Raw genomic sequence first — 72,089 nt, 5'->3', positions numbered from 1 at the left:
CCTGGTTGCCTGTGCTGGTTCCAAATCGTTATTCTATCCCAGGCCTGTGCACAGGCTGCTACTGCTGATGGAGGCTCTTCTGAGAAACTCCTTTCTATGGATCGTAATTTGAGTTTTCAAATAAGTTCCTCTAACATGATGTTTCTGGTGCCCTGTCCATGACAGAAAGGGGTTAAAAAGCTCCCCCTCTATGCTTTAATAGCACTTTCATTCTGGGTCCTTTTTGTTTGTTTTCAGTGCTAGAGAGCAGGCCACTGTGCCTGCTAGTGGACCCCCTTTGAAGCAATCATGTAATATTTAAAGTAGCAGAATGATGTGCACACCTTTGTCTCTCATCTTTACCGTGTAGCTGGCCCATGGTTCCCTCGGGGTGGGGAACTGTATTAGTCAGCATTCTCTCTCAGGGAACAGAACTGGTAAAATTAATATCTAGGCCAAGAATTAATATAATATAAAAACCAAGAGTTTGGTAGTTGTTCAGTCCATGGGACAGGGTGATGTCCCTATTGTCCCAATCTGGCTGGAGTCCTAGAATGCTGATGGTCATCCATCTATGTTGGGATCCCAAAGAAGCAGGTTTTAATGGCAGCAAAGGGATGCTTCAGTACAAACTTGCCAGCGAGGGCACACAGGCAAATAGCACAAGTATCCTTCCGTGTCATATGTGGGCTGCTGCCAGAAAGTGCCACCCAGATTTAGGGTGGATGTCCCCACCTCAAAGGAATCTTCACAGGCATGCCCAGATGCTTAGGTTTTACTTGACTCCAGATGTAGTCAAGCTGATAACCAAGGTCAGCCATCACAAGAACCTTTGTGCAATGCCTGGCACAAAGTGAGCTTATTGTTCATCCCGCTTTCTTTAAGGGAACCTTCTTCACAGGCTGTGCGCTGATCCTTGACCTTCCCAGGTCTCCAGCCACACTTCACATCCCTTTCCATAGCCTGTGATGTATGCACCAGCTGTAGATGAGGCCACATTCAGGTGTTCAACATCAAAGACGATTTCTCTAACTAGTAGGGAAGGGATGTTTCACAAGCTCTTTGGTGTGAAATGGTTCAATGATATCACAATTGTCGCATGTTTCTTAACCACTCACACTTGGGTTGTTAGCATGGAGATTCTTTTTTTTTTCAAACTTAATGAAAATCTCCCTGAATTGTTCCTGAGGCTAGCGGGAAGAGAACAGAACTGTGAAAGAGCTCACAATATATATATATATATATATATATATATATATATATATATATTTTTTTGTTTACATCTTTCTAGAAATGTTCTTTTAATATTTTCATTGGGTCATCAGTTCTAGCTTTATCGTTTCTTTTTATCATTAGACATGGCTAACCAAGAGGTAGATTAAAATACATTTGAAATCTTTGGCTGTTTGGCCAGGTTATACAATCTCCTATAGGACACAGAAGTAATGCTTTTGTGAGAAACCACCCTCTCCTCTCCCTCCCTCCTTCTCTCCCTCTTTTTTTCTTCTTCCCTCCCTTCCCTCCCCCACCCCCCAGAGAGATATTTTCATAGGAGAATCTCTCTCATAACATAGCTAAACCTCATCTGCCACTTTTAGTAACATCATCGAATATCTTATTGATTATAGAAACTAATAAAGTATGTGTGCATTTCTGAACCTTTGCATGTTGATATTTGCTCTGTTTTAAAGCTATTCACTTGGCTAACTCTTCCTTATCGGTCAGACATAGAACTAATTGCCTTATCTGAACTAACCTCCTCCTGGTTAACGCTGCTAGAAATCTGATTTATTTGCTTCATCCGCATCCTTTCTTCTTTAGAGTCAGGGACTTTAAATATCCTTAGCCTGGATCACAGGGTTAGCGCGTGCAATGCTCAAGGTAGGCAGGATAATGTCCTTGGCTAAAGATAGTGCGAGAATGCACTACTTCACCCTGGCGGCGGCAGGAAGCTGATGGGAGCTTCTGGAGATGAAGAGGTTCCGCTGGATTATTATGTATGGTGACCCAAGGTAATCACTGGGGTCCTCTCAAGAATGAGAAGTGGCTGAGCAAGAGGAAGAGACAGGAAGTAGCATGCTAGGATGTATGATGTGACTGTCAACCAGGCAGCCTCAAGGGGCCGAGAAGACGAGGCAGCTGATTTTCTTCTGGAACAAACAGAAGCCACCCCACTTAACTCTTGGCATCAGCCTGTGAGACCTCTAGCCTGAATTTTACATGCATCCATGTTGGGAGCCGCCACATCTAGATGGCTTGTCAGCAGCAGGGAGTCACTGCAGTGTTAATTAACGTTGCTGTGGAGAGTGCCATAGAGATGCACCCCTGTGCCTCTCTTCCCTCCTCTCCTGTGTGGTAATTCCTCTTCCTTAGCAGCAAAGGAAGGGCTGATCATTGTGGCTTTCCGACCCATAGTGGTTCTGCTCTTGAATTTCTGCTGGTCCAGCAAGAAAAGCTTTCTACTGCCCCGGGGAACTGTGTGGCTTCCCCCAGAGCCTGCATCATAATTACAGATTTTTCTATTGCAAAGCATATGAGATCCTGTGGTTGATAACATGGAGAATCTGACTTGTTCTATAATTTACTTTAGAGAAACCTCTAGATCCTTGAACAGTGAGCTTGCAGAAGGTAAGCCTTTGCAGGTCTGCTTCCACCCAGGCTAGACTTTCCCCTCCACAGGAGCACACACACACACACACACACACATACACACACCGCACCCCCCCATCTATCTAGAATGAAGTTTCCTGACGCCTTAGGCAATCTAAAGTCGTGTAAAGATTCACATGCTGCAAAAGGCTTCTGAAAAGGCCACTGCCACCTTCAGGGTTCTCTTCATTTGTTCTGGTGATGGTTAAAATGAACAGGAAGCCCTCTACTTGCGTCTAGACATCAGGCCTCTAGGTGTCGCTGCTGCCCAAGCCCTGTTATACAAACACCAGCCTGCTCAGTACATACTGGTTTCTCAAGATTTATCCAGCAAGTGTGTGTGTGTGTGTGTGTGTGTGTGCGCGCGCGCGCGCGTGTATTTGAATCACAAAACATTATCACTCTTCTCCCTTTCTGTATGAAATTGGAGAGATGAAATAATGTACCTGGTTACCAGTAAACGTCATTCCTTTGTTCTATGTTCCTCTTTAGCACTAGAGTATCCAGGCTCCTTTTGTTAGATGGGTCTTGCTCATCTGTTCAAATGGCCTCAGATTGGCAATGCTCTTGCTTCAATCTCCCAAATAGCCGAAGCTGCAGGTGTGTGCCACCACACAGACTGGATATGTTATTTAACTACCTCTTTATTAAAAGTATACCCAGATCTATATACAGAAGTGATTACCTTTGTATAGCATATTCCAGTAATTTCCCTCCCGCTAGATGTATCTGCGGATTTTAGAATCACCTGTGAGTCACTTTGCTTTTCAAAATCGTGGGAAGGCATCAGAGAGTGCATTAGAGATCTGGAAACACCATGGCCAACCTCGAGTCACTAAAGGCTGGTGCCTTCCCTGTCTAAGAGTTTGCTCATTATAAACTATTTGGAAATAAGAATGCTACATAAAAGAACTGAGAAGGCCTTTGTTCTACTTTGTTTTCTGTTTCTGGGACAAACACCATGATAAAAAGCAACCTGGGAAGAAAAGTCATTGTGTTGTCTTACAGCTTAAGGTCCTCCATGAAGAGATGTCAGGGTGGGAACTCAGGCAGGATCACCTGCCCGGGGTGGCACCGATCTCAGTAGGCTGGGACGTCCCATTATTAACCATCAATCAAGAAAATGCTTCACAGATGTGGCCATCAGCCATTTTAATGAGGCAAAGTCCCAACTGAGGTTCCCTCTTCCCACATGATTAGTTTGTATCAAGTTGACAAAAAGTACCCAGCACAGCCTTGGAGAGAGGTGACAAGTCTGCTATCAAGAATGATCTTGTCCCATGTGACCTTCCGTGACCTTCCACCCTTTCCTCCATATGACCAGATGCAGGGACTCTGTCTCAATGTTAAATGTGACAATTTCCACCAACGCCATTGGCTGAGCCATTCCTTTTGCCACTAGCATCACTCACTTCAAATAAAAATGTATTCTATTTTTAGCTGCATGCATGTGTGTGGATATTTGCACAAGACTGCAGGTGGAGGGTGGAGGCACTGGATCCCCTGGGGCTGGAGTTACAGGCCAGGTGAGCTGCAGATGCAGAGCATGGAATTCGAGTCTTTCGTACACACTGTTACCTGGTGAGCCATCTCTCTAGCCCCTCAGCACTGTCTGGGTACCATTCTCTGCAGTTACACTGACTTTGTAACTTATGGTTACAAAGGTCATGCTTCTTAGCCTTGGCCCAGGCATTGTCGGCCGGCTAAGTTATGGGAACAGCCTGTTGAAAGATACTTCTTGGCTTTATCTCTGCAACTCAGTAGAACTAAAGCTTGAGACAATCATCTGCTAGTAAGTATATATATATTATATACATATATATGTATTACATATTATATATATATATATATACATATATATAATACATATATCAGTCAAAATATGAGAGCTTCCCTGATCTTACATTAAATATATGTGCAGTCACTTCCCACCAGCTTTCAGTGTAACTGAAGTTATTATTAGTCACAGAACTTCACTTTGACTGTAATCGCAGCTACTGGAAGACAAGGGAACACACTGTTTTTTATCATCCACCCACTTGTTCTACCTAAGAAAACTACTGAACAGCCGTTAGCTCATATATTAAGGGCTACATCAGTTAACTGTTAAACTGCCAGATTCCTGTCTTACTTCTACAAGCAGCACCTATCGATCTCTGACTCCAGAACTGAGGCTAGTAAGAAACCCAGGAAGGCCAGGGGTTTGGCTTTTTTTTTTTCCCCTTCAGTCAGAGCAACAACCCAAAAGTTGTCACTGTCTAAACTGACTGGGTAGTTAAAGGTTGCAAAATATGCATGAAATTAAGTGAATTTTGTTCATACTGAGAAAATGGATAGCACAGAAAGGTCTCAGGTTTGGCTGTATTTGTGTAGCACAGCAGCAGCTGCAAGCCTTCCCTAGCTACTGAAAAGAAAAATCAGGCTGTTCAATTAGCACTTTGCTAAGATCGAGGTCCCAAATCTCCCTACATGGCTTACACTGCACTTAATGTCTGACAAATTCTGGGCTTTCTGATGAAGGTAGTCAGCATCCAGCCAACAGCTGTATTCAGCCCTGCCTGTGGACAAACACATAATCCACAGGCTGGAGCCCACTGTGCAGAAGGGCCCACTGCAGCCTCCTCCCCTACGATGCCTCTCCCAGGCACACTGGCCGGTGCAATGGGGAAGGCGCTGTGACCAGCCATGCTGGGAGTGGCTTTCAAGTGCTCATCGAGGCGGAGAATGGTACTGGCCTTCTGAATCTGGATCTGCTATTCTTGACTTGGTCAGCGTGTTTTAGTGGCACACAAATCCCCAAGGTACACATGAGAACATCAAAACGTGGACCAGGGACAGACAGAGGCTCAAGTGCGTTGGTGAGCACAGCACTGACCAGGTATCACTCAGGACCAATTAGGTTGTTAGTCATTTTTCTTTGACTTTGCATTTCCTCAGAGTTAATAAAAGGGGGGCTCTGTGGCAGGACCACTGATCCACCCATCTACCCATTCAGTGACTCACTGAATACCTTGAACCGAGAGTCAGGGTGCATGCTATCACAGGAGCTAGCACCTGCCATTTCCTGAGACCTGCTTGGTCCTTCACTTCAGACAACCTCTTCTGGGCAAACAGGTTAGATGCTATGGAGAAGGTTTTTGTTTGTTTGTTTTTCAGTTTTTTACTTGCTGCAAGAGTAAGAAGGGTGTGTGTGTGTGTGTGTGTGTGTGTATGGGGGGAGGGTGATGAGAACATTCAAGTGCACCCAAGCACGTGCTACAATTATTGTTTTTTTTGTTTGTTTTGTTTTGTTTTTATATTCACTGTTTTGGAAGTCAAGGGACTAGGCTAAGGCTAAGGCTCTAAAAGCAGGCCAGTGCTTATAATGAATCCCTGATCACATGAGAAATTACATCATAAGCTTTCCATATATACTTCAGCACCATAGTATTCCTTTTTTTCCGAACTTAAACAAATACAGGTTGGGGTTTGTTATGTAGCACATCCTGACCTCAACCTTTCCATCCTCCTGCTTCAGCCTCCCGAGTTCTGGGATCGCACACAGGCTGAAATTAAATTTCACCAGTTTAATGAATTTGGGTACACAATCAAAATAAGGATTGGCTCAAGCCTAAACTCTGTCTTCCACTTGGACTCGTGTTTGTGACAAGGCCATTCCTCAGCCTAATGAATTGCTAGCTCTCCAGTGAGGTCGGGCCAGCAAGGCGTACATATTTCCTGTAAGCCATTTTTACTTAAATGACCGAGGTTTTACAAAACACTGGCAGTCTCATCCTTCAGCTCTTAACGTGACTGGCTCCAGATGTCACTTAGAGATTCCTTTTATGGAATCCCTTGGTGGCATGTCTCAGTCACTGATTTATTTTCTCGTAGCTGCGAATTCTCTCTTCAATTGCTGCTTTGTGCTTAGAGAGCATCCCACTAATCATTGTTCTCTTGAAGGGCCAGGGGCTAGCCTTTTCAGTAGAGGTATACTACGAGAGACGTGGCTCTCCTACTGTGCCTGATTGCTGCACAGTAGGTCAGCAGTGTGGGTAGCTTGTGTCTACATAGTTCTTTAGTGACCTTGCACCTTTGGCCTGAGCAATGTGATAACCCCTTTGGCATGGACACTACTTGCACTGGGCCTCCCTTTGGCACTGCCATCTGCTCCTTCTGTAAGCATGGCTACTCATTTGCTCAGCAGGCCAGGCCTTAGCCTGTGCTCTATGGGTTGCTTCCTCTTTGACCTTCGAACTTCCTACCATCCAGGAACTGCTACAGGATCTTCCTCAAGGACGTCTGAAGGGCAGCCTCCCTTCATGCTTCCCCTTCTTGGATAGTCTCCATCACCCCCAGGGGTTTCTTACATCTGACAAGCTTTAAATTTTTTTTTTTAAATTGGAGTTCAGCAATTCCTTATATTCATCTGCCTTGTTTAAATCACTGTGTGATTCTTATCTCTTAATTGGTCTTAGGCTAACATAACATATTTCAAACTTATAGCTGTCAGCAGGAGAAAAAATAAGAGAGATAAGGAATCAAACTTCCAGCTGTAAAGTAAGGAAAAAAAAATCAGGACTTCTTAGCACATGGTCATATAGTCAATTACTGAATAGACTGTTGCACATGGTAAAACTGCACACATTTCATCTGACAGTCAGCTTCGTGACAAATTTATGCCCCACGAGTAAAAAGAAGACACACAAGTACAAAATGACTCTGTTCGTACAAAAGCAGGGCAAACTAAAGACAATTAAATACACCAGAGAAGCGATGTCTGCGATATTATACAGTCAACATCCGTATTCACAGTAGCATGGCAAAAGCACTAGACATTCTCCAACAGCAGCATTCCAACACAGACTTAAGCATTCAACTTCGCATCAGCGAACTCCACAAGGCAGTCCTGGAAGACAAGAGCAGGGTCTGGTCTTTCGACTAAATGCATCTGGGCATGAACTGGTGACATGCCATTGTTGAAGAGCGAAAGGAGTGTTTGTCTCCCCCCCACCCCCTTCTTAGAAAGCTCACTAACTTACAGACATACGTCAAAGTACAAAGGGAAGAAAGGCTCAAAGCCTAGGGACATAGTTGTATGGTAGAAGTGCCTGAAGCCAGGTGTGAAGCCCTGGCACAATCCCAGCACAATACAACAACAACACACATACATACATACACACACACACACACACACACACACACACTGGCACAATCCCAGCACAATACAACAACACGCGCACTTAACACAGATTCTCAGGTCATGGCTGCACACCTTATTTGGAGGCCCCTTTTCCTTCTGCTATGTAGTACCAACTCCACAAGCCAATCACCAGAATGTAAATTATAACATACTGAAAATAGTACCAAGAAAGAGCCACTTGCCAAGTCACTAATAAGCAGTTGCTACTAATGGGAAAACCTTAAGAGAAAACTGACCTTGACCAACATTTACTCTCCGCATTTAGTTGCAGGGGTGTCTCCTGAGGTAGACACCTCCTCCACGTCACTGTATGGGTCTGGCAGAATTCTTGAAGCTGTTGAGATTCCAGCGGTGTCTGTTTGTGCTTACTGCAGATGCAATTATTTGCACACTGGGGTCCAAGCGAAGCTGTACTAGGAGAGCTGGTCCCACTAGCCTCTTTCATTAACAGGCAGCATGGTGCCCTAGGTGAGTCTTGACTGGAGAAAGTCTTGCTGTTGGTCAGAAGTTGTACATAGGCGTAAATGCTATAGTCATTGTAGCAGCTAAATAAAGACTGGGTGGATGCTGGAATGGTAATGAACACTTAGTAGGACAGCCGTGAGAGTACTCAGGTTCCCATGCTGGAGACGGGAATTCTGTTCCTATCACAACATGCTGTCACCCTAGATAGCTGGTGCCCACATTTCTGAGAGCACACCAAGAGCGATTTATCACAAAGATGGGAGGCGAGACAAGAAAGAGAGGGTATGCCCTTTTGCTGACAAACTGCTGGCTTTCAGGCATGACGACTGTCCTTGGCATCTGCCATGGAGCCATGCTTTGGACTGCCCTAGACCCCCAGTCTTTGAAATCTACTAATGTGATTTCATTAGAGTGTGACATGAAACCGATCGGCAGGGAGAAAACCCAGAGAACTTCGGCAGATGAAAGAAGTGGGTCATAGCACTAGTACCATAAAGTTGACAAGAAGAATATGTATCTTGAACATGTTGCTCTGTCCACCCAAGAAAGGAAAATTGCACACAGCTACGCAGTCCATTCACCTGGCAGATTATGGGTCCCAAAGCAACACGACTAGGAGCTTAAGAGAATGCAGACAGCCGGCATCTGTCAGTCAGGCTTGCAAGAACTATTCAGCTCATTCGCTCTCACTACAGGGAAGATTCCCAAAGAAAAGAAAAGAAAGAAAAATCCACCACTTAATTATTTTAATGGCAAGAGAACTATAGGTTTACCTCAAATTAGTATTCAAAGAGAATAGCAAACAGTTCTTTAAAACCCTGGGCAGGTCTGTTTTAATCTCTGGCACTACAGCCAGAAAGAAATGTCCAAAAGGCAGATTATCCATATACTTTTATTTTTAACTTTGCAAATAATAGGAATTGAGGGCTATGCCCCAGGAACATTCACCACAGCTCTGCAGATTATAGCTGGCATCTGTGTGAGTCACTACATCCCCCCCACTTGAAAACAGAAAATACAAAACTCCACTGAGACCTAATTCAGACACAGGGCAACTTGAGACATGAGCTCTGTGAGATGACAGGAAACAGGAGGCTGCAGAGAGAGATGTCACACATTCTGACAACACATGGCACTGCCAATGTCCAGGAGAAGACTCTTCCTTCACTCAAAAAAAAAAAAAAAAAAAAAAAAAAAAAAAAAAGCTTCAAGCTACAAGGCCAAAAGGCAGAATGAGAAAGTCATTATGCTCCCAAAGATGTTTGCAGCTTCTTCCAGTATTAAAAATAAAGGATTCCTTTTATCAATACGTAAAAATATTTCAAATGTATTTATTTCTCTATTGTAAATTCAAGCAAAAAGAGTGATAAAGAGCAGCACTGTTCCACTGGAAATAATGAAAACTGCATATGAAACCTAAATTATCCCAGTGGCCACACTTATGGGAACACATGAACATTTTTTTTTTTTTTTTTTTGGTTTTTCGAGACAGGGTTTCTCTGTGTAGCCCTGGCTGTCCTGGAACTCACTGTGTAGACCAGGCTGGCCTCGAACCCAGAAATCTACCTGCCTCTGCCTCCCAAGTGCTGAGATTAAAGGCATGTGCCACCACTGCCCGGCTAACACAGTGAACATCTTAATATTCGACATAATATAGTCAGAATATTTTAATGTGTAAACAATACAAAAATCATCCATGAGTTCAACTGAATATTTACAATAAATATAAAATGTGAAATATCTTTATACTCAAACCACATCACAAACCCCAGCAGGCACATTTCAATGGCTTGGTGACTCATGGGGCTTGCTTGGTTCAGATGGTGGACAGCACCATTCTAACTACAGAGCTTCATTCTGTTTAACACTGGTGAACACCGACATTTGCTTTAAAGCTTCTTCAGGGGAATGTTTGGATATAATGATTTTTATTATTATGGGGCCACATAGTATGTAAACAGTGTAGTGATCTGTTTTATAAGGGGCTCTCAATTCTCATTCTATCCATGCGAACAAGTTTTTGTTACTGCACTTTAAAATGTCAGTGTCCAGTCTACTGAACCTGTTCCTTTGAAGGAACATTCCAGTCTGCATTCCAGGCCCTTGTAATTCTACACGCATGGAGACGGTTGCCTATGCCATTCACTGCGTTATGTTCAGGACCGCCTGGATTGTTATTCAGCCTGGGGACTACCCAGGGCTGAGCCCAAGCTCAGTACAACCCCCTGTCACCTAGCAAAGATTTTTCTGTTGTTTGGCCCATGGCTCCACGCCCACTGTATATGTTGACATCCTAAGCAAACTGGTACACACGAGCATAAAATCTGCAGGAAGAGTTTCTTTTGGTGAAATCCGGTAAAGCAAACTGAATCAGGGCATAAATCCCACTGGTTTCCTGCCAAACAACAGTGACGAGTGAGCCTTCAAGAGCCCTCCAGAGGTGAAAGCCTCCTAGAGACGTCCCGAGCACATCTCATGGCTGACAGACGGGCTGTCAATCAACACTCTTACCTTTATTTCCTAAAAACAGAATTAACATCCACATGCATTTCCCACTTCTGGAAAAAGCTTCAGAGGACTGTTAATTCCTGGTTTCTCTTCACTTTAAGAACTAACTCATGGGCTGGAAGGATGTCTCGGAGGCAGAGTGTATATGCAAGGCCATGGGCTCAATCCCCAGCAATACAAACAAAACATTCAAGAACTAAAAACATATCCAAATATCGAAGTAGCAGAGAATCCCTTAATAAACACATTCAATTTACTAATGATTAAAAAAAAAGCCAAATGAAACCACAAGATACCATTTTACATCACACGCGTGGTACCAATTTGTCCAGCAATCACACAGGTTGTTTGTGATTAGTAGTTCTAAAAATGTTAGCACTCTGGTGGGAGCAGTAAACCACTGCCATAGCTCGAGAGAGCATCTGTCTCTGTTCTTAGAGCTAACGCGTGCTCTTTCTGTACAGCCAGCAATACTATTTGAGGTGTGGCTCACTTTTATGTAAGAAGTCTCATACTTGCATCAGAAGTCAAATGAAAACATAGCCACAGCGATGTTCAGCTGTCAACAACTGGAGAGAAAAAAATGTTATATATTCACATAGTGGAATAATGCTCAACAATGAATGTTCCCATTGCAAGAAGGAAAAATAAAACCAAATCTGGCTTAATTCTGTTTATTTTTCTTTAAGAATACATACATGGAGACAAAATGCTAAAGGGCAGGAAGGCTTCGATCCACACAAACACAGGGTGAGGCTTTCTATATTCAACAGGGAGAAAGAGAAGGTCAGGGAAGCGCACATGGGGCGCCTAGGGAGAAAGGCTACAGTATGGCAGGCTGGATGCATATGGGGGTTATTATTATTACTCTTTATACTGCAGTAGATATGTATGTATATATGTGTACAGTCCCTTGCATGTATAAGATCTAAAAAGTCAGGATGGTTTTAGTAGGAAAAAACCTTTAAGCTTTCTGATAATGAGCTGTACCAGCACTGACACCTTCCCTGGCCCGCCACTGACTGCAGCTGTACCTGCTGTGCTCATTTGCTCTCCTCATCCTCAGACAGGACCCATCACCTTGTGAGGGCTTAATTCATGCTGGCAGAAAAGACAGCCAATGCTAATCTGGCCCACATGTCTAGAACTAGGAAGCCCTCCCTTTGGAATCTGGGTCACACGCAGGCAGGGCTCTTGGCCGATTTCGTGAGTGAACATATTTCTGCCAGCTTAGAGCTTGTTGCGTCTGACCCCTCCCACACCCTCCATCTGTCCTGGCCTTTGAGTTCTGCAACTGTTTCTTGGTGAGTTCAGCCTTAGCCCTCGCCTTCAGAAATGTTTTCTTCTGCTTCCAAATGTGGATCACAGGAAGCCCAAGTGAGAGGAGTTGTGACCACCTCTGGTGTTTTCTGCAGCTGGTATGGGACAAACTGCTAGTGACTTCAGTATGCCTGGAAGAGGATATGACACACCTAGGCCAACCGCTGAGTATCCCCACCTCAGTCCTGGGTGGCCAGAGAGGGCTCTGTTCTCCTCCCAGTGCGTCCAGGCAAAACCACGTGCATTCTTGTCATGTGTCACTGCGGGATCTCCGTAGCAACCCTTTCACGGATGGGAGCAGACACTCAGCTTCCTAGAGCAACAGGAAGGATCCAAGCTAACTCCAGGATAAAAGTTGGAAAAGGAGAGAGAATGGGAAGAAACAACTCCAGTTTTATAATGCATGTTTTCTGGAATTTATTCCCCTTTAAAGCAGAATATAAAATCTGAGATTTCACCAATGCCTTGAGAGACAAATACAAATGAACTGAGGTAAAAACCAATTACACAGACTGAAGTAGACCCAGACACTTGGGGACTAGTCTATATAAAAGGTATTTCTAGAAAAAAACAAACCCTACAATAAAATCAAACAAACCAAACAAAACATAAAAAGCCTTTGGTACCTTTCAATAACAAAAGAAAAACATATTTAGATGGTTNAATTCACACAATATGAAAATGTAAATATTGGGTTAACTTTATAAAACAGAAAAAGAAAGCCTAAAACATATTAGCATCTAAGAACAAAATATTTCCTCTTTCTCCTCTTTGATTTTAATAAAGCCCCAGAATTTGGCAAAGTATTTCCTGAACTAAACTGTCTTCTGGTCTGCAGACACCTGGCAGTATGGTGTTTCACGGTCACCTAATGTTCAAATGGCACTGTCTCGGCATCAGCAGCATACTTCCTTTGTCCACAAGCAGGCAGGAAGTCGACGCTATGGCCTGAAAGCTGCTGGCATTACAGCCAAGCCTGCACTTCTTTCCTAGGCTTTAGAGATGGCAGTGAGCCAATCTAAAAGCAAGCTAATTAAAGGAAGTTGGAAGAACACTATTTCAGCAAGTATGTGATCCTAGCATTTGGGAGGCAGAAGCAGAAGTGAGTTCTGGGTCTACATAGCAAGACTGTCTCAAACAACAACAAACAGAAAGAGGGAAAGGAAGAAGGGAAGGAGAGAAGTCAGTTAGACAGGCAGACTGGAAATCATACAAGAGCCAGCATGCTCTGCACACACGTGTCTGGGAACTATGGTCCACTCCATACTGGGCTTCTGGACACTAAAACAAGTCACTGCCTCTAATCTCATTTTTCTTGGCTGACTCCCCAATGCTCCCTAGAAGAATCATGGCAAGGAAATGATGTGAAACTATGATAGTGATTCTAAGAACACCATCTATTCGGTGGGATGTCTAACACAGTCATAGTAGGTATGGTATGGACCATTAAAAAGATATGTGATAAATCTTGGTAGCTTTCTCTGTCTCCTCAACACTGTAAGGTTAGTGCTCCTACCATCCAAAACATACTAAGATTTCACTTTGCCAAACTGGTTGTTGGCACTCACTGGCAAGAGTAGACTTGATGTAAGTAAACAGATCAAGGTAACCTGGGTTGATTTCACAAGACACTTTAAATATCACTCTATTTTAAAGAGAAATGGGTCTTGTCAGAAGACTCACAAATTCAAGCACAATATCCAGCTGGAGGTGGAAAAAACAAAACAAAACAAAACAAAACAAAACAAAACAAAACAAAACAAAACACAACACACAAAACTCTGGAAACTCCCTGGGATTTAGCAAATGGAAATTTACGTGGATCATGCTTAACACCAACTAGCCACTAATGCCCACAACCTGACAAGCTTTCCCTGGGAAGAAAATTGTGCATCAATCATTTGGTCCATTCATAAAGAAAGGTGTTCTCCTTTCTGCTTGTTGCAACAGGACTGCAACAAGATCTCAGCTTCAGCATTTAAAAAGTACTGCAGAACAGCCCACCTTTAGCAAAGCTTGGGGTGCAGGTGGCAGAGAGGGCTGCTTGATGGATCTTTTAATTTCTCAAACATTTCCTTTTCAGAATCAGAGTGAAAGGCCTAGCATCATGCAGGCTAGGTGGAGATTTCAGTTAGCCCTATTCAAGATTATTTCTATGTGTGAAATTAACTCTAAATATGCCAGGATACAGGAAAGTATCCTCAGTGTTCGCCAGTGTTCGCCCAGAGGGAGCAGGGGCTTTGCTTCTTAAGAACCATTCAGGACCATGCTCTAGACAGCCCCTTCCTGTCTGGGCTGCTCTGAAATCTCACATGTGCTCCTACATCAAACAAGAATGTGTGTCTGTGTTATTCTGAAAAGCCTGAGACTGTCTACTGTCAGAGACAAAGGTGCGTGACATGGGAAGTGACACTAGGCAGCCATCGTGGTGTCTCTTTTTCCTTCCCAGTGTGCTGGAGCTGAATGCAGAACCTGTGTGTGCTATGCAAATGTCCTCGCAGGACTGGCGCCAATGGTTCACAAAATATATCTAACCAAGCATTTTCTTCCTCCAAAAATATAATCCCTTCACAAAATAGAACAAGCAGCTGTTACTTTGGGGAGCTGCATTTAAAAATATATGTGCATGTGTGTGTAAGCAAACTACAAGAGCTGAAAACGCCTTTGCATACTGACAGAGCAAACTCTATTAACTTACTATATGTAACCGGTGCACTTCTTAAAATATATCTCTCAAGTAGTCTTATGCATACAGTGAAACTTCCCCCTTGCAAGAGATAAAAGAGACATTTTCCAAAACAGCAACTCTTTTCTGCCCTGTAACTTGGCTGTGATCAGTTGATATTGCAATGGAGGTTTTGGAAGCACCTGGAGAAGCCTGGAGAATTTACAGGGGTGAGGGTTTCCGTCACAGAACAGGGCTGAGAGCATCCAGCTCTTCCAGCAGGCGTTATTACAAAGTACCAGAGCAGTGACATTTGTGACTCTACAACAAGAACCCTCAGAGTCAATGTCAGCCAGCATTGCTTTCTTCTTTTGGATTCAATTGACGTTACCATCCTGGCAAAATGGTTTCAAGGATGGGACGCAGGCAGCTTAGAGAGGAATGGGTTTCTGCAAGACCAGTTTCTAATAAAACATAGGGCAGGTTCAACGTTTTCTCCCTGATGGTGTCGCCCAATTACCTGTCAGTCATTAAGGAAGTTGACCTATCACGGGGAGGGTACTTTCAGGTGAGTGAGGCAAACTGCAGACGAATCAGAAAATAAGAGGATCCACCACCACAGAACTGATAGGCTCAGAGCAATCATGCAGTCCCCATTATTCCCATGTCCTCCAAAGACACCTTCTCCAGGTCAGACGAAGTTACTGATTGTGTGTGTGGCTTTGTCACAGTGATGCATCAGGTAAGCAGGCGAGTGCTGAGTACCAGGGGGTGCTCCAAACGCAACTCCATCACCTTCTACTTTTTACCTCTAAGGTTCTGCCTATTAAACACAAGAGGGGAAAGGCACGGTCATTACACTGCATCGACAAGAACACTTGCCTTTTGCAGTGTTTTGTTTTTGAAATGTCAGCAACAGATATGAGGGAGGTTATAATGACTCACCCTGTTACTGAGAGGGCGAAGTCTCGGCTTTTAAGCCAGAGCCTCGACTTCAGTCCTACCCACCCAACCTGCAAACAAGCAAAGAAAAGCTCCATCTCTCAGCAGCCACTAAGTCTCCTTCTTTGAACACTGCTGTGCTATTAGCTCACAGTAGGTGGCTGTGGCCTCCTAGGAGCATGAAGAGGTACTGGTTAAGGGTGGCCCTGGATGAATGACATCATCAGAATGGCCACATCATTCATAACGCATCACCACCCCTGTTGTCCAAGTGCCACTCTGTCTGTCCCCATGACCCAATTAAACAAGTGTCACCAAGAAGCCCCTGCAATTTGCTCCAATATGGCCAAAGAGTGTGCAGTGCAATCAGCGGTTATGGAGTCTGAAAATCACCCTTTGTCTTAGTGACCTGGGAGCAAAAGTCTCCATACCAGCTGCTGAATCTTTAAAGAATCTGTGCCTTTGGAGAAAATGACACCAGAGATGGTGTGCACTCAGTATCTTCTATGAGGTTTTGACACAGCCTACTGGCTTCTGCCTCTGTAAGGTAATCCTTGCCCCAGGCTTTCCCCACCACACACACACTGCCCCATCCCCTAATTCTCTAAAGATAAATCTGGATTGTTTAATATCTTTGGGTGAAATATTTTATATAAATACTAATTTTCCTAACAAATATTCAAATGTCTGACTTGCATAAAAATAGTTTTAAGAACCTGTAAATACTTTCTGTGTGGGTGTGCCTCTGCTAAAAACTGTGTGCATAGGAACCACCCACAAGCCATCTGCAGGCTTGCTGATGTAAAACAAGGCGTGTTCTCACCATGAAGGCTCTGCTGCAGGTGCTGCAGCTGGGCTTCTATTACTGAAAGCCTCTGTCTCCTCTCACAGGGGCTTCAGATGGTACCTGTCCTAGGCAGCCTCAAAGGACCCGCTACTTAGACAAAGCTTCCAGAATGCACTGCAGGTTCGGCTGCATTAAAATAGATACTTTAGAATTCAGCCTCCACTTGAGCTATAGCCAAGCCTCAATTACTATGTCTATGAGGATTGTAAGGCACACTGGAAAAGTGTCAATGTGGTTGGCTCTGGCTAGTGAGTTTAATATTCTATTTTACACATACTTACTTCTTTACAATTTTAAAAAATAAGCCTAACTTACTTTTCTAGTCACAAAACCAGTCTTTTTAAATGAAATAACGGAACTATTAACTTACTTGGTTTTTATTTTTAAAGTAAATCTTGTGCTTTATATGGCTATGAAAATATTCATTATTCCTAAGTCTTTGCACAAAACAGACTCAGGTTCTTCACATTTTCCAAAAGATATGACGCGATAAAGAGGCTTTAAAAATACTCAGGTTGGATTAGGAAGTGTGACACCTCTTTCAGGTCTGATTTGAGATGCCTCTTAAATGTGGCTCTGCTTCCGCCATTTCATAAAGCTGCTGCCCCTTGGCCTTGTGGGGGATCCATCCCACATCCTTGCCAGGACCCCCGCATCCTCTAGTCTCTCCAGTACACAGCACCTGCACTTCTGTGCCCCAACATGGTTCAAAGCATCTCCAGGTGACTGGGATGCTTCAATCACGACATCTATGCAAACTGGTGTGATGCTGTGTTAAGAAATGAGGAGAGGAAAGCCCAGTGCTTGGCAAAGGCAAGGGGGATCGCTGGGAGTTCAAGGCTAGCCCAACAGACATAATAAGTTCTAAGACAGTCGCCACAGAAAGGCACTGTCTCAAAAGAAACAACGGCAGGCTTGGTGGCGAGTGCCTTTAATCCCAGCATTCATAAGGTAGAGGCCAGTGGATCTTGGTGAGTTCCAGGTTATCCTGGTCTCAGAGAGTGCAGGACAGCCCCAGGATGACACAGAGAAACTGTTGTCTCAAAAAAAAAAAATGAAAAAATAAAACAGCAACAAAAAACAAAAGCGAAATAAGTCTAGGAGAAAGCTTTTCATGATCAGTACAGATGTGATTTCCCCCGAGTATTTTCAATCTGTGACCAAACAAATCATAAACGTGAAAGGTACAGACACAGGGGTAAGACACAATGTGAATTTATAATTCAAATAAAAACTAGCTACCTATTTTGCTACCTTAAATTCCTCTTCAGAGAACAGGGCTATACATTAAAAGTAAACTAATATTTTGATTTAAAGAGGTTAAAAATTTTGTGTGTAACCCTGCAGTCTATATTTACCTGAGAGACTGCAAGTTTAGCAGGGTAGATACATGCCTCTCACCCATTCAACCTCAGTTCCTAAGGTCTGCTCCAGCAGGATAAACTCTGAAGCGAGAGTCAGAGGGCTTACCTACCATGGGTGCTGAAGCCCGGTACAGAGGGTTAGCCTACCTCCAAATACACAAGGTTAACCTACCGTGGATGCCGGCCGTGGCTTCAGGCCTAAAAATGAAAAGACTGTGTTGCTTTCCTTCGATTCAAAAAAACTGTCATAGTCCTAGAAAAAGAAGAGAGGAAGATAAAGCCAGTGAGCACCGGCAAGCAATTACTTTTACAGTTGATGCTTTCATAAAAATCCTGCATGGAAGAAAACAATGTACCATTGCTCGGTCAAGGCCAAGGAAGACCTACAGGCACCCACTGGATTCAGTGTGTGGTTGAAAGGGTCTGTTGTAACAAGTCTTTTCTTTTTTTTTTTTTTAAACCCAGAATTAGGACAGGATTTGGCAACAGAAATAAAGGAGCAAACACTCATTTTTCCTTGTGTGTCAAACTAGAATTTATCTATATGTGCTCACCCTGATCTTAGATTATACCCACTAATAAGGAGAGCCACACCCCAGTGTCATGCTTGATATTTTGCTATCCAAGACGAAAGAAAGAAAGAAAGAAAGAAAGAAAGAAAGAAAGAAAGAAAGAAAGAAGGAAATCAAGCAATCACTGGACACTCAAAAAGTCACAAGGGTCTGCAGGTGTCAGTCTTAGTGGCAGGCTTCGGCTCTGCTTTTGCAGTTTCCTGTGGACAGGCTCTGAGAAAAGAAACACAGTGGCCAAGCAGGACAGCTACAGAGCAGGGGAGTGGGGCGTGGGGAGCTGACGTCTGTCTGCTGCACTATCCTTGAACTTCATGTTCTTTGTACTCTAGACAGCATCAGCCCAGGAGGAACCTGGCCATCGCCACATGGGCCCTGGTCCCTGGGCGCGGCTGAGCCAATGTTATTAAGGGGCTTTTAAGAGCACCCAAAATCTAAATGAGTCTACAACTTGTAGAAGTATCTTCCTCAGAAAGCCTCATTTGATGAAAAATGTTTTGATTATCATCTTTGGTTCTGCACACAGCCCCTACCAGTGAGTCTCATGGTAGACATAGCTCTGACTCTAACCTGCAGTCATCTTGGTTTTACAGGGGCGGCCGAGGAGTTACATATCTGAAGAGACTGGCTCAATATGTCGAGCAGAAGTCTCTGGGGTCAATAGAGTTTGTCATGCCAATGGATGATACAAGGACACTGGGCATGAGCAGCATGGGAAGGTAGGGAGCTGGCAAGCCACCTGGCAGCTGTTATGCTGGGTTTTATTCAGGTTTTTGTTTTTTGAGACAGGGTTTCTCTGTATAGCCCTGGCTGTCCAGGAATTCACTTTGTAGACCAGGCTGGCCTCGAACTCAGAAATCCGCCTGCCTCTGCCTCCCAAGTGCTGGGATTAAAGGTGTGCGCCACCACGCCTGGCTCCATTTTATTCAGTTTTATCTTAAATGCAAAGGAAGCCATGTAACAGTTTTGAACAAGAAAATAAAATGATGTGACTTTCATGACAATGCTCAATAGGCATTGGAGAATGTCTCAGAAAGGGAGAGCTGAGAAAACTAGAGAGAAAGGGGGCACTTGACTTGGTGATGTAGGCCAGCCAGGATCCCAGTGGAGGTAATGGACAGGGCTGTGGGCAGGAGGCGTGTCCCAAAAGTAGGAAGTGAGGGTTGTTTTTGGATGTGATGTGGAGGCGACAGGGAAGTAAGAAGTACAGTGGCTCTTGGCTTTACCAGGATGGGGAAACTGGCGTTGAGCTGAACACGCTGTTTGAGAAGCACAAGACACCTGACTGAAGCAGATGAGGAGTTGAAAGTTGCTAGTGGCACTAGAACACTACACATTTTAGTAAAAAGTTGCCGATCTTTTGTTAGATATCTTTTGCTTGGCCTTTTACTGACATGTGAACACTGCGTCACTGATCCAGGCTCAACAGCCCTGTTCAGTGAGCATCCCCTCTGAGGACCCGAGCACAACATCCTGCAGGAGGGAGGGTGAGGCTATATCACGGCTGGATATAACCTACTCGGTCAGTCAGTCACTGGGGAAAGTGCAATGAGCTGACCCTTTCTCCATGTTCTGCCTCTGCTCTTTGTACATTCTTTCCCAAGGGCATCTCTTCTACTGGAAGTCACTTCCAGATCTGATCTCTGCTACATTCTAGATCCCTGGATTCAGTCTCCAATATGCGCCTCTCAGCAAACAGCAGCTCTCCAATGAGTACTGCAGGCCTTTTCTCTGCCCTCCACTACATGACACATCCCTTAAGCCCCCTCCGTTTTCTGTTATTTGCCTTCAGCATCCTAACTACAGTGCCTCATTATCAGCCCTTGCCTAGTCCCATCCATTTCTACCCAACGCCATATTCTGTCAAGGGACACATAGGTTTCTAAAAGCCAATTGGACCCTACCACCCTGTGGTCACACCTCTTCTTGAAGACTTCTGGTGCTCATACTGTATGCCTGAGAAATATCATGGCCATGAAGGCCGTGAATATCCTGACTGCCTAACCCCTCAGTTGGCAGTCTACCCTAAACTGACTGGTAATCACAGATTCACTCTAAGAGGCTCAGTCATGGACGATGCTGGGCAGAATCAACCCATCAAGTAACAAATGTGACTGGTCCTTTATGTGTCTCCAGCTTTCTTCCCTACACTGCATGCGACACAGTCCACTGGACTTATAGATTCCTAGGAAATAGGGGAGCAGCCGCTAGAGCTGCTGGAGGCAGACAGAAGCAAGGCTCTCCTGGAAGTGCTGTGGTTGCAGATGTCTACTAGAATAGTTGGCCACTTCTTTCTTTCTGCTTTCAAAAGAGGTTGGTGGCAACACGGAAACATTACATACAAGAGTAAAAAGGCTGGCAATGGGGTTTAATGTTTATACTTCAAGTTGTAATCTTTATAAACCTCAAAAATGATCGTAATTCCCCAAACCACAAATTTAAACGGAAAACAAACTTACATGCAAACTTCAGAAACAGCTAAAAAATATTTAGAGGTGGGAAAAACATACAACAGTATCAATAACCCATTTATCCACATTGAAATGAAGCTTTCCTTACAAGTGCTAGTCACCAACAAGGGTATTTGCAAATGTCAGATATTTAGAAATCTCAGGATAATGTTTCTAACTTATAAAAAGAAAAAAAAAATCCTAAACTACATGTCTTTGCAAAAGTGATAAGCACGATTCTTTTTTTAAAAAAGATTTATTTATTTATTATATGTAAGTACACTGTAGCTGTCTTCAGACACTCCGGAAGAGGGAGCCAGATCTCATTTCGGATGGTTGTGAACCACCATGTGGTTGCTGGACCTTTGGAAGAGCAGTCAGTGCTCTTAACCGCTGAGCCATCTCTCCAGCCCACACAATTCTTATTTAATCACCTTTTAGCTCAATGCCATGTAGTTGTAGCTTGGGGGCTTCTGGCTAACTTAGACCCCTCAGTAGAATTTACAAGGTTTCATTAAGATAACTAACTCCCTAAGAAAAAGTGACAAATATCCAAGTCAATAGTTAAAAAGCAGAATAATTTAGAATCATTGAAAAGCTATATATACTACTATTGTGTGTATATGTGTGGGTATAGAGGAGACGTGGCCATGCCAGAGTACTCAAGGAAAGTCAGAGAGGGGACAACTCTTAGGCACAGCTTCAGGGACCAAATGCCAGGTGTCTGACCTGTACGGTCACCAGGCTTTTCAGACCTGCCTAGCCATCTAGCTGGTCCAGAAGGTAATTCTTAAAGTCAGTATTTGGCTAGTACCAGACACATTTTGGATTACCAGTAAAACCTATGTTAAGTCAAAGTATCAATGGTGTTTGTTAATTATTGACTAATATACCATGTGTTAGCATTTTGCCTATTCTAAAACAGTATAAAAAACATTTGCTTTCTGACATCCAAAGGCTTCTGAGAGTCCTGCCAAATCCTAAAGTATACAAAAATAAATATGTTGTTGGTCATGTTTGGATAAAGTGAATTATTGAAATTTAAAAACTAGAACATTTTAATTGTTTAATATTCCTTTCACACTTAAACAGTATGATGTGAAATCATTTAAGAGTAACATAGTTAGAATTAAAAAAATAATTTTCCCTTAAAATATACCTTTTTACAGTATAACCTTAGGCCATGTGTTCTAATGAGAAAAAGAGTTAATGCTTTCTTATCAAATGTGTTTCATTTGTCAAATTTAAAATATATTTGTGTGTGTGTGAGAGAGAGAGAGAGAGAGAGAGAAAGTGTGTGTGTGAGAGAGAGAGAGAGAAAGAGAGAATCCCTCCCAAAGGTGAAAAGTATTATGGTTTACAAATAAACACAAGGCTTCTAAAACACACCCACTGAATTCCCTACAGTTACAGGCACCCTTTGAAGCTGCTGTCTATAAATACATTCTGCAGCCAGCACTGCACTGCACAGAATAATCTGCTCTGTGACTTCAGGCTATAAAGATCAGTTAATACTGACTCTGCAAAGGGAATAAACGCAGAAGTCATATTCAGTGTAAATGTGCCTGCTTTTGACAGCTGATACATTTTCATTACAGTTAAGACAAAGGATGGAAAAAAGCCACCGCTTTTGATGGCAACAGCTAAAGAAGGGTGTGGGGGGAAGCCTGGGCCTCACAGGTCAAGCACAACCGGACACTTCTCACCCACCGAGGGGATGGCTTCCTAAATGCTTTTGAGAAAAGTAAGGCTAAAGAGGCGTGGAGGAATTGAAAGAAATGCAGAGGTAAAGGAAAAAGGCTGAGGTAGCCTGTACTTCTGTTTGCGGTCAAGTGAAAACCAATGTTGGAGACATTTACAGGCCCGTGATAAAGTCTGCAGCAGGCAGCGTTAACAATAGCCTCATTCTTCCACAAAGCCCAGGGAAGGACACTGCCCTCCTGCTCTGCTTAGACCATTATGGACTACACAGGCACTGGAGACAAAGATCTTCAAGTTCTTTGCCTTTTCAGTGTTCCCTAAGAGAGTGGCCCACGATGGCCACTCTGAGACGCTGTATGGCCTCCCTGACTCAGCTAAATGGCAAGTAAGAGATGGCACCGTATTTTTTCCACATGCCAAGGGCCTAGGCACACAGAGGGCTGCTGGAAACACAACACATGTAAGTCAAAGGAAAAGTGGGCTTATCCAAACAGAAGAAACTGTTTAAAAACCCACCTTCTGAAGGCCACTGGAATTGCTGCTGTTTAAGACAGATGGAAGCTCCTGCTTAAACTTTCCTCTCAAGCCTGAGGGTAGCCTCCAAGTGGAATTTCAGACTAAGGGTCATTAATGCTATATTCTATTTTATGAAACTTTGATGTTGGAAAAAGAAAAAGTTGGCAGACCCAATCCTAGCAGGGTAGATAGGTAAGTTACAGCCATCTCAAAACAGCTCCAGTCAGCAATTCTTACACTAGACAGTGCGGATGTTCAGTTCTGAAATCATGTCTAGTATTTCTGACCACACTGGTTCAGAGTACAGTGCGGACGTGTGAGTCACCTACTGTCTTGTCTGAATGCCATCTGAAATGAGGAGGGGCTGGGGCAACAGGACAGAGTTATGCTTAGGAAGGCAACCAGCAATAAAATTTAATCACCTCCTAGAATGCAGAGCAGATACAACTGGACTGGTAGAGAAAACAATGGAGAAAAAATAAATCCCAAAGAACAAAGGTGTAAGACAACCTCCTGAAGAAACTGTGAGCCTCAGAAGCCAACACAGTGCTTGGGGAAAGAATGATGGAAAAGACCAAAGCAGCACAAGGTGTACGTGCAAAGGCTGGGGGTCAATCTGTCTGTCCTGGTGCTGCTGTAAGACTGGGATTCTCTGAAGAACACGTATCAGGCTCCAGAAGTGGGAAAGGCCAGCTGGTCACTCTGTACACTTAGGACACAGAGAGATGGAAAGTCTTGTCCTGGAAGAGCTACTCTGGCCTTCACTGAGCCTTTGTAACTCTCTCTTTTGTTAGCAGTCCAGAGGGTCCAAGCCCTTATACAATCTCCTTTGCTCTCCTACCCAAAGCAAATAGGTCTGTGAAAGTCCCAGGGTTGAGGATAGAGGGGAAAGCTTCACCCTGGCTCCTAAAAGAAAAAGTCAAAAACCAACAGCTGGAATCAGAGCTGGGGCTGCACAGGCCACGGGAAAAATCGTTACACCATGTACTTTGAATCAATATCCTTGGAAAGAGTTAAGATGCTATATCCATGTAAGAGGAACAAGACATTAATTATTTAAAGGAGAAATAAAACAATGCAAAGGGGTTCCTAGAAATTAAAGCTGACTGCTAAATACAAAATGTAAAAACAGAGTAATGTAGAGCTGAAAATAAAATTCCATCCAGCTAGTGACCTAGAAAATAAACTCAAGAATACTGCTTGCATGCACGGAACAGCGTCAAGATCAAGAGGTGCAATGACTAATTTTTCCTTCCTTCCTTTCTTTCTTTTGTAGGTAAGACCACTGAACAAATAAAACTGAATCCTGCAGGCGAACACTAAAGAATGAAGAGAGTCAAAGAAATACAAAAACGTCCCCAAAGGAGGGGACTGGTGTTCAGACTGAAAATCCTACCAATTGCTCAGCACAAAGTTCTCAGGAGCAGATTCCACAACTCAGGAAACAAACAAGCAAAAAACCTCAAGGGAAAAGCTTCCAGAGACAGAACTAAGCCAAGCTAAGGGACCTAGCCCAGCGGACGAGAACTCCTCAGAGGTCAAGCGAGAAAGAAAACCAACAAAGACACAAACCTGAAAGTCTGCGAGAGAGGTAGAGCAACGGGAATCTACTGCAGCACACGTGGGTTCTTCTAACGGAGCAGGAAATACAGAAAATGAAGTTGTCTGTCCTGATAAAATATAGTTTTAAATCTAGAATTCTGCAGCCAATGTAATTATCCAGTAAAAATGAAAGTTAAAAAAAGACAATGAGAATGTTTACAAGATCGGTGTATCACGCTATAAGGATTTTTTTTTTCAGACAGAAGTCTAAGCAAATATAAAGAAATATAAGAAACTATGTAACTTCCTCGCATCTTCACAAATTGCTCTATGACCCGAATTCCTTGATACTGAGATTTGTGTCATTCTCTGTAAGCTTTGAGGACTTAGTAAGGTAGGATTATACGTCCTTCCCTGTGGCTGTTCACACTGCTAAACAGCTTTGCAGAACAGTATTTACAGACCCGCATCAATATAAGACACACGTATGCAGCAGCCAGAAGATTGTGGAGCCACCTTCAGCAGCATCATGTACAGATGTGTATTTACGCATCAAGATGGAGAAGGAATGAGAAACTGTAAGAAGGCCAGTTTCCCCTCTCTTTCAAAGGAAAAGATAAATACCATCCAAATCTTAAAATCAAAGGATATAGATTAGTGTATGAAGCACAGATGGAGAAAGCAGAAAACAGGGAGGCAAAGCTTCCAGAGGAGGTAGCTTCTAGGCTCTGCCCTGGAGGGAGCCTGTAGGGGCGGGGCAGGGAAGGAACTTTCATTTCTGATCCTCTCCTAAGCAGGCTTTGATGTCTCAACACTGATGCTGGTGTGACCTTACTGTCCGCACAGTTCTATTCTCTTCCCTGCCTTTAGCTGCAGATGGCTCAGAAGAATTATGTGAACAGCAAGGGCACTGCCTGTCTGGACACGAGTTCAGATGACTGCTGGCTAACATGGGTGTCCTCAAACTTTCAGGATGGAGGCTCTCGGCTCTCACAGTCTGATTCAGCATCTTCATGACAGTCACATCCCAGGGATTCATCACTGCACGGTTTTGAGGCAAACAACTCAGTGAGGTGAAAATGGGAGATTAAACATTTATAGAGAGTGGAATAAAAACTATGGTAAGAGAAGAGAAAGCTGCAAGGAATACCAATACCGGCTGCTGAGCTACAGGCAGCAGCGAGAATCAAATCATACCCTACTCCTTCACGGTCCCCCACTAAATGTGGGAGGGTGCCACGGACGACCATGTACAGCCAAGCAGCAGATAGAGAAGACCCTCACTGTTAGATAATTTGTCTTTCACAGATGGTGCTGAAATATAGCAGGACTTTAAAATAATATAAAGTTTGCCAGAAAAATATGTGTGAGCTGGTGAGCTTCTAACGGTGGCGATTTTAATGGATTCCACTGTAAAAGTTTATAAGCAGGTTCGGTCAACTTGCCTTTAATGCATTTGGCTTTGAGCTTTATAAAATGGAAACGCAACCTGGTCTGGCAGACACACTGTACTTGAGAACCACAGAAGCTGCAGACACAAGTATGCTCCACTGTGGTCAGTGTGGGCTCACCTCCTTTTATAGGAAGAAGGGAGTTAGGGATAATACTCCACCCACTGCTGGACAGTTACCTAGCTCAACCAGCCTCAGGTAACGGCCACCTCAATACCCAAGGCAGTGTGTGGGAAGGAAGCCACAGTGGGCCCCAAGTCACTGAAACAAACTGGGCAATAGCTTATCATCCATGATTGGTTAGCAATGTGCCCAATGCTTATGCATATACTTAACATTACTTAACAAGGGGGAGGAGGAATGGGAAAAGGAACCGTGGGAGGGAGGACTGAGAGAAGGGAGCAACGACTGAAATGTAAATAGATAAAATAATAAACAAACAAATAAATAAATAAATAGAAAAAAACCTTTAAAATGTCTAATGAGACAGGCCTGTTTGTCTGTATCTCAGGTCGCCTGTCCTTTGTCATTAAGATCCAACATGAATAAAGGACTTTACTCTTGAGTAACTGGCAGTTATTTTACATCCACTCCATATTCCTACTGTCAACAGATGCCTGACCGAGTGAGGACATCTGCAGCCAGGCTCTCATGAATATGCCTTAACTAGTGAATGCTGTTGTGCCTTATTCCTTGATGGTTAAGCCATAAACTGATTACTGTGATTTTAATCCTGAATGAATTTCTATGTGCTAGTTTGCTAAAAAGGGAAAAAGAAAAAACGAATTCAGCAGAGCTGCATGACACAAAATCAGCACAAAAAGGTGAGGTGCACTTGTATACACTGAGTTATCTGCACCTGTGTATACAGTCAGCTGCACTTGTATGCAGAAACAGTCAGCTACATTTGTACACAAGAACAATCAGCTGTATTTCTATACTGTCAGCTGCATATGTATACAAGAACAGTCAGCAGCATTTGTGCAGAGGAACACTCAGTTGTATTTCTATATACTAATAGCTGCACTTGTGTATACCATTGGCTGTATTTGGGCACAAAAACAGCTGCATTACTACACACTGGAATCATCTGCCTTTCTACACAGGAAAAAAGGAGGGCTGGGGACGAAGGCTGGGGACAGTTTCAGAAGAATGCAGTGTTTCCCAGCACACCTAGCCTGGAAGATGAAGACTTGCACAATGAAATTCACAACATGCAATGAAAGCAACCAGAGACACAATAACTATAAATTCCATCTTCATAGGCTGGAATACTTAATTTTGTTAAGGTGTGACTACCACCCATTGGCAAATACCATTGGAGTAAAATTCAACTAAAATTCCAAGAATAGTATTTTTTTTTATCCCTAGAAACAGAAAAAAATAAAAATAAAGAGCCACCAAATTCCCAAGAGATGTGAAAGGAGCTCAGTCAGCCAACACATTTAGAAAAAACTACTTTCTGAACAAATTATTTTGCAAAGCCACAGTAACTGAAACAGTATGTCACTGATGGAAAGGAAAATATATTAACTAGTGACACAGAACAGGGAGGCCCAAAAGAAACCGTAAATGTATGCTCTAATGACAACACATGCTACTCAGTAGGGAAAGGATGGTCTCCTAAATAAACAATACTGGAAAGACTGGATGTCCTTGTGCAACTAAAATAAAATTAGACCCCATTCTTCCAGCACAGACACAAATTAGCTTAGAAGATTAAAGGCCATTAAAATCTATGACGAAAACTTTATGTTTCCTGTAAGAAAGCCCAGGGAGGAGCTATGGATATATACAGATGACAGATGCAAAAACCAGACAACTGGTCCATCTAACTGGGAAACTTTCATTCACTGAAAAGCACAATCATGAAACCATGAAAAGGCAAAGCAAACGCCAGCAGATCAGATACCGCTGAAGAACACATAACGGATACCCCTAACTCAATGGCAAAACCTAGTAATGACTGTGAGGGGCAAAGGCATTGACTAGATACCTTTCAGTCTGCAAAGAGACAGCAGACATCACCACCAGTCAGCAACTTAATTATAAGTTATACAAATCAAGTCCATAGTGAGGATCACCTTGTACCCTACCCATGAGAATGTTTGTTGTTAAAAACACAATAAGGCATGTTGGTAAGAATATTGAAAAGCTGGAACTTCCTGGCACTGTTGGTATAACAGGATGGAAATGACTCCTTGGCTGTTTCCCTAGACAGACAGACAGACAGACAAATAAATCCAAAGCTACCATGTGATCTAGCAACCCCACTTCTTGTTATAAACCAAAGCAGCTGAACGCACACTCTTAAAAGAGTATCTGAGTGCGTGTGCTCACATTGGTACTATTCTAAAGGACAGGAGTAACAGCAATCTAGAGACTAATGATGGGTGAATGAATAAACAAAGCTGGAACATAAACACAATGAAATGCTAGGCAGCCTTAGATAGGATAGCACAGCATGGATGAACACCAGCTAAATACCACATAATCCCATGCATGGGAGTTTTACAACATAGTCAAATTCATAGATATAGAAGAATGGTAGTAAGGGGGGCCTAGAGGAGGGTGCAAAGAGGAGTTGCTGCCCAAGGGATTGAAAAATCCAATTCTGTGAGGCACAATGCTCCAGGGTCTATTTCAAGGACAATTCGAGCAAATTCAATAACGAACTACAAACCTGAAAAAGGCTGAGGTGGTAAATTTTATGTGTTTTACTACACAAAAAGGTTTTTAACAAGAAGTAAACATATGTGATGATCCAAACCACCTGTGTGCTAAGAGGGAGGCAGGGGATGCACGAGAGGGGGATGTTTTCCTTCTGTGGAGAGGCATGCCCATGTTCAGCACATTCCACACACATCAGCTCAGAGAGTGAACAAGGCTTAAAACCTCAAACTTGAGGGCTAAGCTTTCTAGAATCCAATCAGGCATTAAAACGTACCAGAGGACCTCAGTGTTGGGGCGGGCTCAGGAGGACCAGGTCTCACCACCTGATTCCTGCTCACACTGAGATGCTCAGTGCATCAAGAGCAGTGGGGTTAGCTAGCTAGCAATTACACCAGTTTGGAGTAATACTTGACAAGGCTGCTGGCTGCTGGAAGGAGATTATGGAGGTGTATCACCAGGTATACCATCATCATAGCTGGACAAACAGTTGAAAAAACAGGAGGAATTCTTGCTGCCCCAGTAGGCAAGAAACACCTTCAGGTCTCGACCCAGGTCAGCTATCAAAGCCCCAGCTAAGTAGGCCCCATGCATTAGGCACAGGCACTATTACAATGAGCCTTTGACAGCACCCATGTTTCTCCACCATTCCCTCAATTCCACGGAGGGAGGAAATAAATGACTGTCACTGTCACTGGAGCTTGTTCAAGCAGAGGGGACAGGACAACCACATCCTAAAAAGAGGAGAGTCACATGTCCATACTGATCACCAGGGAGCTTAGCTTACTTTAGGTCTCATCCACTTAAAACCAAGTAAGACGTTTCTAGGGAACCCTGTACAGCACACTGGACAGACTGTTTGAATCCTGTCACTTGCAACGTAACAGATGAGACCTTCATTAGCCAGCACTAGGAAGCAAGGTACACAAACGTTAAGTAAGGAGATGGAACCTACTGTAAGTTGCCCTGCAGATGTTCTTTGAAGGTCATCATTATTTGACCTGGAAAGGAGCAGACATCATCTTTAACACTCCTGTCCCAGCAAATGGAGGACAGGACACCAGGCAGCAGCTGCTGTCACCTCATCCTGGGACTTTTGCTGCTGAGGCAGTGGAGCAGCCATTGATCCGGCAGTTTAATCAATGGAAGCCAACTCCTCCACAGTCTGCCTGAAGAAGTCCCACACACTCTGTGCAGCAAAGGGACAGAAAGGCTTAGAGGTCAGAAAGAGGTAAAAAGAATAAAATTAACCATGTTTTACAACGTTGCAATATTCACCCGACTCAAACCCCTGTTCTAAAACCTTGCTGATTGCTCTACCAAGACAGAAACAAAGATGTCTCTAGCTCCTTTTTCTCAAAAGGTCAATAATACAGGGAGATTGAAACTAGAAAGAGAGCCAAGCACAGTGGGGCATACCTTTAATCCTAGCACTCAGGAGGCAGAAGCAGAAGGATCTCCGCTGGCCTGGTCTACAAAGCAAGTTACAGAATAGCCAGGGCTACACAAAGAAACCCTGTCTTGAAAAACCAAACCAGAAACACAAACACACACACACAGAAATAGAAGCTCATTTTCAACACTGTTCAAAGCATCAACAACCTATACCTCAACACTAACCGGCAGTGAATGGAGAGGTGGTGGCAGACGTTATAGAGCAGAATAGCAATGCCTCAGTGTGCAATGACAGCAACATCAGAAGTGAACTACAGAGTGCAGGCTACAGTCAGTGGATACCCTGGCTACTATGGAGGGCCTGGGGTGCAGAGATGGGAAGACTATATAAATAGCAGTCCAGTTACCAAGGTGCCTCACTCTCCTCTAAGGAGTTTGGAGATCTAATGAACAGACATATCTCCTACAAGCAAAGGCTTTGCAAATATGGACAGTGAAGAGTGTGTGACATAAAATGAATGATAAAGGCCTTCCCACTCCCTCACTTGGCCAGGGCTAAAGCATTATAAGCAGGAGAATGCTCCCAAAACAAGAGACTGAGAGCTCATTCTGTGATGATGTCACTTGAGAAAAGACCTACAGATGCTGCCCAGAACCCACAGGAAGTAGGCTACCAGGCTGCTTGGTCACTCTACATCACTTACCTGTTCAGAAGCTGCATTCATATGAAGACACACGTGCAGCCTTCTATACATGAACAGAAAGGTTTGCACATGACCTAAGCATTGGGGAAAAAAGCTGCCAAACAATCTGGGGACCTGGGGCGCCTCAGTTACTGACCCAGGAGGTACAGTGCCCTCATCTCAATCCCAGCACCAGTACAGGAGAGAGGAAGAGAAGGAGAAAGAAGAAAAAAAGTGGGGGGAAGGAGAAGAGAAAAGGGAAGGGGAGAGAAAAATAGGAAAGAGGAAGGGGAGAGTGGAAGGGGGTGGGGCGGAGGAAAGATCAGTGTGGATGAGGACAAACGTTGCTGCAGAAGAAAACTTCAAAGAAATTACATCGACTGTCCTCACTGAGTTAGGACCTTGCATCGTATCATAAAACAAAACACTTAAAAGGGAAAGAAATGGAACAAGAAACAGGGTGTGCATCTGTGACATAACATACCCTACAAAGATTGAGACACAAATTCAAGAAACCTCCCCAGAAAACAAAACATCAAGGAGGCAGGCGATAGGAGGAAAAGATAAACATGGGATAAAGTCAGTCTTAAAGGCCAATATCCAAATTAACGGGCACTCAAGAAGATGGGGCAAGGAAGATGTTTTCAAGGTAGCATGGGAAGGGTATGTACAAAGCGTGCTTACAATTTCCTGAGCACCCACCACAGAACTTTAGAAAATACTTCATTCTAGAGTACACATGTGTATATGCAAGAAGCCTTCTAATTCTGCACAGCAGAAACTGACAAACATTCACAGGACCACAGGACCGGCCTTTGACATCTGTATCTGTCCCTGGACCAGACGAGAATGAAGCAGCCACAGTTCTTCCCCACCAAGAATTCTACGCCTAGAAAGGACTCCACAAACAAACAAAACAAAGGCCATTTCATACCAGCACTGTCCCAGGGGAGAAACACTCACTGGCTTTTGTGTTACGCAGTCTGACGTATTATTTTATGAGTTTGGTGTGAAAATCACTGCAGTTGTTTCCATGGCTGCAATTTCTCATTTGATCCTGGAGTCCATTTTTAAATAAATGTGGTTATGTTACACATACCTTTAACATCTATTCCTCTCTTCCTTTCCTTTGCTAATGATTTATTATCACGTTTCTATTTTACATGTATTATATAACATGTAAAAATCAGTTACTGATTAGACAAAAAGCAAATTCAGGGGACTTCTTATGTGAGATCAAAATGGATGGCTAAGGAGAAGAGATAACTCTGAACACAGGAACACATTTGTTTAGGGACTGCTAGTGAGTATCTAGTTAGGTAATGTTTCAACAAACTTTGCAAAGGAGACTAGCACCTTGAAGAAGAGGCCACAGGAGCTGAGAATGAGCAGCTGAGAGTGACTGCTAAAGCCCATCCTCTTAGTATCACAGAGAAAAGGTTCCTGTGGACCAAATGGCACTGAAGCTGATTAGAAATGTGAAAAAGCGTGCTAAGTAGGTACCTCGTGAACTGAGAGGAGAGAGAGAGAGAGAGAGAGTTAGTTTTGTCTTTTTTTTTTTTTTGAACCACTGCCCTCTCTGAATTCTATGAAGTAACAACAAATCATTTCCCAGCTGGACTGTGATGTATGACTGACAGATGGTGATGGCCAGCTTAGCATTTGGACTGAGAAGGCACGAGGTCCCTGGTGGTCTCTGCCCAGCTGATCCACTCCAATGGAACAGGGTGCGACCCTTCCACCTGAAATGGATGAGATGCTCGTGGAGCTGAAGGCGTCCCTGTGCTGTCCACAGAAAGGATCCAGTTTCCCACAGCAATGTCCTGCCACCTGTCACATACCCGATGCTTCAGAGGCTGATCTAACTGGGCTACACAGTTTGGCCCCATCCATCCTAGTAACTTGACTCTTGCTTCTTCAAGGCTCTTGACGACTTTTTTACAGGAAAATACTTCTAGGGGCAGCGGGATAAGGAAAGTTTTCTAAGAATTCATTAAATTCCAAGGCAGAGTTTTTACACTACAGGAGGAAGTAAACATTTCTTATTGGCAAAAATGAGCCAATTACGGTGGTTTTAATTTTGATTAATAAAGATACTTGAGCCTAGTCACAATGACTTACAATTTATACCCTAACCTGCAATTCCTTTTGGGTCAACCCAATACCTGTAGCTTTATTTTGAACTGCAGTTTCTATGCATTTCTACTAGTCCCCCACTCTGGTCATTGAGACATGTTAAACATCAGCACTGGCCATCATGAATAGTATGTACCCTCTGTTTCTATACCCATCTCTAATACCGTACAAACACCTATGCTCTAACAACAACACCTAGCCTTTATCTTCATGTCATGACTTATATAAAAAGAGCTTCGGGAACAATCACAACCCTTGCTCAAAGAGCTGAAAACTAGAGCTGACGTGTGGCTCTGAGGCAGTTCACCTGCAGATGAGGGTACAAACTGGGAAAGCTCAGACTGGGGGTTGGACAAGATGAAGAGTTCAGAATGGAGTGAGTTTAAGGACCACAGAATTGAGCTTAAGGCGATGGGAAACTTTCCACAGGCGACATGGACAACCCGAAGCAGACAACTGTCATGGCTGCAGAACTCTGTCTATCACAGGACCATGGCAGCTATGCCCAGGTGGTTCTCAGCCTTCCTGCCTGGCTTCTCACTCTCTTATCTGCCTCTACACCCACCAAAACATACTATTACCTCTTCTCCACCCTAATGACAACCCAGCCACTTACAGCATCTGTGGTTCTCTGCACTGGCGCTCTTTAAAAGGACTGCGGTCCCAAAAATAAACACGTGTGTGGCATTTAAAGCTGTGGTAAAAGTTAAATCCCAACCGACTCAGCAGGAAGATTTTGTTTCTTAACCTAAGAAATAAGCGAGGTGGATAACTAGACAAACTGACTTCGCTTTCTCATACACCACCCAGCAGGAAGGCACCAAAACAGATTTTAGATAGTCACAGCAATCCCTTGCTGATAATCTTTTTTTTTTTTGAATATGAATTCTGTTTTCTAATCAGCTATCAGTGGGGAATAATGATTCAAGAATAATTACCTCTGCAGTCCGGCCCTCAGACGTTTTAATGAAGAAACATGCTTAAAAAGTCAGAACACAATGAGCACGTGCTCCCACTTCCCTTCCAAAGCAGAGAGAGGGACAGGATGGAAGACTGACAGGCACCCTTGAACTCCATTACACACCACACAATTCCCTCACGGCCCCCGTCTGTGCTGCTGAATTTGCAGATGCTCTGAGCTCCACTCTCTCCTAGGTCTACGACCCTGAAAAGTGCTGCATGAAGCTACTGCCTTTACTGTAAAGGATCCAAATGTGCCTGGGTTACATACCCACAGCGTTATGGGCAACAGAGGGAAAGAGTGTGGGAACGGTGCAGCCACTTACTCCACAGTATCGATCCCCATTAAATATCTGAGGTGGCAGAGGATTGCCCTGAGCAGGCTTCTTCTCAGGGGGAATGTTTTTGTACATCCACTGCCTCTGTTCTTCCGACATGGTGATGTCCACCTCCTCGAACTCTATCTTGTTGGCTTCCAGAAATCGCACCACATCCTGCTGCTTCTTCTTGATCTAGAGAGAAGATAAACAAAGAGAGATGCTTACCCGGTGCACATATTTGCAGATTAGCCTATTCTAGACTCCCCGTGGTCCGAGGGGATATGCACACTACTCTCATTGTCTAGGCCAGGAAAGAGCCAGCTCTAATGCAGTGACTCCCACACCTAGACAACCCGAGAGGCTGAGGCTCAACTCTGACGCCTGCAAGGACAGAGGATGAGGGGACAGGTGAGATGGGCTGGGCCACTCTCCACCTCCCCATCCTTCTGAAAGCTGACATTTACAATCAGGTAAGCCCCCCCAGCTTAGGACCACTTGTAGGATCATTTGTAAGCCATGCATATCCCATCTGAGATGGACACTTCGGTGACCAAGGAAGAGCAGCAACCCTGCTATTCCTCTTGGGTTTCCCACAGCTCCAATCATGACCAGGAAAGGATTCTTTTATCAATTCACAAAAGCAAACATGACTCCTTCCTCACTTCTGTGAGGGTGAGACTAAGCCACAAAGCATCTTTCAGCCAACTCTGTCTTAACCCTTTTTATTCCTCCTCCGATTCTCCAAGGTTCCCTCTCCAGTCACTAGGGGTCAGCTGCGCTCCTCAGCAGCTTCGGCTGCATCAGCATGTCCTCGGATGAAGCCAGTATTCACTGTGTTAAACATGTCTTAAGCAGATTAAACATAAAACATGGCTGCCTTTTCTAAGTCACCGAAGAAGCAGCATTTAAAAAAAAAAATGTAAGGAATGAACAGACAGCCCAAAGCCTGAAGAACAAACTCTCACACAGATTTCCTCTACCTCCATCCATAGGTCCTCTTAGAGATCACCAGCAGTATGTGACTCTGAGGTTGGAAATCTGTAATATGCTAGAATAAAATGGCTCTGATCACCGGGTCCGAGAACGACTAACAGGACGGGGCAGTTCTCCAAACACAGATAAAGTGCTGCCAAATAGCACACTGGTAAGCCCACGTACATGAAGCTGAGCTTACTGTGTGGTGTTATAAATGAAGCCATCTTTCATTTCTAAAAAAAGAAGCCTGTTTTCCCTCACATGGGATACATAATTTCAGAAATGTGATTTTATTGTTTTGAAACTTTAACCTGAGGGCAAAAAAAATTACTCACTCAGCTTGGAAACTAAGAAAGTGATTTTATTGCTTCTGTCTTACAGTTAAGAAAGCCAAGGTCAAGAGTGGTTCCCCAGTGTTTGATTGAGGTCTGACAGCTGGTGTGCTGTTAAAACACTCAGTGCCACTCTCCTGCCTTATATCCTCCTTTTGTCATCCTCCCTCTGCCCTGAGGGACCATGCACACTTCTGGGCAGGGCTTTCATGATCCACTTCCTAAATGTAAAAAGCCCCAAATTCTGAGATCATAAAGCAGTGGCCTATGGTCCTGCTAACCCAGGCAGCACGTGTCAGAATCCAGAGGAGTGGGAACGGAGCTCAGCTTCTTAAGACTGCCCTGACCCTCATATGGGTCCCATAACTGTCAGGGGGTAGGAATAGCAAAAAAACAGTAACAGGTCTTGAATTCACAACAGGTCAAATATTAATTCCAAACTCAACATATAATGAGCCTGGGGTGGCAGCATTCATCCATGAGGAATGGCATGACGTCACTGCATCCTAGGTTCTGAACAGAGTGCTCTCCTCACAACACTCATGGCTGACCAATGCTGCCTGAAGCCCCTTGGCTGGAGAATACTGTGTGTTACGAGAGGCACATTTTATATTTCGTACATGTAATATACTTAGCATTATCTTGTTGGTGTACTTGTAACCTTTGCTACTGGAAAAGTACCACATGATGAATGATGAAATCTTGTCTCAGTCTGTAGCGGTGGCTGTAATGAAACACCACAGACCGGGTGACCTATGAAACTGGGAAGTCTGTTTCTGCTCATTCTGGAAGCTGAGAAGCCCAGGATCAAAATGTTCGTAAAACAGGTATCTGACCATTTCCTGGGTCACGGATGGAAGGAGCCCTTCTCTATGACCCCACTTGGAGGAAGAGACAAGGCAGCTCCCTGGGGCCTTATCCCTAGGGACACTAATCTCATTCCTCACCTCCCGATTCCATCCTATCAGACACCAGATTTAAACACATACATCGGAGGGGACACAAACAGTCCACACACAGCAGCATCTTTATAAAGGCTCCCAGTGCATGTCCCAATACTACTCCAGGTAAAAGCCCTACACGTGAGACTCATGAGCCCCCAACTGTCAAACTGCACAGATATCTTTCAGGCTCCTAATGACCCCGTGCTAATCTGCTTTTACCAAGGCTGTAGCCATCCACAGGACCATAAGCAGTGTCTCAAGAGTGTCCAGCTTTTAACACCCTCCTCCTTATGGCCAGGACCTCAAAGCTGTGTGAAATGACCCAAACCACTAAAACTCAAAGACATTAACACTGACAATGCTCAGAGATGAAGGGATCGGTCCCAAACAGCGATGACTGATGGACTTGGGGCAAAAGGGTGTGTTTCACTCACAGTTCTATAAAACAGTCTCAGCAAATGCAGTGGGGAGAGGAACTCAGGCAGGACAGGAGCCTGAAGGCAAGAGCTGAGGAAGAGGCCATGGAGGGGAGCTGCACTGGCTTTTCCACCATGCTTTCCTATAATAGGACCCAGGACCACCAGCCCAGGCATGGCCCCACTTACAATGGACTGGGCTCTTTCCCATCAATCACTAATGAATCACTAATTCAGATGACTCTAGTTTATGTCAAGTTGAAATGAAACTACCCAGGGCAGAGATGATTTGTATTTTATAAAGGAGCACAGCCAAGACTGGGCTTCAAGGAGAGTGTCAGTACTGTCCAGCTTAAGAACAAAGCAGATGCAGAAGCAGAGGCATCCCTGTTATGAACTGTTAACACCATCCTGGAAAGATCTACAAGACTGATCAATAGGTTAAAAACCTGTAGACCTGGATCTTTTCTCTTTCTTTTTTAGAAAAGCAATGAGGAAATCTGAGAACATATTTGTTCTATTGAAAAGAAAAACTCTTAAAGGTCATGTAGGAAACTGACAGGAGGTGCTGAAAGCCTGAGGACAAAGCGAGGGACAATGTGGAGCATGGGAGGAGCTGCAGTGAGGAAGACGGGAGCCAGGGCTTTACTCTAAAGTCTTCAGGACATTACCAAGGTGTGACTATTCGAAATGTTAAGAAGAAACTAATTTTAAGAGACTGTCTCAGGGACAGACTAGAATCTCACAGAGAACTGTCGGGGTGGGGGCAGTAAAGTTTTCCCAACTAATAAGAAGGTATCTCAAGGCATTTTTGTCATTGATCTCCAGGTTACTTTCAGTAACATGAAAGAAGGAACAGGTGTGTATATTGGGGGGGCTGCGGGGGGGGAGGGTGAGACTGTAGAAGATTAGCCTGCACTGCTCAGTCAATCAACCAAATATTCAGGGTAGGGAAAATCTAACCAAAGGACCACATCCCAGAGGATGTGACTCTGGCTGCAGGAAGGAAGATGAGTAATACCACGCTGACTGTTTATAAGCTGCAGAGGTGGTGTGGAGCTGTGGAGCCCTGTATTGCATGGAGGGGGGGGGGGCAGGGCCACCACAGAGAACACCTAGCCTGATGGGTGGCCCCCAGGTGACAGCAGGAAGTGCTGGTCAGGACACTGGAATCCCAATATAAACAGGATTCATTGTCCTCCGCACAAAGCCTTTTGTTCTCTCCAAGATTCAAATCTTATAAGCAGCATTTTTTTTTTCATTCCTGGGCAAACAGAAGAGGGGTAAATTGTAGGACTATGGTGGGTGACGCCACCTGTGTCACTTCATCTGAGCTAGAAGGTAGAGGCAGCTCACACTTGTTTTCACTCAAATACACTTGGAAGCCATTACAAACAGTGGTTATTTACTCATAGCCAACCCCACCTTTTTAATAACAGAAGTCTGCTTCAGGACAGCCCTTTCTCAGCTACAGAAGGCAGCTTTCCCTGGAGTCTTTGGAGGAGGAAGTGATCCCCAACACAGTGCTGGAATCCCAGTTAGGGGTGGCCTTGGCTGCCAGCCCAGCATGCAGCGGGCTAAGAAAGGAAGATTGGCCAGCCTGGGCTACACAGTGGGATGCCCGCTCCATTCCCTTCTTCCTTGCCTGATAGCAAACACAGTTACCTGGAGATACAGAGAACATGCCACAAATGTGAACACAAACACCACCTGCTAGGGACTCTGAAAGGGGAAGCAGGAGCCTCTGCCCTGGTGACATCTTACAGCTGCCACCCCAACCTTTGCTTTACCCTGAACTTTCCCTCTTAGACAAAGCCCTAATAAGGTAAGCCACTCAGTATGTGAGTGACAGAGGGAAAGAGACTGTATTGAGTTTGAGGTTAAACTGGTCTACACAGAGAGTTCTAGGCTGGTCAGGACTATATAATGAGAATGTCTCAAAGACCACATTTAAAAAAAAAAATTAAAATTTCTGGTTCATTCACCCAGTGAGCCCTTCTCATCCACTGGAGATTTTAACCAGCTATTCTAGAACTTTCTATTCCCTTTGAAGTCCTCCATTTTCTCCCCATAGCCAGCACTTGTTTTATGTCTGCACATTTGCCCCTTCACGTGGAATATAAACTCACCAAGGACAGGTAGTTTTGCCTGATCTGTCCACAGCATGGTGCGTGGTACATTACACACAGAAGGCATACACACAGTGTGTTATTTGTTAATGAACACACAAAGTTTTCATGGGTAGCTAGAAGCAACTACTTACACAGCCCCACAAGCCCCTTGGACTCAGCCCTCTCTAGCCGTGTATGGGCACTTCATAACCTACGTGTGCTAACCTTTATCTGTTGTTCCCTTACTGCTGGTCTGCCTGCTCCTCACAGTACAGATTCTACAAACCCAGGGACTGTCCCCGCAGTCCATCCTTGACAAGAACTACTGACTACAAATTTGCAGATCTCCACTCAAGCTCTGTATAGCAGAGCAGCTCTTTAAAGCAAAACAGCCATCTAGTTTAACTGAAAGCCAACCCAATAAAATGGTTCAGACACTCTGATTTCTCAATTTTAAGACTTTGTGGATTTAAAGGCAGTGTATTTAGAAGGCCTTCTACCTAACTACAAACAGCTGCAATGGATTCAGGGATTATCTGGACTACAAATGAACACAGTACTTCTTTCTAACTGACAGTTACTGAAAAAGTCAGTCCTAACTACATAACACTCCTGTTTAAACATTTCCTGTTTAAGTTCTATTATTAATTATATTTTTAAAAAACAAGGACATAACTTAGTGCTTTGTTTTTACTAATTTGTAGCTGGACTTGCAAACTGATGCTAACGGAGTATCAAGGAAGTATGCTGCTTTGTTGTACTGACTTCTCATTGCTACCCTGGGACTCTATTACCCTTAACCACTTCGCCATCTTCCACAGCCATCTCCTGAGACATGATTGACGGCAAGCAACCTTCCTGACCACTGCATGGCAAACCTTTCCCTTTCAGTTATTCATCTTAGGATCTGCGAGAGCTCCCCGATGCCTACACCCCAGTGTTAATGACACACCCCTAGGCACCTCAGCAGTGAGCTGTCTGGACTTGCATCGCAGGCTTTGCTGATGAGCCATGGTCACTCAGTGACCTGCGTAAATCAAAGTAAAGATGCCTGATGTTTTCATAGGCCTCAGCAACCTCTATGGAGTAGATCAGAAGACAGGCTAAACAGATCACACTGCACTGGACTGAGGCTTAGATTCTAGTTGTGGCAGTGGCCTCCAATAAACTCCATTCTCTTGTAGGACTAGTTCTTTCCCAGGGGGGTGCCACTTAATTCATATGATTAAGCAGCCCTGTCAGAGTCCATCCATGGGCTTCCAGACATGTCATCTTTTGTTTAAGTTCCAAGTGTGCATAGCTTATGTGGCTTCATGGGACTTCTGGTCTCACTTGTAAATGACAAGGCATAATCAATTTAAGTGAGATGTGGTTTTTGTTTTGTTTTGAATTGAGATTTAATGTGTACAATTGTGGGCAAGCGAGTTTAATTACAGACAAATTAGGCACACACAGAGGACAGGGAAGACACCTGGGGTGGCAGGGCAGGAAGAGACTGGCCTAGTTGTAATCAGAGTCCTGCAGGGTGAGAGTCTCATGAAAATTAGCATCCCTCCTAGCCTCAGTTGCCTGAAGTGTGAGATCAGCCCAGGGCCTTTGTCCATGGGTTCACTGGGGACTGAAGAAGGGTTATAGAGTTAAGATTACGCTGGACTGGTTTTTTCATTCAAGCATGCTTGCTTTTCTTTCTTTGCCCAAGATGTGACTTTACCCAAAACCATCAAGTGACTTCTAGTGTTAATCCCAAAGATGGGAGATCACTGACCCAAATCATCATGGACAAATTAATTAAAGCAAGTGATTAATTAAAGAAAGCCTTTCTTCATGTCACAGGCTGCCTCACTATACTGTGGGATTTGAGAGGTCAGCACTGATGTGGAAAAGACAGGCTTTCTTCCAAATGGGGGATTTGGCAGGCCAAATAGGTGGGGTTATAGGAGCAGACCTCCTGAAACAGAGGCATGGCTGCAGGATGGGCAGAACAAGGTACTCATGGGTGGTTATAAAACTGTCTGAAACAAAGGTAGGGTTGCAAGATGGTTATAAACAAGTTCCTGAAACAAAGACATGACTGCAGCACAGAAAGAACTGTTTTTAAAGTTAAGGTTACAGGTGGGACATAGCCCTATCCTTGAGAAACACAGGTTTAATCATAAACAGGAATAAACCTAGTTGGTCTTTACTGTAGGATCTCTTTTAAGCGTAAGGTGGAGGCAGGCTGATTCTTCACCAGGTGGCTTCAAAGGCGGTAGGTATTTGATGCAAGAGGTCTTTATCTCACCTACTTCCACTGTTCAAACACACAGCTTCCTTTCCCCTAACCTGCAGTGGATGCTGGACTGATTAAGGCCTTCTGATTTATCTCAAGTTGGAATAGAGACAGTAGGTCATATCTGGAGGTAAACCCACTGGTGTGTGTTTATAACGGTGCAGAGACATAAGGAAAAAGGCACACAGCAGAAACTGAAAGAGTTTTGTGGCAAAAGGGCTATTAGAGGCCCAAGGGATGCCACAAAAATCAAACCATGCAATAAGACCTCGATGCATAGAGATTTGCTGGGAAAGTGGGCACACAAAAGTCTGCCTCTGAGCAGGGATAACAAAGAGAGACCGACCAGGATGTGATGGTGTGGACTTTACAGGGGGCGTGGAGCACACAAATAGGGAAAATAGCTATGTGATGATAGACGGGAGGTGGCTGGGGGATGGGAGAGCACCTGCTTCCAGAACAGGGGAAGTTCGTAGTTCTTAGATAGCAGAAGCTAAATCAGAATAAAGATCCTCAACTCTGTGCCACAGTGGACAGGCTGGCACACAAAACCTGACACAAATCTCACCCGTCGGTCCACTGAGAGAGCCAGAAACCAAAGATGATATGTTTTCTAATCCAAACACCACTGTGTAATCCCGAGAAGCCAACTCACTCCACAGCCATAATTCACAAATAAATGAGTAAAAGAATTTCATTTCAGCTATTTCATTATCAAAAGTATTTTTTAAGTTAATTTGAAAGAATAATAAAAAAATGTTATACACTTTGGTGATTTAAAAAAAAAACAAAAAACAAAGTCAATAATACCCCCCCCCCCCCCCCCCTGTACCCCCCCCCCCCCCCCCCCCCCCCCCCGTATCTGCACACAAATGAGAAACCACAGCTCCTTTCTTCACAGCTCCTCCCAGTGAGGTGAAGTCTATCTTCACCTTAAATCTGTGTTGGTCTCATGACCTTCTTTGGCCAATAGAACATTGGCGAGCCCGATATCTGCAGTCCTGAAAGGAGGAATGGGGGATGGGGATGATCAGAATACAAAGTAAGCCTAGCCTGTTTGATACAACTAAGTAGATAGACGGGGGACGGGATGGGACCTGACTACAGAGATCAACGCTCTATCAGAACTGAATAACAGACTGAAGCTGCGGAATACTACATCAATATACAAAGACAACACCACTGGCTCTCTGTCACTTCTTAGAGAGTCCAGAAAGACAGACCAGGGAAGAGTGTCAAACACAGTAGACACAAAAGACAAGAGTCAAATACTGGTGAAAATGTGTCAAAAGGGAGACCCTCCAAAAGTCATGACAGGGAAGAGAGTCAGTGCAGAAACTATGGAAGAGAGTGTCAACAAGAAAAACTCAAATTACCAGGGCTGGCTCCCCTTTGGGGAATGTATCCAAAGGAGATGAAATCACATGCCAGAGACACGCATGCCCAGGCATGCCCACGTGCACTGCTGCACGGCTCATAACAGCCAAGAGATGGAAAAAGCGTAAGTGTGTTAGACGGTGGGCCTGCACCTTTAAAATGCTAGTTACTCTAAGAGAGCAGCTCTGGCAGCCTGGAGGAATAAGTCCACACTCCTTGCAGGGCTAGCGCGCTCTAAGTGTATGGTCCTACACAATGCCTGGCCTTTGTTGCATAGGCTATGTCAGACTAAACCATATAGTGAGAAACTTTCCACCAGACCTCTGCCAAAATGTACGAATATGAGAATATTCCCCTCTGCTCATAGGATTTCCCTTTTAGCAACACCCCCACCGCCACCCCCAAATGCCTATGGTACCTATCTCACGATTTTACTTTACACTGTCTCTATTAATGAAGCTCCTTTTTGGGCCTTCAAGAAAGCCTCTCTTTCCTTTTAAGGCCCCATCACATCCCGTGTTTCTGTTACAATCCTCTATTCCTCCTAATTGTGCTTCCACCTCAAGTCTGGATCACAGTCCTATGGCTAAGGGGGCTTTTTCCCTGGAATAAAGCTTGCTGTGGACTGTACTTCATGTCAGCTCCTACATACCACTCTGATTTCTAGCAAAGGACACAGCAGTGGGTGAATGAATAATGGAAACATGGTATATAGAACACCACAGAATACAGCTGTGCCCCAGGAAGGGATGCAATCGTGCCATTTCAACAGCAAGCCTCAGCGGAGGTCACTATGTTAAGTGAATAAGCACAAGGCATAGAAAAGCAAGCATCATGTGGTCTCACTCGATTAAAAGCTGAGAGCAGAAAACTAGATTTTCTGGAAGCTGGAGCGGCAGATGAGAGAGGGATGGGCCAAGGCTGGGAAACAAGTACCCTAGGAGGTGATAAAGATGGAGATGTAAGTTCTGGATAGTGCACGGTAGTGTGCAGGGCCAGCATTACCAGATCCCCATATGGGCAGTCCTGGAACATCACATGGCTGGCCCAAGTATTACTTAAGTCCCTTCAATTTCATCATCTCTCTGATGTCACTGTTTATACCCCCTTTCTCTTTCTTGCTCTCTCTTACTCTCTCCCCAGCTGTGTGTTGAGGATCAAACCCAGGGCTTTGTGCATGGCTGGACAAGCGCTCTACCACTGCCCTAAATCTCCAGCCTCATATTCTGATCTTGGCCATGAGTCACATGTTCTCGCTTATGTCTAGAAGGTCGTGTTGTATATTAAAAACTGCACCTGTTTGAAGCCACTGTTATTTTTATTTTTGGTTTTCCTTTGAAGTAAAACAGAATCTATCACTTGCTGCATTTACTTTGTTCTTTGGTTTGCAGAGTTTTGTTAAAAGTCTAGCTTTGTAGCCTAGGCTCTCTCAAACTCACAAACCCTCAAACTCCTGAATACTGACTGGTAATACAGGAAAATGTCACCATGCCTGTCTTATGACTGTTTCGGAATTATTCTGTTCTATTAATCTCCGATTCGACTCCTGTACAAAACTCTGGTGTCTGAGCAGTGGCTAGAGTTTGTTCCAGAAGAAAACGTGGCAGGGGAAGAAAGGGAAAAAAAGGTCACAGGTGGAACCTTCCCAACATAAGTGTCCCCCAAAGAGTAGTGGCAGGTCTATGGCCACAGATTAATCAGTCTGATGACCAGCCAGTCTAGGAGAGATGGAAAAATTAAAATCACATTCCCCTCCTCATGGAGAGAGAATACAAACAGAAACATTCTTTGTTTCCATAAAAAACAGGTGCAGGCATTGCCAAAGTTACTGTGTACCAAATAAAAAGTGTTTACAACCTCAAGAAGAAAAGACCCTACACAAAGTGACGCCTGTGCTCTAAAATCACTTTCAGATGAGCAGTTGTTCCAAGCTGAGACTTACAGTTCAAGAGACAGAAACTACAAAGTGTTTCCAAGGAGAAGGGTCAGAGGGTACCAGTGCTCACTACACACATGAGCAACTGGGTTCAGATTTACTACACCAGCATAGAAAGCCAAGTGTGACTGCAAATGCCTGTAAACCCAGCACAGTGGTGGTCAAAACCAGGAGGGTCCCTTGGGAGCTTGCTGGCCACCACCGCTTTTCCCTAAACAGCAAATGACCAGGTTCAATGAGAGACCCTGTCTCCAGGAGAGAGAGAGAGAGAGAGAGAGAGAGAGAGAGAGAGAGAGAGAGAGAGAGAGCTGCTCGAGGTCCTCCTTTGGCCTTGTGAATGTACCTTCATGTCTAAGTGTACACACATGTATGAAACAAACACACATAAAACAAACAAACAAACTACCCTAAGGGCGGGAGACCTAGATCAGTGGTGAGGTACTTGGCCAGCATACACAAAGTTCTGGGTTCAAGTTCCAGCACTGAGGACTGGAAGCAGAGAAAAAGAAAACAGTTTTGTGTGGAAGAATCAAGATGACCTAAAACCAGAGACTAAATGATAAATGACACCATGAACCTTTTTAGAAGTCAGTCCCACTGTCAAAATGTCACCAAATGACCCTTCCTTCGTCCTAGGTGTGTCCTCCTCTGCTTGGAGGGTTCCCAGGCATTTACTCATCCTGAAAACATTTACTAAACATGTGGCGTAAAACGGGCCAAGCCCCTGAACAATTTCTGACAGTCTATGCTTCCATTCTGGAATGACTCCAGCTTCTGGCTCCCCCTGGGCTGGACTGCACCCCTCACCTACCTTCCTTCCTTCCCAACCCAAGATCCAGCCCAGCACACACTAAAGAGTCTCAGCGCCAGAGAACCACCTTGGTGGTACTTATGTTGCCCCCTCACTTCCTGAGGGCTGTTCAGACATCCCTGTGTCTTCCCTAGGATGTTCTTCCCCATGTCGCCCCTCCCCGGTCACTCAGCCTTCCTTATCTTTTATTTACTTACTCCTCATGGCTCAGTTCCAAATGCACAAGGTCCTTCAGGTGGCCCCACTGCATGGTCCCAATCTCAAAGAGACATGTCATGCCCAAAGGATTTTTTGGCTGTCATACATGCACAGTCTAGTCCCCATAAGAACTCTCTAACCTACAGTTAAATAGAGCTGAGGGTGAAACCCTCTATCCACTAGATCACCTCCTTCATCAAACTCCTATTACAACCACATCAACCATGCCCTGGCATTTAATGACATATGGTCTGACTGCTGAGTAATACTGGAATGCTTCTGACCCTTTCCATCAATTTCACCATAAACTCGTCTGGATGAGGATTTTCGTATTGCTGCCCACCCCACACCTCGAGTCTGGGGAGCTCCTCTCTCACTTCTGGGCTGCAGCATGCCAGCTCTAACCCTGATCTCTCTCACCTCTGGGCTGCAACGTGCCAGCTCTATCCCTGATCTCTGGGTACTTGTCTCTCACTTTCTTTGAAACCTGGATCACTTGGGGAAGAGATTTAGCAGAAAACAGGGGAAGAAAGGTGTGTGTGGGTTGGCCTTTATTGTCTTTAAGTTTTCTATCAAGATTACATGTTTACTTCCCAAAGAAAAAAGGCAGCGACTACACAGAGAAACCCTGTCTCGAAAAACCAAAAAAAAAAAAAAAAAAAAAAAAAAAAAAAAAAAAAAAAAAAAAAAAAAAAAGAAAAAAGGCAGCCAGGCATAAAATATGAATTTACGATGCCACTATTTGGAGAGATTCTCTCCGCAAATTATATACGACTCATACATGTGCTTCCTGTTAATTAGAGGATACTGTGTGGAAGAGCTGTTCCAGCAAAATCTGCTAAAATCGTCAAAACCCTGCCATCAGGAGGAAATCCTGCTGACGACGGTATTTTCCACAGCAGACTGTAAGACTGCTGCCTGAGGCAGCACCTTCAAAAGGCTTGAGGTGTGGTTCTGCATCCCTGTTTTTGGAGTTCGCTGTTCCCACCTCTCCCCATCAGTCAACTGGTAACTGTGAGGAGTGACTGGAGAGCTGATTAACAACTATTTACAGCTGAAAGATCACGTGGGGGGACAGCAGGCCATTTTCATAATTATATTTTATACACAGTAATTGCAGGCTGTGATATGCTCACGTGGCCACAGAGGGCATAAATTAATGCACTGAAGTGTAGATGCTCTAACCCTGCACTGTGTAGACCGGGCTTCTGTTGTGGGTTGGCCACCATCAGCTCATCAGATCCTTCCTCCCTCCTCATGAAGGGAGTCGTCTGGCTTGGCCTCACCATCCCCCTGCTTCAGTCTTCTAGGTGGTAGCATCAGAGGCCAGGGCCACCATACCCAACAAGTGTTACTTCTCGAGGATAACCGACAACCATCAGCTTCAGCTGGACACCGGAGGTTTCATTCCTAAGCAAAGTGCCTCCAGGAGCTCTGCTGGCCAGCTCAAATCTCCCCAGGAACTGCCCGCAGGCTACTCTCTGCAGCCCAGGTAGACATAATAACCATCTTTGATTTGCAAGTGCTTCTTAATTCTGGTCTCTACATAGAACTTCTCTACATCTTCAGCCTCAGAGTTCTCCATCCCATTTTGACAGTAGACAAATTAAAACCAAAGAGAGAGAGAGAGAGAGACAGACAGTGGGGAAGGGGGAAAGGAAGAAAAACTCCATGTCTCAGACCCCCGCTCCCCGCCCCCGTGGTTGTTGATAAGCTCCTAGGATGTTCTATTTATCACCCTAGGAAATAAAGAAAAACTCAAGGGCAAAACCAAGGCCTCTCCAATCAGGTCTAGTACAAAGGCTCACTGGGCTGTAAGGCCAAGGCAGCCAGAAGGCATGTACCTTATGAGGAGAGTTACTGAAGCTAGTGACAGGAGCCAAGAACCTCAAGCCCAGTGTCAGAAACACAAGAGGAAGTTTGAATGAACTGCGTCCAGACAAAAAGGGAGTGCCTTACAGATTGAAAGGAGCAACTCTGCAGGAGGGAGAGGGAGAGACTGAGGCTTTCTCCATCACCATGCTTACTCACCTAACCACAAAGGCTCTGTATTATTCGATTTGACTTTACACTCTCAGTTTAAAAATCTTTCCAAAATACACCACATATGCTCTCTATTGTTGAGCCAAGTATGCTGAACCCAAATATACCCAACCTGATCTAATCTGCTCTGGAACAAGCAGGATTTTCTTTTATATGCTTTGATAGAGCATGCTGACATTCTCAAGAGGCCACTTATGGGTAAAAATCTGTGGCTTTACTATCCACACTAGCCTAAACCCTCGCGCTACAAGTCTGCAGATCTGCCCTTAAGAAGGCAGCTGCCAGCTCTCAGCGCCACTCCGAGGCAGCAGTAGCTCTGTATAAGCCAGTGCACCCTCCTGGGCAGCTGAACAGGCAGGCCTAAGGGCAGTGAGTCAACTGTGCCTCCCTCCCAGGACTCCAACTTTACCCCACATGGGGGTTCTAGCAGACTGATACTCAAAAGAAGGAATAGTGCAATAAGCTGTCTTCCTAACACAGGTTCTTCAAGCCACTTATTTAAGAAGCAGTGAAACAAATCATGTCCCCAAAGCTGTTACGTTTTAAAGCAAACTCGATTTGCAAATTCATTCCTGTTGGTTTTCTGAAGTGTCCATAAAGTCTTGATTAGCTTTTTATATACATACATACAGTGTTTCAGAAACAATTTCAAGGTATCCACTCAAATGCCAAGTTCTCTAATAGAAAATCTGCAAGAGCTAAAGGCATACAGGCCAGTCCCTGACCCAGAAGAAATTAGAATTCCTATAAATCACAGGCAGAAGGCCCTGAGAGCCACCCTACAGGTGGCATGGTGGGCTGAAATTGAAGAGCCCTCCCACTTTGCACAGCAAGAAGAGAGAGGCAAAGAGAGCGTGGGGAAACAGCCCTGCCCCATGCTTTGAAGAGCGAAGGGAATGGGACTGCATGTCACATAGGGAGTCCTCAAACAAGGCGGAGAGGACCACAGGACCAGCCAGGGTGGAGGAGAAGCCTGGTGTATTTATGGCGAGAGAAAGCTACACAGACAGCCCAGAAACAGGTCAGACTACCCAAGTGCCAGGCCAAACATCCAGACATTTGGGTGTTAACACTTAGGGCCAATGGGACTCTGCCAGGCCCTCTGACCCTCATACAGAGACTTCATCTCATTAACAGAATGACTTTTTTTTTTCTTTTAAATGGAAACAGAATTCAAAGGGTAAATTATTAATCATCTCATCTCTGTTAATTATCTCTTAGAACCAGGTGCTCACTAGTAAAAGGTCACCACGAGACTGAGCACGCAGTCTCCATCCACCTTGCTGTTAACAGACAGACTACGGGCCCAAAAGGGCACTTCAGGCCTACAGCAAAGGGCGATGAGGCAGGCATGGCAGGCCATCTCTGTGGCAGAAAGGACACATCCCACACCGTCCACTCCACTTCACAAGCTTACATAAAATGTTTGGAGGAGAAAATGTGGCTCTCGCTCAGCCGCACACATCTGGCCCTGTGACTTACCTGGAGGACAGGCAAGCGTATGCTTAGCTTCCACATGACCCCATGTTGCCTCTGTGCATGCTTAGCTTCCACATGACCCCATGTTGCCTCTGTGTATGCTTAGCTTCCACATGACCCCATGTTGCCTCTGATTCCTGGTTTCCCTTTCCACAATAGGCCACGATTGTTCAGGGGGAAAGGATCATGGCTTCACACTCACTCTGTATCCTGAACACAAACACTAGGAAATAAGAGTTCCCGTAAACACACCAACCAACTCATTAACTCAAATAACTTCCAAAATATGGAACCTCTCACGGGCTTGATCCATTATTCACAATGGTTTGTGTGAAATGGAAGAATCTGAAAACTCAGAGCTACAAGAGAACTTCTCAAAAAACAGAAAAAGCAAAAGCACGTCTTAAAAACAAAACAAAACCAACCGTCATTAGGAAGATTCAACTCAAAAGTCACACTGGCATGGCCCCCCCTTCAACCACTAACAGGGCTAAAACTAGAAAGATGAGGCCAGGTTTGGCAGCACATGCCTGTGATCTCAGCATCTGGGAGGTGGAAACAGGAGGATGAGGGAGGAGTCCAAGACCATCTTCACTGATGTGCTGATGTGGTCTGCAGGCATGTTGAACCTGTGCCTCCCGGGCCACATGCCCTGGGACAGCTATGAAGAAGCCTAACACAAAAGTCATTGTGCTTACTTAGAACATGAGCGTTTTGTGATTTTTCTTGTTTTAAATCTGGTCTTATGGTTCTTGAGCATGAAGTCTGTAGATGACAAATGCATGTCACAGAATCAAAGGGGTAGGTGTTGCTGTAGGGCGATGGTTACGGTGCTCACCTCGCACAGTACCAAAAGGTGGACATGACTAGTAGTTCATAGCCAGCTTGGGCTACACAGGGACTTGTCTCACGAAAAAAGAAAAGACAGATAACTGAGAGCTGGGGTTGGCAAGGATACAGGGACGAGGACACCCTACACTTGTCAATGCAAATGTAAAATGGAATAACTCTGGAAAGAATATGGTTGTGCCAGAAAAACATAAAATCACAGACGCATCCTAGCACTCACCGATTCTATGCTTCAGTATACTAAAAGCATGTATGTGCACACAAGAACTTACAAGTGTTCACAGAAGCATGATTCATGATAGCCAAAAAGTGAAAACAGCCTAAATATTCATCAACTGGTGAATAGCCAGACACAATGTTTTATATACGGTAACAGAACATCAGCCACAGAGAGAACGCTGGCTTATTCTACAGCGTGGGCAAACCTTGAACATACTGTGCTAAGTGAAAGAGGTCAGACATAAAGGGCCCAATACTGCATGACTGGACCCCCACAAAATGTCAGCAAAGGCAGACAGGGAGCTAGAAAGCAGGTCAGTGGTTGTCAGTAGCAAGGGGAAAGACGGAGAGCAGAGTGACTGGTAAGAGACTCGAGCTATCTTTCCTAGGTGATAAAATATTCTGAAATGAAATAGTTGCACAACAGAGTGAACACATTTCCAATCACTTAAGTGTACAAATTAAAAAGGTGAATTTTGCAGGATGTGTGTTATACTTTAATTAAACAAACAAACAAACAAACAATCATACAACAGTAAGTCTAAGCATTAAGGAGTTAAGTATTTTATTCAAGATTCAGAGCTGACTAAAGGAGACCACTGCAGCTACAACCTGGTGCCCTCAGCAGCTGCCTCTACAAGAGCCAGGACAGTGTTATGAGCTAGAAACCTTCAACATAGGCACTTCACAGTCACACACACTCCCCTTTCCTCCTCCCCCGCCTTTTTTTGAGATAGCGTCTCCCTGGTAACCAGGGCTGTTTTCAAACTCAAGATCCCCCTGCCTCTGCCTCTGGGGCCCTGGGATAACACTAACAGGGTGCATCACTGAGCCCAGAACACTCACTCTGGAGCAACCTGAGTCCTCTTATGTTGCAGTGTCGTCTGTCCTGTGGTACTATAGGCAGAGCAGTGCTGCTCAACAGGAAATGGGAGCTTTTACCTCCCAGGGGGCATGTCAGGACTGGGACATGTTAACTGTCAGGAACTGGGGCCAAGGGTGACAGAGCAGATAGAATCCACACGCATCGCTCTCTCTAGAACTCACAGGACAGTTGTCACATAGGAAAGAGCTTCCCAGCCCAAAACATCAGTAGCGCCACAGTGAGAGCCCAGATGAGGGTCTGTCAGAGCAGCAGCTCTATGGCTGGTATGACAGAGAGACCAGTACTTGACTAGCACCAATCTCAGAGCACTCGCTGTTGTTCCTGCAACAACCCAGACAAACTGGGAACACACTGCTTCTGGGTAACTGTCAGGGTGTCAGGTAGTCAAAACAAAGCAATGAAGCCCACCGACGTCTAACAAGCAATTGGGGGTCTTATTTCCTTCCTTCATGAAACTGGCTCCCGTCTTCACAGATCATGCATTGCTACCAATGCAGACTTCAGTTTCCCAATTTTGACAGACACGCATGTCTACTTCTACTGTAAGAAAAAAAAAGCACAACAAGCTCAATGCCAAAGTCTACAGTTGGGAAAACTGGGGAAGGGTAGGGGGCTGTGGAGACTTCAAGGGTATAATTCCTGATGAAGGCACCACCCACATAGCTCTGGGGGACTTGTGCCATGCTGCCATGTTGAGGTGAGGTGCCAGGACCACAGGACTTCTTCACCCGCCTCAGGAAGAGAGGCCATCCTGAGTGTGTTTTTATGACACAGATCCCTTACAGAACCTAAAATACACTTGCTCAATATTTCCAAAACTCTGTTAACTCAACAAGGTTTTCAAACCACAATCTGATTGCGGAGTCTAGTCCACGTTAGCTTTAATAAGCACTGTTAGCTGTAGGTCTTCCTGAGGCTGGCTGGGTTCAACCTAATTCTGGATCGTCATCGGATTACCACAGGAACTCTCTCCTCAGCCCACTCTTCATTACTGACTTAAAGTTGGAGAGTCACAAACACAAGAGAATGATTACTGTGGGAAACAGAACCAACCATTCCTGCCCTCTGCCTGCCTTCCTAGGTATGCTGGCCACATCTTTCCCCTTGCAATAGGAGGCTGCCCACACTCCAAAAGGCCTTCTGTCACCAATAGTCTGGACTGCCTCCACTTTCTGTCTCCTCTCTTGCACTGAATTCCCACTGCAGGCTGCGGCACACTGATACTGACCCCTGGATACTGTTTTTGTAGAGTAGTAGCCAGGCCAAAATATTCATCTCCCAGGAACTGAAGGTCCATGGTAGAAAAGAAGAGGGCACTGATCACCACCACCTAACCCAGCAGCTCTCTTATTGATCAGAGGCCCCACGATATCTAATATCTCTACCCCTGACCTCATCTCTGGGTTCCAGACATCCTTTCAATCTCTATTCTCCCCTTTTACCCTATCTCCCTCCAATTTGACACATGAAGTCAGTTCTATAAGACTTTGTCACAGCAGTACAATATTTTTAAGCACATCACACATTTGAGTTTCATGCCACTCAACAAAACATTAAACAGTCCCTTAAGCTATTCTCCCTTCCCTTTAATCTGATTTCTTCCTCTGGGAAAGAGACAGGAAATAGCATGGTAACTACACGTCATTACTTCAAGGAATACAAATAATAAACCCTGAGTCCCCAGGGACTTCCGACACGTGGTATAAATGGCAGGCACCATGACTGTTAGGAAATCTTACCTTTCCACTTTAAACCATATTCCTTTTCAACAATTGCCAGTTCCTGCAGAAGCAGAACCTCTGCTTTCTCCTGCCCTATAGACACTGTGCCTATAACCCTGACCCTGACCCTGCCCTGACCCTGACCCTGACCCTGACCCTGACCCTGACCCTGACCCTAACCCTGCTGGAACTGCCCTTCGAGAACGCTGCTCCACCCCACTGGAAAGCTCAAGCCCACACACTCCGGTTACTCTAGTGAGCTTGATGGTTGAACACAGACCATGTTCTCCTAGTCTCCACTCAGGGGCTCTTCTGGGGGGCAACGTGGTAATGGGAAAAGCACAGGACACAAAATTAAAGGTGAGGCTTAGAACCAATGATCTGAATGATACCAGCATATGTGACTACCCAGTGCCTTGATATTCTCATCACTAAAACTGGCATTAAAAAAATCAGTTTAGAGGACACTTGCAAGGATTGGGGGTGGGGGGTGGGGAAGCCTACCACATGGCTGTGTACAGGTGAAAATTAATTCTTCATCTATCCTTTAAACATTACAGGCTCTGCAAATCAGAACACCTATTCCAGGCACCTGTTCCTCCTGTTTCTGTAGTATTCTCCACAAAGCCCCCCACTCTCTACTTCTCTTACCGTCACCTACCTGCCCATCTAATCGGGCTGAAAGTATCCACCCTAAATTACAAAGGCATCTCAACTTCAGAGTCATAATTGTGAAAAACGCCTCCGTTGGTGTGAGACAAGAGCTGTTGCCACTTAGCCATCGAGTCTACCTGTGTCTCACGTTTCTCTTCCGTTACTGAGGCTTGAAATGTTCTCCATCTGTTTACACATCTCTCAAAGACGCAAGAAAATGCAGTCTAAGACCTGGGAATAAGAGCTGGGACCCAGCCCAGATCCTCCTTCCTCTAAGCTTGCAGATCTCACCAGCAATCATCCATCCTGCTCGTCACAGACAAGACTCCGAAGCAGCTCTCTAGGAAGTCGCTGGCCCCTCAGCCTTGACGTCATTTAGTCTCAGAAACTGTAAGTCAAACCAAGACTCTAAAACTGGACATTTCAAGATATTTCAAGATATCTCATTGACATATTAACCATTGCCATAGCAATAAGCATGTTGGGATATGGTCTAAATGACGGTACAATGTGTGAATCACCTAACAATGTGCAAAAAAAAAAAAAAAATCACGGCAGGACACCGTAATTGGTCTGTTTAGCGGACGTGTCCAAATCATATGTAATTTAAGTTCAAACAAAAAGCCCTTTACACTTAAATTACTACAAAACTCTCCTAAAATTATCTCAAAACGCACCTTCAGGCTAGCGTTACTATACCTGCCCACCACTTGGGGGATGCTTAAGGAACTCACATGGTTCAGGGTCATGGTTTTCTATTGCACCTATTACACGACTCCATCACTTCTGAGGGCAACACAAGGAGAATGACAGTGACCAGCACTGTGCATCATCCAAGCTCTCTGTAGGGTAACTCTCACAGCATCAATCTCATCTGTCACAAACCCTACGAACAGCTGATGTCACTCAGCTACATTAGTCTGTTTTCTATTGCTGTGCTGAAACTTTAACCACCACCACTACCACCCCCCCACACACCAAAAAAAAAAACCAAAAACCCAGGGAGGGAAGGGGTTTGTTTCATCTCTGACCCTACAACTCTGGCATGCAACCTATCACTCAAGGCAGGAACTGAAGCAGAAAGCCTGAGGAATGCTGCTGACTAGCTCCCTTCCTCCTTGGACTGGCTCAGCTCCTTTCATACAGTTCAGTCCTGCACTCCTGAGCAGGCCAGATCCCCCTACTGCAATCAGCAATTTAGGAAATCCCCCATTAGCCAATCTTCTGGAGGCCATTCCTCAGTAACCTTTACACACACAGGCATACACATATGTACCCATGTGAACACAAACTCTCCTCCCCCCAATGTAACTCAGACTCCTGTCAATGAGGGTTCCAGGCTTACGGAGGAGTCAATTCTCGCTCAATGCAACACAATCAGCTGGCTTTGCTGGCTGTGCTGGCTACAGCTGCTTTGCTTTGTTTTTGGTTTCAGGCTGGAACGCAGCAGTAGCTGCTGCCTTACATATGGCATTTACCAAACACCACTGATCTGACCTGTCAAGCAAGCTACTTCACTGGGTCTTTTATTCTCAGCCCTTCACTCCAGCTCCCTACATCCAACAGGGCAAAAAACCTGCCACTTTCATGCAAGCACTGGGCCATCACCCAGTGGGAAACATCCTTAGGCACTCAGAATTGGCTGCTTCAGTCACGGTCAACACTGTGCTGTTGTTCTGGGAGATCCAAAGTAGTGCTGGTCCGGGGCCACCAAGGTCTACAACAATGTAGACACACCCTGATGCACACCTCACCCTGTGCCTGACCAGGGTCAGTTCCAGGAAACCTCTCCTTAATTTCAGGACTGGCCAGGCACCGAGCCAGTCCTGAACAGTCAGATCCCCTCAGGAATAAGCTGTCGTCAGTGGTAACAGATGGACAGCCAAAACTGTCAGATTTGGGGGAGGGGACAGCACATGACATCGCAGGACAACACAGACCCTCACAAACTGCCTTTATAGGTAGACAGGCCTGTAATTCAGCTTTTGGTCCCACTGCAAAGTTGTCATGAGTCCAGAAAGAAAACATTCAATTACATGCTTTTCCAAGTTTGATTTCTATTTTAGAATTGGGGAGTGGGGGGATAACCTAATATACAAGAGATAACACTTCTAAACTTTCAAATGATAGCCTGCTCCTAAGACCGCAGCAGATGCCAGCAGATGCCCCTGTTAAGGGAGGAGAGAGAGGGAAGCTGCTGGAACCCTGATTACTCGGTCACTAGCTAGCTAGCTTAGGCCTCCGGTCTCCTCTCCTCCCTCCCTCCCATCTCTCACCAAGCATCCGTTAAACCCAGGCACGTGGGGATCACTGAGCAGAAACCACTACTATAAACTACGGCAGGTTGTTAAGCTACAACTAGGAAAGAGACTCCCATCCCCCAAGGCAAATGTCCATAATCAGAAGCAGAAATGTTCCCTAAGTGTTAATTTACTGTTGTGCCTATATATCAGTCTGCTTCCCATTGTGAGAGCAAAGTGTATAAATATATACAAATAGATGTGTGTATATACATATGTGTGTATATATACATACTATATATATATACATATACACATACTAAATATGTGTGTATGTGTATATGTGTGTGTGTGTGTGTATACACATATTTGCTTAGAGGTTTGAATGCTTAAAGTCCTACTTCAGGCTGTCCCTACAGTTCAGAACCCTATAACAAGGTCTGCTTCCCTCTGACACATCATAGTATCATGGTAGAAATGGGAGAATTCATATGGTAAAGACAGGAACAAACTGGGGTCCTACAACAACTACCCCTTCCTAGCGCGACCCCCAAGTGGCCATTTAACCCCTTCTCACTAAGCCCCATCACCTCTAGCAGCCTTAGGGTGACACATCAAATTCCAAAGCATAACAGAACACCAAAAGCAGATTTTCAGTGAATTTCTAATTAGGGAAGTGAAAGTTCTCTTTTGCATAATGGATAGGCAATATTAGGTCAATCCAAGAAAAGTAATGAATGCACAGCGTGATTTAAATCTGAATGTAAGTGTCTCACTCTGCAGCCACAGTAACCCTAACCCCAGGAAATCAGTTCTCACTAAAGGACTGCCAAGGCCCAGGAAGGTCGCCTTCTGGCTCAGAATTACAAACTGACCATTTTAGGTTTTGTTTGTTTGTTTCCCTGGGTATTCCAAAGATGATTTTTAAAATTGGATTTGAAAGATGGGGTAGTTAATTCAAAGACAGACAAGTGGGATTTTTATCATGTATTTCTATTAGAAAGGAGGGTGAAGGAGAGTTTGGGGATAAAGAAACTGATAGAGAATTCGATAAATTGAAAAGAAAGGCCAGACACATCACTGGGACAGGGTACGGCTGCAGGAGAGTCAGGGTGCTTTCCCAAACCTATTTAGAACTGTAATGAACCTATGTGTTCTGTGTGTACTTAGACAGTCAGTTGGTTTTCATTTTTAAATATTTGATCTTTTGACAGTTTTATACATGGATATAATATTCTGATCACATGCTGCACCCTCCTCTACCCTCATGTGATCCCCTTGTACTTCTTGCTGAATGCGTTCTTCCTCCCAACAGGTTCTCCTTTTGTGTGTGTGTGTGTGTGTGTGTGTATGTGTGTGTCTGTCTGTCTATCTGTCTGTCTATCTGTCTGTGTCTTCCTGTTCCACTGGATTTAATGGGAGTTTCTTGAATGAGCAGCGGGTGGGGTGGAGATTATCTACTGCAGCCTGGGCCTCTACGCAGTAGCGATACCACTGAAGAGAGTGCCTTCCTCTTCCCAACAGTCTGCTGAGTTTCCATACACTGACTTTTGGCAGGTGAATAATTTCTTGATCTCATTTCTAAAATCTGCATTTCAAAATATAATACTTAACATTTCTGTGTATGTAATGATTGGTAAATCAGGCCAATTTTCACTTTAAGCAGCAAAACCTCTTGGTAAATATAGACTTTCTATTCTGTCATTCTGTTTTAATCTGAGAGAAGTATAACTTTTTATAAACGAAATATTAAAAAAAAAAATAACCAAAAACCAAAACCCTAACTGTGCTGGAGAGATTACTTGCTCACTGGGCACATATGAAGACCCAAGTGTGCATGTCCAGCACTTGTGTCAAAAAAGCCAGACAATCTGACTACGACCTGCAATCCCAGTGCACAGGAGTCAAGAGGAAACAGGAGGATCCCTGATCCTCCCTAGCCAGGCTCACAGTCAGTAAGAGACCCTCTCTCAAATAGTAAGGTGGGGGTGATAAAGGCAGACACCCAAGGATAACCTGGGGTCATCCACATTTGTGTGTGTGAACTCCTGTAAACACTCACACACACACACACACACACACAAAGTCCCATTTTCTTAGGAGCTCCCACTGAACTTTTGAGTCTTTTTCACACTAACTCTCCTTGTTTGTGTGGTTTTTTTAAAAGACTTATTTATCTTTTTATTTATATGTGTACTCTACCTACACATGTACACCTGCATGCCAGAAGAGGAACGTCAGATCCCAGTATAGATGGTTCTAAGCTACCATGTGCTTGCTGGGAATTGAACTCAAGACCTCTGGAAGAACAGACCGACCAACCATCTTTCCAGCCCATGTTTTATTTTTAAAAAACTGAAAACCAAAACAAGAATGATGTAGTCTTACATTCTGCCTGGAGTGCAGAAACCACCCTGAATTTCCTATGACCAACACTTGTCAAGATAGAGCTTAGCCAGATGGTTTGAAATGCTGACTCTAAGTATCCAAACACAAATGGATTAAAAAGTCCAGATTTTCACAGAGGATCCCATGCTCTTGGTTTTATACTCATTTGGACAAATTTAAATGTTTTTGGTAGAATGGCCAAAATTGGGAAACATTAAAATGTACAGAAAACCAGAAGCCAGGACTTCCCTTTCAATAGTAAGACATCTCCATTCCCAGCAGAAACCTCACATAGACTACATGTCCATGCAAGTTGCTATCTGCTAACTTACAGTGTAAGAACCTGCCCAGAATCTTTCCAGTTAAAGAGAACAATTCTATCAGCCTGTACAGCTCAACCCTCAGACTGGATATGGCTCTAGTCTGAATTAAACGCACCTCAAAGATCTTAAGTACCAACTTCCCGTACCTGTAAATGTGACTTTATTTGGAAGCAGGATCTTTGCAGATGAGGTCCTTAGGACGAGGTCGTTAGAGTAGGCCCTACTGCAACATGCCTAACTCAAAAAAAAAGAGGGGGCGGGATTTGAACACCAAGCCATAGGCATGCACACAGGGAGAACGCCACATAAACACATAAATACATAAAAAGGCTATCCGGGTGATATGTCTACAAGCCAAGACACGCCAACAGTTGCCAGCAGATCTGAGGGGCAGTCTTCCTTATAGTTCTCAGAAGATCAACACTAGGACCTCCAAACTCCAGCAGCAAGAAGAGTGAAACCTAATTCTGATACAATCAAGGCCCACAGCCCTAGGAAACAAGTGCACAATCTCTCCTTACCTCCACCTGCTTGGGCTCTCAAGTCATTGCTGCCTCTTTTGATTACTCCTTGCACAACCTCATCCTGAAACCTGCTCCTCACTCCTCCACCAGTGCCCTGCAGCACTGTTTCTGGCCAGGGAGCCACTGACTGACCCACAGGGCAGCTCTTTGTGCAGATTAACCTGCAAACTGCAGGATGTGTCTGTCTGTCTGTGTCTCTGTCTGTGTCTGTGCTTCTCTCTCCCTCTCCCTCTCTCTCAGGGTACAATGTACATGAGGACAGAGACCACAGGGAGAATTTCTGTTCTAGAAGCTTAGGAGCCAGCCAGCTGTCAAACGGGGTTTGACTCCAGATCAGGACAGCAACTGAACATGCTCTGGTTTACCTCAGTTCTCTTCAGCTTCTTCATCTGCGACACAGCAATAACTGTCTTGCCAAAGGACAGTGAAGATCCAAGAAGTTAAAGGTCCTGGAGAGCCCACGCATTTGTATGCTAGCTCCTGTGAGAGTCAAGCAAACAAGCCCAGAGTCCTGTTACTGGGCATGATCTCGTCCTGACTTCTTTAGAACTTTTTTCTAAGGCTTTCTGACTTAAGAGCTTCCCTGAACACACTCTACTGGGAAGCAACAGCTTGAGCTGCTAATTGCATGCTTAAGATAATAATAACTGTGCACAGCAACAAAGGCATGGTACACAGCTGCGGAGAGCTAGGCAACTCTGAGCAGTGTCTGTCTGTCCTCCCCCTTCACACCCACCTCACCTTAACACAAGGCCACAGCAAGATCTTCACACCCACCTCACCTAACACAAGGCCACAGCAAGATCTTCACACCCACCTCACCTAACACAAGGCCACAGCAAACTCTCCACTTCCAAGCTTCTTTCCCAAACTCTTGTCTTTTGTTCCCAAATGGTGATTCTCCAGCTTTCAGAGACATATAATATACTATCATCTTGCCCAGCTCCCCGACTCACGAATGCATCCCTCAAGCCACCATTGGTCCTCTTTGACAGCTCGGCTTGCATGCCAAGTCTCTGAGCTTGATGAAGAGAGCAATGATTTGGGCCTGGTCCATTCTCCTGACCATCCTGGTATAGAGCACCTAACACCACCTGACTTGGTACAAGAGTTAGGGCTCAGTGGGGAAGAGTGCTTGCTGCACAACCATGAGGGCTTGGGTTTGAATTTCAACACCTATCTAAAAAGCCAGGAAAGGAAGCCTTGCACACACCTGTAACCCCAATGCTATAGGCAGGAGAGACAGGACGATTACTGGCTCCAGGTTTGAGGATAAGATCTTATCCCAAAGAAATAGGGTGGAGAACAATAAAACAGCGCAAACAGATAAATCTGATATCTTCCTCTGGCCTGTGCAGACTGGCGTGTAAAGCAGCACACAGGTACACACATACATACACACACACACACACACACACACACACACAGCCTGACACTGAGGTTTCGATGCTTAAAATAAGCACACGCACCAATACACCAATCGATGCAGGAATCCAGCTTCCACTTGCATCTCACTGTGCACTGACTTCATAAAGGACATTAGGGAAAATCACTTCGCCTCTGTGCCCAAGTTTCCTTCTGTGTGAAACTGTGTGGTTGAATTTCACTTCTGTAGATGTGGGTTTCCTGCCAACTCTCAACTGAGCCACAGAACTCTAATAAGTGGTAAAAAGATATCCATGCAAAAAGCATACATCTCACTTCCGTGAAGACTTTGTTTTTGATAAATTTTAGTCCAAGGCAAGCAGGAAAGGAGTCGTCTAAAAATCTCATGCCTGAAGTCTCCCCTTGAAGGGCAGTACCCTGCTACCTGAAGGACAAAAGGCTCCAAGCAGCAGACAGGCCGCAGATACTAAAAACATCTCCAAGATGCTGAGCACTGTGGAGTCTGAATTCCTAGGCTTCCTTTGGGAACTTGAAGAGTCCACCTTGTCATCCAAAGATGACAGGGGCCATCTGCTGCTCATCCCTCCTCCCCATGCACCTCCACGTCCAGCCTAAGAAACCGGGCTCAGGAGCCCTCTCCCACACTCCTCTCCCTGCAGGCTGCCTCCACATGCATATTTTATGATCCTAGCGTATTCTCTCCGAATCTTACATCCAACAACGCATCCCTCCGCAGCCTGTGGCATTTCTGCCGTGTAAGAATGTTCCCATGAGAGGCATGTCCTTGAGCTTTGAGTTGTTACTGAAGGTTGCACCTTTTCTAGCTGATGTCCTCACCTGGTCTGTGGATTCCTCAAGAACAGAGACCACACCCTACAATCTCCTAGGCTTCCCTGCCAAGATCAAGGGCAGAGCTGGGTAGGGTAGGGGCAGGCCAAAGCAAATTCTGTTTAGTACAAGAGTGAAAATAACCTTTTAAATTTAAAGTCGCATTAACATATTTCCTGGACAAAGTTACCAAGATCTCCCTTGTCAGGCACACATACATAATAAATTAATATATTAAATGACCTTTCTACGACTCTAATTTTTTTTTTAGAGGTGAATAAAATGTCCTCCCTATAACAGTAACATGCCCATGGTCTAATGTGGTCTAACTTTTATTCCCTAGTACAAGCAGGCTTCCCCCTGCAGCTGGAGAGGATGAAGAGGCACCCACCCCTTCATGTTAGTCATTGCTACGGCAGAAGCTCCAGAGCCCAAGGGAACCAGAGGAAAGGAGGATTTTCTCTCAACACTCTGCGTAAATATCCTACTGCCTGGATTTACTTAGCTAGGTCTAATCCCGCTGCATTCCTTCCTTACAGTTTTATACGCTTTAGCTAAAACCAAACTGAAGTGGGCATTAACACTGTTTGTGCTATATACCTGCTGGTCACAGACAGGTACAGGATTAAAAAGAAAAAAGTGCCACCAGTCAACCCGACACCAGCAGAAGAAAATCACAGCATTCCTGCAAAACCTTAACACAGCTTAATGTTGTAAGTCCCATTAGCCTCCCCAACCAAGAGCTCACCTTCATTACGGCTAAGAAGTCAATGTTCTGGCAGATAAGCATAAACTTTATATAACTTAAAATGTCAATATTGCTGTAGAGGAAAAAAATTATACATGAACTAGGAGATATTACAAAATGGGGGGTGGGGCTCCAAACAGCAGAGCAAAGTGAATAATGAGTGTTTACAGACCGTGCTGTGCCTATGTGGTAACTGAGGGTAAGCTCCCAACTGAACGCAACCACATCAGACCATGGGGATCTGAGACGCGGTTAAAAAACCAAAGTGGAAAGACTGCACTTTGAAGTTCACCAGTCTGCAGTTCAAATGGGATAGGCTGGTATGAGCTGTACCCACATTTACTCAACTGACGAAAGCATTTTAAAAGGACAGCACAATTGTGAGTGCCTCAAAAGCCTTCCTGGTACATGAGAGAGAGAAGGGCAGAGCTCGGGCACCACTGGTCCCCACACTAGGCAGCACACAAGAACTTGTTTCCTCAACTTAGGTCCGTGCACAAAACATTAAAGCCCAGACTCAAGTCACACAGTAGGCAGGCACTAAATACATGTGTGTTTCTGGAACTGATGAAATCGGTTACGGGATGCAAGTCTGGATACATGATGGAGAAGACGGGTAATTTACCCGTGACTTTCCCAACACAACCGAAGAGCAACACTGGAGGAGCTTGTCGCTTCTGAAATCAGTAAGCTGCTTTTGAAATAATTACCGAAGCAGGTAAGTTCATGGTAAAGACCAAAAGCTCTATAGTAAGGAATTCATTTCAATAAATCTATCTAGGAGATAGTACATTTCACAGGGCTCAGCTTTAACAGGGAAAAATGTTTAAAAGGCACCTATGACTAAGCAATAGCAAAATGGGAGGAGTTTGAGAACCACGTCGTGCCTGCACATACAGGTAGGCCAGCATTTTCCCAGCTATTGTGTCCTTGTATCAAAAAAGATTGGGTTAAGAGCTTCAGTAGTTTACGGGGATTTTCCAAGTAGTATTTTATTCCGCCTTCTACCCCACCCACTTAAATTCTAAGACAGTCTGCCTACTGAGCAGGCAACCAGCCAGCCTAAACTTTAAACCAATCATTCTTGTACTTTTTTCTATATCTGATTAAGTAACTGACAAAGCAGACTTTTGGAGATGTAGTTTAACTCTTAGCTAAGGAAATCAAGTCTTAGCAATCACATGAAACATAATTGACACGCTACACGTGCATTGCATGTGTCTTAGTATACGTGTGCACTATTTCTAGTTATTTAACTTCTTCTAAAGAACAATATTCCTAAAAGAAGTCAACACTCGACAAACAGAGTAGCTAAAAATAGAAAACACAATTTATTCTTAAAATGAAATTTACCACAGCACTGGAGGAACAAGGGAAGGGCCATATGTAAAAGTATTTGTAACACCCTAGGCTAAAAAAGCGACAAAGAAAATAAATTAACTCCGACCTAACAGGACAAGTGTAAAACTAAAAAGGATTTGCTGGGGATGAGAGGATGAAGAGCAATTTTTAAAAATGGGTTTCCTCCAAACGCCAGGTCAGCAAATCAAAGTGGTCTAAACTCCCATAGGAAACATGAGCCGACGGGGTGTTCCAAGTCCGGAACCTCTAAACTCAGCAACGGGCCCCTGGAGCCAACAGCTGCGGCAGGGGACTGGTTCCTCTGGGTCCCCTCGCCAGTTGCCAGTGCGGGGCGTGTGACCCCTGCGTGTCCACCGGGTCCGAGCCCGGCGGTCACCTGCCCGCGCGTCTCCTACGGGCGCACGCGCCGCGCGTCTCCCGCGATCCCGCCCGCTCGGCTCACCGCCACGAAGCCTGAGCATGAGGCGACGAAGACGCGGACCACCATCCTCTCGCTGCGTCAGGGATCGCCGCTGACTCGGTCACAGAAGTTGAACGCGACTGAGGTAGCTGCCGACTCCCGTGCGACCGTCGGAGAAGACCGCAGCGACGCGTCTGGCTCCCGCCGCTCCGCGGATGAAAGCCCAGCGCCTCCGCCGCGGGCTGAGCGGGAGGCGGGTGGGGCCAGGCGGCCGCGGGGGCTGACGGGAGTTGTAGTTTCCTTGGCGCCCAGAGTGACCAGGCACTGCGCTCCGGTCCCGCGCCTGCTTCACGGGAATTAATCGTACACGCAGGTGGCTTAGGAAGGACCCGGAAGCCGGACAAGCTAATTGGCGGGAAGCCAGCTTACAAGAACACAGCAAACAAGACAAAGGGTTGGGTGGATAGTCCAAGCTTGGGTTTTGTTTGCGGTGGAGACGGGTGGAGCATCCTCCATCAGAAACAGCCATGGATCTGAGGCGACCCACTGTTTTAGAGACACGCAAAGGCTCGCTCCAGAGACCTTGGCAGTTCACGGGCTTGGACAGGCAGGGCAGTGGGTTGAGCTTTTGGTGTTTTGTTTTGTTTCCCCTGCAACCCTGAAAAACTGTTGGAAGAGGAGTGTTGTTGTTATTTTTCCTGGAGGCGGTTTTATTATGTAGCCCAGGCTGGCCTGGAACTCACTTTCCTCCTTCAGCCTCCCTAGCAGGTATTACAAGCATACATCACCACACCTAGTTTGCAAAGGGAATCTCTTCAGTAAATGAAACAGGCTTTCACCTTTATTCTAAAGACACTGAAAACTGGAAAGCCAAATGAGAACAAGACCGATATTTTATTTTTCTTTGCAAAACTGTAATTGTAGTAGAAAAAAATAAGTACCGATAGAAATGAAAACCCCCCTATCAACACTGGGAATCAGAACCCTCCCTCCCCCCCCCCCTACCCCGCACAATGCCTTTGCCTCTGTGCACCTACTGATATTTACAGTTGAGCCAAATCTGTGCCTTTTTCGAAATCGCTGTGCATTCCAGCGCGGTATCCCAGGAGGATACCATTAAAGAGAAAGCTTTCATGAGTGGCTAATAGGTTCGGAGTAGTGCTTTAGCAGGTTGTATTGGCTTGGCTAAGGCTCAAGCCGCTCCTAGTTTTGTGGAAGTGAACCAGTTTCCCTCACACTACTGTACTTACTTTCTTCATTTCACCAGGGGACTTTAGCAGCGTTCAGGGAATGCTGCTAATTAATTCTAGAGAGAAGGAAATTGTGTGATGAAGTCTCCCACGTTTGCAAGTTTCTGGCACAAATGGTTGCTTGAAGGACTTTGTTTTTTTTTAGGCTTACTAATATTTCAAGTTGCCAACCTTTCCTGTGGCTTATGTTTTAAATAGTTTTATTTGTATGTATGTATGTATGTATATGTATATTTTTGTTTGTGTAGATCCATTTAGCACAGCATACTTGTGGAGGTCATGGGACAACTTTCTCCTTCTACCGTGTGGGTCAGGATTAGCAGCAAGTGTCTTTACCCACTGAGCCATCTCAGTGGCCCCTTCATTGCTTATCTTAATCCACTTTTGTCATAGACCTCTTTAAACTTAGTAGAATAAGAATATATAATCCTGGTGGGTCTTTATTTCTTTTTAATGTTAAAAACTTAAATATAAGTTCTGCTGTAGCTATAACACTCTGCAAATGTTCTTTAGCTTTTGCTATCACAAACATGGAAATGAAGGCATATATAATATGAAATAATTTTCATAGAAGTAGATACATTATTTCCTGTATAAATATAGGTCTTTACAAAAGGAACCATTTTTCCCCGAAGTATAGAATTAATGTAGCAATGGAGATAAACAGCTTAACAGTAGAACTCAGAAGCGCTCTGAGGAAAATGGAGAAAAGAAATTGACTAAGTCATTTCCTCAGTCAGCAAATTGGAATTGCAACTGGGGAAGTCAGGCAGCACAGAGCTGTGACATAGAACACAGGGCTCTGAGGAACTGTGTTAGTCATCTTCCTGTTGCTGTGACGAATCACATGGTGACCAAACCAGCTCAGTCAGTCAACAGGGTCTCAAGCGAGGGAATGAGGATTTAAAAAGAAGAAAAGCAGTTAGACAGAATTATAACCTGACTCCAGCCTGTACGGAGCTGAAGCAGTGTTGTTTCTCTCCAGCCTGTGCATATATATATATATATATATATATATATATATATATATATATAATTCTAGGTATATCCAAGACAAAAGTAATCAATCGAAGTAGTAAACAAGGAGATCACACAAGAAAGTAATTAAGCAGAGTAGTAAGCAAAAAGATCACATAAGGAAATAATTCAGCAAAATAGTAAACAAAGCCCCATGCTCACTGTTACTCTTATCTAGGCCTACTTCCTTGTCTGAGCCCAGTGACAAATACCCAATTCCTAGAAGTCCCACCAAAAGCTTTCAACAACCTGGGATAACTTAAAGAGGGTAAAGGTCAGCCAGGTGTGGTAGCACAGGCCTGCATCCCACCACTTGGGAGACCAAGTCTGGAGGAGGCGAGACCACAGACTTCATGACACCAGAAAGCAAAGGAAGAGAAAAGGAAGTGGATCTCAGTGTGCCTCCAGAGTCATGTCCGTAGTGGCTTAGCTTTCCCTCCACTAAGTCCCACTGCATCCTAGTAGAGCCCCCACAGACTGGAGACCAAGGCTTCAGTGAATGAGCTGTTGGGAGATGTTCACAATCCTAGCTGTAACTGAAGCCGTGTTCGGTTGTCTGCTTCATAAGAGCCAGAGGTGCTAAAGGAGCAAACCAGTAAGAGGAGGGCAGTAACGCAATTAGGAACTGACAGCTGAACCAACAACAGCCCTGGCTATGCTGTGAGTTAAGGGGTTCTCAACCTGCATCTTGTCAAGTTTGTCCTCGACCCATTTTTACAAATAAAGTTTTATTTGGCACACATTCCATATTGGTTATGGCAGAATAAGAAAAGACTCCATGGTCCTTCTGGTCTGTTGCTTTCACTACTCACCCTTTGCAGAGAAAACCTGCTGGTCCATTTCTGGTTTAGCCTGTTCTGTTATCACAGACTGGTGACACACCTCTGTCTCTATCATAAATTCTCTGACTTGCTTAAGCCATCACAAATGGCTTTTGTTTTGCACAAAGAACCCAAACAATTTTGTACTCAGTCTGTAATAGTCCAAGGGTGATTAAAAGATCATTGAGATAACAACTCTGCTTTTATTTCTACCTCTGTTTAAAAAATTGATTTCTAGAGATTATATGCAACACTAACTATATTCTCAACCCAAGAACCAAGTGAGAAAGTAGAGACCCAGCATTAGAAAACAAACTGGAAGGTTACCTTGGAGCTCCTTAGAGTCTGATCTCTTGATAGAGCAGTCAGGTAAAGCTTGAGGGCAAGACTCAGGAAACCAAGTATATCAGAGTTGCAACCGTGTCACATTGGGCTTGATCTCCCTCAGAACTCATGCTAGCTCATCTGCCAAGATCTTCAGCATTTCAAGGAGAAAACCAGGGGTCCCTGGATCCTTTCTCAAAAAGAAATGTTCATAATGGTGTTTCAGAGTACAGAGGAAAGGCTACTATGGAAAAAGATTATCAGAATCTTAAGCACACATTGGTACAGGTGTATGCTTCCTTGTCACTGCTTTCAGGAAGAAGCTCTGCTGCCAGAACAGGTAGCCACCATGGGTGGGAAGTAATAATGGGGAAACATTTAAGACATTAGCAACAATCTGAAAACAGGAAAATATTGAGACTTATCTTAGTAACAAAGCCAGCGGTCTGTGTTGCTACTACAGACCGCTCAGATGCTTAAGACAAGACACTGGAGTCCTTTAGTTAGTATTCAATGACAAAGCAAAGATGGGATCTTTTCCTTCAGTCATGTTCACAAACCTTCTAACTTCTACCTATAAGGCCCTTAGGCTGGGATGGAAAGGCCCTAGGTTGAGCAGTCCTGGTGTCTGACTGTATCCCAATGTGTAGAAACCTATGATTTAGCAAAGGAAGAAAGTATACGAGAAGACAGCAGAATTGGAAAAAGAGCAAGGCATTGAAAAAGGACGGGGTGGGACACAATCAGTCAGTATAAAAGTGAGAAGACTACCACAGGACCCAAAGAGTTTAGGTTTCAGAAAGGTGATAATACCTAAGGGATAGCCAATAGCGAAAAGTGACAGATAACTAACTATACAATTCATCCGGGTTGGACTACGAGCTGGAAAGTTCAGCTACTCCCTACAGCTCTGCCCACATTGTAAAGCCTCCTGAACAACCACCAGACACTCAAACAAGGACCTTATATGGGGAAAAAAAAAAGCCAGCTCTTGCCTCATGCATCACTCTTCCACTTGCCTGGGACTGTAAGAACAGTGCATCTTGGGTCCTTCTTGAGATTTCTCAGGCCCCAAAGTCCCCATGCCCTGGAACCGGTGAATATCACCCAAGAGCTACACCAATAAACCTGTGTTTGTTTGCCGCCAATTCGTTCTGATCTGGCCACTTCGCATCACACTTGAGCCTCTTGATCTGTGTAGTCAGCAATGTTTGGGTTCCATCTCTGTCTTGGTCCGACATGGCCTATTGCAGCTTATAGTATGAATGGCAGAGCTTGACAATAATACATCATGGTCCACCAAGATCCTCATTCAAGATGTTATAGTAGTGATATTGAAAAGGTAGTAGAAATGTGATAGAGGGTGCTGTGATGCTGTGAGAGGGAGCAAGAAGCCCTGTGTGAGTTGGGGGAATAAGAGATTTAAAACAATGGGTGAGGAGAGGAAGCTGGCACTGGCATAGGGTAGGAGATGCAGTGACAAAGGGAGACATGCTAGGAGAGGCAGTGACAAAGGGAGAAACTCAAGCGAATGGACTGCTGCTGTGGCCTCGCTCAGTCTTTATTTTCATGGATCCATGGCTGTCAGTACCTACCCAGGAGTTGCTGCTTTCTAACCCCTCTCCTTTTTCTGGCACTGGTGTAAGGAGGTCACTCCACCTGAAGTGGAGCAGGACACCCAGTAAAGCATGGACAGTTAGTAACACTCCTTGGGAATTTTGCCAGTGACACAAACAGGGCAGGCGAGGCAGGGCTCAGTGGGCATAGATTCATGCAGCATTCATGCCCTCCAGCATGGGGAACAGAATAGGCTGCATAGAACATCTAATTTACCTACACATTTGAAATATTCTGATTTTTTTCAAAGTCATCTCGATCTTTACTGATGCACGAAGACTAAACCATCTGTCTGTAACTCCACCCTCTGTCTTCATTAGGCACTTACATATGCCCACACCTACACACAGACATACAGATATACATATCTAGACATAAAAATAGTCTCTTAAAGTTGCTTATTGCTTAAGTAGTTCTAAGTGATACAAATTATAGAAATTTCTAATACTCTAAATTTTAGTTACTAGTCTACTGTCTTGTAAACAATTACCGTGTTACAATAAACATAACATTTTACATTTGGGTTCTAGTTGAATTCTGAAGCTATTTTCAATTCCTCAGAAATACATTCTTAATGACTTTTCTGAATTCGATTTAATTTCTCATTATGCCAATCTTATAAAGGCCATTTATGACAATTGCAACAGCAAAAATGTAAGAAGATGTTTATAGAGAGACATAATTATAGAAAATCAAATTATTGTAGCAATTATATTTTTATTGTTTTATCTGAAGTCTTGAAAGACCTGCTAAATGAAAAGTATGAGCATTTGGTGTTAGTGCATTTGTTTTTGTTGTTGTTGTCATTGAGGGCAGTTTCATATAACCTGGGCTGACTTTGGACTGATCCTATCTCTACTTTTCCCAGTGCTAGAATTTCTGACATGTACCACTGTGCCTGGCATTTTCCTTGATATTTAAGACCAGAAGACATACAATTTTGGAGAGAATAACCGAGTCTTCTTTTAATTCCTCAACTCTTTCCTAAAAGTGAAACCAAAGGGTAAATTAGAACACAGAACAACTTGACAGGAGCTCATGATTCCTCTCAGTCCTTGGTATCTACCTCTGTCCAATCAGAGTGCAGCGCCCAAATCCGTACATCACAGCCAGAGTTTGGGGGTTAAAGTTGCATCCTCCTGCACCACGTGGAATCCCTTTAACACTGAGGTCTCAGGGAAGCTTCCCTATGAGTGCAGTATACCTGTGTTCTGAGCCTCTGATCTCACCCAGGTGCCTCTCAGTCCTTGACAAGATAAAGTACTCACTAATGGAGGGTAGGCCATCTGGTGTTAATCTCTCTCTTGTTGTAAATCTGACATGTTTGAAAAATTCATTAAATTCTTCTTCAGAGAGCAGCATAGTGAAATAAATAGGTTGTCATCTTATTCACAGCGTACATTTGCTAGAAATAGATCAGCCCGTTTGATTTCGTTCAAATTATTTGCTGAAGACCTGCTCCCCATTAGTAACCCATCAAACTCCTCTCTTTAGCAATTTTTAATAATTTTCAAGCCCAGGAAAATGTTAATAACGTTTCTGCATTCTTATCTAAAGTGAAAGCTGTAAGTGAAAAAAAAATCATTGTAGTCTGAGCAAAGTTACCAGTAGAAAAGTTATAGTCTGGATAGTTAAAACATCCCCAGTGTCTGCTTCCAACTGTTTGCTACATTTTGCCTGTGTTCATTTGTTAGGAGTAGGGCTATGTGTGAGTGTGTGTGTGTGGGGGGGGGGGGGTGGATGTGGATGTGTCTGTGTGTCTGTCTGTGTATGCAAGTGCCTGCCTGAGAGTCAAGTTCAGGGAATGGCCAGTGCCGGAGATGGCATTTTTCAGTACTGAGTAAACACCCTGTCAGTCTTAAAGACAGGCTTCTCTATTCCCCCATCCACCTCTGCTTCAAGTCAGCTTGACCTGGCTAAACCTGACAAGCTTCCAGCAACAGTAGTGACATCTAGTTATTATTAAAAAAAAAAAAAACAATATGTCTAAGAAGATGCAAAGAGCAGGAACTTATTTCCCATAGTTCCGTGGGTTGGAAGGTCCCAGTCAAAGCACCAGCAGCCTCAGTGTCCAATGAAGGAAGCCTGTTTCCTGTCTCTTGATGAGATTCTATCACTTTGACCTTACATAGATGTAGGCTCACTAGCTGCCCAAAGAGCAACTACCACTCCTCCTCTTCCTCCTTTCTGCTTTCCCTCTGCTTTTTCTTCAGTTGGTAGAGAAAGAGCGTGGAGAAACAGCTCACTCGGTAATGGTGCTTGCCATGTAGGCATGAGGGCCAGAGTTCACTTGTCATCCTGGGGCTGAGGAGGCAGAGACAGATGGATTCCTGAGCTTCCCTGGGAAGCCAGCCTAGCCTGTCTCCAAGTCAGTTAGAGACCTCTAGCCTCTGTCTGCATGTACACAGGGCTTAATTTAATCTCCACTTTAACAGCCCCATCTCGGACCACAGTCTCAGGGAAGGTGCTGCAAGTTAGTGGACATTCAACATGTAAATTAGGGGATGGGGACACAACTCTACCCATTACAGTGAGTGTCTAAGATGAGTTAGTGATTGAAGTCTGTTGTTTGTGTCTACTGTGAAATCCCCGGGGCTGGATGACTAGAAGGAGAGGAGGGATATTAAGCTAACAGGTCCTGAGGTTCCACAGCAATTGTACCATTTCTGATAAGACCTCATGGTGGATGACGCCACAGTAGCAGAATACCACACCAGATGAGAGAATGATGATAAAACAGGTACGAGAGAGACTGGAGCTTCTCCATCCCTTTATAGCCCATGTGCCCAAGAGCCCTACCACTGAGCTACATCTCCAGCCCAGTCTCCTAACAGTCCATCCCTCAACACGCCCTCCCCCACTGAATACCAGCACATGAACCCTTGGAGGAGAAGCCACGCCCAAGCCAGAGCAATGTGGAAGTACAAGGGTCCTCTTTAAGAGCAACACAGTCTTTGAGTCCGACTGCGTTTGCAGCCTTGCTTAGTCTTTTGCAAGTGTCCTTGTTTGCAAGTTCTGTGAATTTGAGAAAGTTATAGACTCTCGCCAAACATCAATTTCTTCCACTGTAATAAAACAATAAAGACATACTTCCCTATTTAAAAAAGGAAAAAACATTAAAAGAACAAAAAGAAACCCAAAGACAGGAAGAGGAAAGCGGGGGAGTTGTATGCTGCAGGCTTTGGAGAGGAGCTTGGAAAAGTCATGGGAGAACGCTCTGATAAGCATGCGCCCAACACTACCCTGAGAACTAGGAAGCATTTGCTTGGAAAATGGGAGTTTCAGCTTCATCATGCAGCACAATCCTTCCTCACTTTCCGTAAAATC

General features: G+C 44.4%; 1 protein-coding gene across 2 annotated transcripts; it reads right to left on the bottom strand.

The window, feature by feature from the left end:
- Positions 1–12,755: 12,755 nt before the first annotated feature.
- Sh3bgrl2 (SH3 domain binding glutamate rich protein like 2) lies at positions 12,756–63,973 on the bottom strand. 2 transcript variants are annotated; one of them, XM_021172115.2, is made up of 4 exons: positions 63,776–63,973; positions 34,321–34,506; positions 18,094–18,174; positions 12,756–15,591 (listed from the first exon to the last, which is right to left on the bottom strand). In XM_021172115.2, exons 1-4 carry the CDS (start codon positions 63,818–63,820, stop codon positions 15,580–15,582), a joined length of 324 nt encoding a protein of 107 aa, XP_021027774.1. In that variant the 5' UTR covers positions 63,821–63,973; the 3' UTR covers positions 12,756–15,579. The 2 variants fall into 2 exon arrangements, with proteins under 2 accessions (XP_021027774.1, XP_029337633.1); XM_029481773.1 differs by lacking the exon at positions 63,776–63,973 and adding an exon at positions 35,295–35,338.
- Positions 63,974–72,089: the final 8,116 nt, after the last annotated feature.

Source organism: Mus caroli, chromosome 9 (assembly GCF_900094665.2).
Source record: "Mus caroli chromosome 9, CAROLI_EIJ_v1.1, whole genome shotgun sequence".
Classification (NCBI taxonomy): domain Eukaryota; kingdom Metazoa; phylum Chordata; class Mammalia; order Rodentia; family Muridae; genus Mus; species Mus caroli.
The sequence above is the reverse complement of the archived record's forward strand: the minus strand, read 5'-3'. Positions and strand labels throughout refer to the sequence as shown.

What these genes read in the sequence shown, in the direction of transcription:
- Sh3bgrl2 (XM_021172115.2), bottom strand. Translation starts at nt 63,820, where the DNA reads ATGGTGGTCCGCGTCTTCGTCGCCTCATGCTCAGGCTTCGTGGCG. An exon ending in CATGCTCAGGCTTCGTGGCG is followed by an intron (nt 34,507 to 63,775) that starts GTGAGCCGAGCG and finishes TCTTCTCTCTAG; the next exon opens with ATCAAGAAGAAGCAGCAGGA. An exon ending in ATGGGGATCGATACTGTGGA is followed by an intron (nt 18,175 to 34,320) that starts GTAAGTGGCTGC and finishes TTCTTTTTCTAG; the next exon opens with GACTATGACAGTTTTTTTGA.